This window comes from Mirounga leonina, unplaced genomic scaffold (genome assembly GCF_011800145.1).
Source record: "Mirounga leonina isolate KUSES-001 unplaced genomic scaffold, KU_Mleo_1.0 Mir_454, whole genome shotgun sequence".
Classification (NCBI taxonomy): Eukaryota; Metazoa; Chordata; class Mammalia; order Carnivora; family Phocidae; genus Mirounga; species Mirounga leonina.
In genome coordinates, this window is record NW_023270763.1 from 4,511,305 (window position 1) to 4,581,533 (window position 70,229).

Below are 70,229 nucleotides of genomic sequence, written 5' to 3' on the forward strand. Positions count from 1 at the left end.
AGGGTTGTGTGTTCACGCCCTGCGTTGGGCTCTCCATTGAGCAGGGGAGTCTGCTTCCCCTCTCCTTCTACCTCTGCCCCCACCTCAAATAAATAAATAAATCTTAAAAAAAAAAAATTACTTAGGGCAGCCTTGGGAGGAGAATGCACTTCCTTCTGTTATAGGGCTGGGACCTCAGGGTAAGGCTTATTAATGTACTCACTCCTTTTACAAATACTGAGCACCCACTATGCGCCAATTACTATTCTAGGTTCTATAGGTATAGCAATGATCAAAACAGAAATCTCTGCCCTCCTGAGGCTTGTATTCTAATGGGCAGGGGCAGACAGGAAACAAGATAAATCAGCAAACACACATGGCATGTGGATAGTGAGAAGTACTAGGAAGAAGCAGAAAGCAGGGAAGGGAAGAGAAATAGGATGGAACAGGAGACATCTGAACAGATTTGGGAGGTGGGGACAGATTCTAGGTGGAGGGAAGAGTTAGTGCAAAGGCCCTGAGGTCTGCGTAAGAAGTCAGAGAGGTGCAAGAGGCCTGACTGGGTAGGGTCCCACAGGCCATGGTGAGGACTTAAGCGATGGGTTGGGTTTTGAGCAGAGGAGTGACAGGATCTGACTTTGGATTGACCGGATCATTCTGGATTCTATGCTGACTGCAGGGACAAAGGGAAGACCAGTGAGAAGGCTGGGAGACCAGTCCAGAAGAGGGATCATGGTGGCTTGGACCACAGCAGTGGCAGTGGAGAGAAGCAGGTGGGTTCTGGTTATAATTCAAAAGTAGAAGGTGGCATCCATAGGATTGAATAGTGTTTGAGTTTGACTTGAACAACCAAGTGAGGAGTCAAGGACACCAGCCCTTCTCAGCAGCACCAACCCAAGCGTCTCCAGGGGTCTCTTTTCCCAAACCCGTGGACACCTCTTCCTGCCCCCCAGGAAACCCACAGCTTGGCTCAACCTTCTGAGACTGGGGTGGGAAATACAGGGCACATTTTGAGCCTTTTTGTTCATCCTGGGCAAAGCCTTAAAGAAGGCAGAACATGAAACATGTAGCGAGGATCCAGGCTGGACTGCATCGTCCTTCTGTGGTCAATGCCAGGGTCCTGGAACTCTATGTCTTCCCAAGGGCTGACAGAGGGTGGAGGCTGGAGAGGGTCAAGGCCTACCTCAGCTGCTCAGAAGCCGGTGTGACTCGGGGCAGGTCCCTTCATTTCTCTGAAGCTCTATCTTCTCCTCTCTAAATTGGAGGTAACAATTCTGACTTTGTTAGGAGAGCATAACAAACAAATGGGATTTAAAAATACATGAAAATTGCCAGCCCATGATCGGGTCTGGCTCAGTGTGTCATTTCCCCCATCTCCTTTAAGTTACAGGATTTAGGAGTATACCCCTCAAGTAATTTAAGTTTTAAAAATCAACTTTAGGGGTGCCTAGGTGGTGCAGTCGGTTAAGTATCTGACACTTGGTTTCAGCTCGGGTCATGATCTCAGCATCCTGGGATCGAGCCCTGTGTCAGGTTCTGTGCTGCATGGAGTCTGCTTGAGAATCTCTTCTCCCTCTGTGCCTCCCCCACCCCCATGCTCACTCTCTCTCTCTCAAATAAATAAATCTTTAAAAAAATAAAATAAAAATCAACTTTATTAAGGTATATACAACAAACCGTATACATATGAAGTGTACAAGTTCTCTCAAGGTCCTTTGCAGTTCACCCTTGCCTCTACATTGGCCCCAGAAATCACTGATCTGCTTTCTGATGTTACAGATCAGTTTGCATGTTATAGAATTTAATATAAATGGAATCATAGAGCCTCTTGTTACCAGCTTCTTTCACTTAGCATAACGTTTTTTTTTTTTTTAAGATTTTATTTATTTATTTGAGAGAGAGAATGAGATAGAGAGCATGAGAGGGGGGAGGGTCAGAGAGAGAGGCAGACTCCCTGCTGAGCAGGGAGCCCGATGTGGGACTCGATCCCGGGACTCCAGGATCATGACCTGAGCCGAAGGCAGTCGCTTAACCAACTGAGCCACCCAGGCGCCCTTAGCATAACGTTTTTAAGGCTCACTCATGTTATGTGTATCAGTAATTCATTTCTTATTATTATAGAGTAGCATTCCATTGCATAGATATACCTCAGTCTGTTTATCCATTTGCCTGTAGATCGATGTATAAACTGTTTCCAGTTTGGGGCTTTTGTGAATAGTGCTGCTATAAACATTCATGTTCAAGTCTTTACGTGGACATACACTGTTATTTCTATTGGGGACATAAATATCTAGGGTGGGTGGTTTGCATGATAGGTGTACATTTAGCTTTTTTTTTTTTTTAAGTAGGTCCCATGCCCAACATGGGGCTTGAACTCACGACCCTGAGACTAAGAGCCAAGTGCTCTACCAGCTAAGCCAGCCAGACCATCAAGCAGTATTCCGTAATGGTTTTACCATTTTACATCCCCATCAGCAGGGTCAGGTGATGCCATTTTTTACCATCTAGAGAAATACCAGTTTGTTAATCAAGAAGACAAAAGAGGGGCGCCTGGATGGCTCAGTCAGTTAAGGTCTTGATCTCAGGGTTGTGAGTTCAAGCCCCGTGTCAGGCTCCACACTGGGCATGGAGCCTACTTAAAAAAAAGACAAAAGAGCGTGCCAAGTAAAGCCACCCATGTGACTATCACTGTTTATGCATAATTACCATGCAGCACAACAACTACATGGTCTGGTAGGCATTTGGAGCTGTGCTCAAAGGGGTATTCTAGTCCAGCATCAGTCAGTCTTTGACCATGCTCTGTGGACACTGGTTCACTCACAGTTTTGGGGGTTTTCTCCCAAAGAGGATATACTGTAATCTCCCTAGCGGAGTTTGTAATGTAAATGAGACTAGAGAATATATACAGACATCTCTCTCTCTCTCTCTCTCTCTCTCTCTCACACACACACACACACACACACACACACACAGTAACTTTGGGTAAGCAAACTCTGGAAAACATCCAGCTCAATTGTCATGACCTATTAAGAGTATCGCCCAGGGGCGCGTGGGTGGCTGTCGGTTAAGCCTCCGACTCTTGATCTTGGCTCATGTCCTGATCCCAGAGTTGTGAACTCAAACCGCGGTTGGATTCTGCTCTGGGTGTGGAGTCTACTTAAGATTCTCTCTCTCCCTCTCCCTCTGCCCCTCCCCACCTCTCTCTCTCTCAAAAAAGAAAAAAAAGAGTATTGTCCCATCCATCTGATCCCCAGCTCCCACAGCCTGGGATTTAATAAAAAAATTTTAATTTTAGAATAGTGTTGGGTGTGCAGAAAAGCTGGGACGGTAGCTCTCCGTTGCCCCACACCTGATGTCTCCAATATATTGCTGGCATCTGACGTTACTATGGTACATTTGTCACAACTAATGAACTAATGTTGATCCATTATCAGTAGTTAGTTCTGATTCCTCAGTTTTTACCTAATGCCTTTTCTCTGCCCCAGGATCCCACATTGCATCGAGTCATCAGGTCTCCTTAGGCCCCTCCAACTTGTGACAGTCTCTCAGACTTTCCTTGTTTTTGTTGACCTCAGCAGTGTTGAAAAGTCAAGTATGTTTTGTCTGTATCAGTATGGACTGGTGAATATTCATTTTATTTGGGTTATAATCCAACACTATTTTATTTTTTATTTTTTTAAAGATTTTATTTATTTATTTGACAGAGAGAGACACAGTGAGAGAGGGAACACAAGCAGGGGAAGTGAGAGAGGGAGAAGCAGGCTTTCCATGGAGCAGGGAGCCCGATGGAGGGCTCAATCCCAGGACCCTGGGATCATGACCTGAGCCGAAGGCAGACGCTTAACGACTGAGCTACCCAGGCGCCCCCCAACACTATTTTATTGACTTTGTTGCTCAAATTGTTCCAGCACTGGCCCCTGGGAGCCCTTTCAGCTGGCTCCTGTGTCCCTTTAACAAACCCCATATTTTTAGAATGTCCCTCAATTTGGGCGCCTGGGTGGCTCAGTTGGTTGAGCGACTGCCTTTGGCTCAGGTCATGATCCTGGAGTCCCGGGATCGAGTCCCTCATCGGGCTCCCTGCTCAGCTGGGAGTCTGCTTCTCCCTCTGACCCTCCTCCCTCTCATGTTCTCTGTCTCTCATTCTCTCTCTCGCAAATAAATAAAATCTTAAAAAAAAAAAAATAGAATGTCCCTCAATTTAAGTATGTCTGATGTTTTTCCTCCTCATAGCCGGACTGGTTTAGTAGAGGAAGGTCACAGAAGCTAAGTGCCATTCACATCACATCAGATGAAGGGCACATGCCATCAACCTGATTTCTCCCCATTGCTGTTAACCTTGATCACCTGTCTAAGGTCGTGTTTGTCAGTTTCTCCGCTGTAAAGTACTGTGATACCCACCCCTTCATTCTGTCCTTGTTGGAAGGAAGTCACTATGGAAGGAAGCCCACACTTAAAGGGGGGAAGTTATAAATTACTTGGAATTCTTCTGCATGGGAGATACGTCTCTTCTCCCCTATTTATTCAACCATTTGTTTACATCAGTATAGACTCATGGATATTTATTTTATACTTTGGGTTATAATCCAGTACTATGTTATTTATTTTCTGCTCAAATTGTTCCATCTTTGGCCAATGAAATCTCTCTCAATTTGCTCCTGTGTCCCTTTGACAAACCCCATCGTACATGGCTGCATGCACTTGAGGGTGAGGGTATGTGTGTGTGTGTTTAGCACTTTTGTACTCTCTGGCACTAGAAGATGCTCTAGGCTCATCCTGTGTCCTTCCTGCCCCAGGCCTAGAATCAGTCATTTCTCTAAGCATCCCGGGCTCCTTTTATTGGAGAATGATATTAGAAGCCAAGATCTGGCACTAGATGTGCTCATTGCTGCTGGGGTACCTTGCTTCCATGCCCTCTTGCTGACAGAATAAGCAGACATACGTTCATATGCTAACCTATGCATGTACACAGATCTATAAATATTTCTATATGTGTCCATCTGCAGCTGTAGTAAGCTGAGCATGAGTTCATACTGACGTCCCCGACTCTAATCCAGTACCGCACGGATTATTCTAGCCTTCCCCTTTGCTTGCCTGTAACCTCCCACTCCATCAGAGAGAAACCTGGCTGCCACAGTCCATTTACTAATTGTTCAATTCCAGCATGCACATGTGTGATTTCAGAATTGTTAACCCGTACCCCGTGGGAAACAGCTTCCCCAGCTAGAGGTGTTGTGTGCAGTTCCATATGCCTTTAATTTTGCAGATTCCACTCACTTCCAAAGTTACTTCGGTGAGCATCTTTTTGCCCATCCAAACCTTTTTTCCTGGGCTGGATTTCCCCTTCTTCTGACGATAAATCTGACCATCGGGGCTCCGGCAGTGATATTCTCCATGGAGACCGGGTCCCCATGCCCTCCTGAGTCTCATCAGTCCCCTCTGCCATCGCTGGACTGAGGGACACCCCCTCATCTCAAAACAGCCTAGATGAACCTTCTCGACCCACCTGCCAAGTTCCATGACCTCATGGGTGGACCCAGCCCATGGCCCGGCTCCAGCCAGCCTTCACTCCTGTCTGAGCATCGTTGCTTGCCCCCCAGGACCACTCAGCAGGGGCTGGCCACTCTGGGCCCTGGCCAAGCTGTCCAGCCATCCTGCTGGTCTGCCTGGTAACTGGGGCCTTCTCAGGTTACTCGGAGGATCACTTTGCCTTAGAAACTCCAGCTGTCACCTCAGGTGCATCAGTAACTGACGCCAAGGCCCTGAGCAGCAGAGGGCTGGCAACAAGCTAGTGTCCTCAGGCATTCCACAAGCCCTGTGCTCTGTCCCTGCGACCACTGAACTTGCCAGTGAGGAAGGTGAGCAAACCTGGGAGCGTGGGGTTCAGCCCCCAATATTCTGGGATGGGCGGCCCTGGGATGCCTCCCTCTCATGCCCTGAGATAGTCCATCAGCCCTGCCAGGAGCCTGGATTCCAGTTTCTGGGTGAAGGTGAGAGAGCAGAGAGCGACCCACACCAGGAGCTCGGGGTGGGTGGGAGAGGGCTTGAGTCACTCTGCAGGGCTGGGGACACACGGGAGGGCTTGACCTGCTGTAGAAGCCCAGCGGGGTCCGAGTGATGGCAGCCCCTTTGGATCTGTGGGCTCCACAGGCTGGGTGTAGAGGAGCTAGGCATTGTCTGCTCTGGCCTCTGAGAGGCAGCCTTGCCACAGCTGTGCCCCAGCCCCAAATTCAGAGCTGCCAGCCAGCCCCTCTTTGGTTGTGGAGGAGCTGACTACTTCTCACGGTACAAGAACTGACCTCAGGCTCCTCTAAGACGTGGTGATGCCCCCACCCCATCTGTGCCCAGGGCACCCAGGAGTCCAGCGAAGCCACCAAATGACAGAGTAAGTGTCCCTGAGGCCCCGGGGCAGCATGGCCACCTGGCAGAGGAGGACCACGTCCCCTGGGATGGGCTCGGGAGGCAGCTGGCCAGCCTTGGGGTGTGACAGCCTCCACCATACCCAGGTGAGGAGTGCTCACACTGTCCTCTGGTGTCCCGGTGAGACCGATTCTCCCTGGTTGTCCCTTAAGTGTCCCTGGTTCTTCCTAGTCCACAATGCTGCTGGAACCCCGGGTCTCCTCCTCGCCCCAATTCCCCAGCCGCTAAGACATGTTCAGGTGTCTTGGGAGAGGGAGCTATGGGCAGATGACTCCATGTGGAGGGCCTTCAAATCCAGCCCTCAGATGTTCTCTGAAGCCAGAGTCAGGAAGTCCTCTGAACTAAGGACCCTTCCCCGGAAAACAGAGCCTTCACACCACATACGGCCTACAGTTTCAGAGGCTGTCCGTGGACTGTGAAAAACCCCTGCCCTAAACAGACCTACAGGAACACACATAGATTGTTCTATCCAGGACAGTCACCTTCGTCTCCCTGGGCTGAGTTTGTTAACCTCAAAAATAAAAGTTATTTTTCCAGGAAAAATGGGTTAACCCAGGAATGGTAGAGAATAGCAATTCAGGACAAGCAAGCTATGGCAAAAGCCATAGACGAGTCCAACAAACAAAGGAGAGGAACTTTATAGAGAAGAACAAGGAAGCTGGGAGGGGTGGTTTTGAACAGAAGTCCATTGGAGAGAAGCAAGAGATGGGGGTGATCATGGTTCCTCATTGGCTGAGTTGCAGGGGTGGTCCTTTTCTTGTAGGAGAGGCAATGTACATCTTTTCCTGTTGGACTTGTAATCGATGATTCTTTTCTGTTTGATGATTCTTCTGTCGGGCTTTGGAATAGATAATCCTCACTGTAATTGAGGGAGAATTGTATGGCTCCCCCTTCTGGCCTCCTGACTCCGTTTTAGGAGGTCTCCCTTTATTAATGTTCACTTTTGTGTCTCCCGTCCACTCACCAGCCCACACGATCTGGCCTCTTTTGGAGGACAGAGGCACCCCCTCCCCTAGACCCAGGAGCTCAGAGACCTCCAAATCAGCCATACCATGCTTCCCCAAGGAAGTCAAAAAGGAGAGTCATACAATTCAAAAGGCAAATACCCACCAAAGTCAGTAGGAATTTGTGATCTCATGTCACTGAGAAGTCCTTTTGTCACATGGACGTTGGTGAATTTCAGGCACAGCTGGATCCTGGAGTTGAGCCACTATCTTAAGACCTAATCCTCCACCCAGAGGCAGAGAGGAGCAGAGGCCCAGACTGGCGCATCTCCTGGGTCTTTAAGCGGCCTGCAGCACGGTGGACAGGGCCAAAATGAACCGCTGTGCGGTCTCTCTCTCTCTCTCCAGCCGCACTTCCAGCGCTGCCATGCCGGCCACCAACCAGGGCTGGCCCGAAGACTTCGGCTTCCGGCTGGGCGGCTCGGGCCCCTGCTTCGTCCTGGAGGTGACAGAAGGGAGCAGCGCACACGCCGGGGGTCTGCGGCCCGGGGACCAGATCCTGGAGGTGGAGGGGCTGGCCGTGGGTGGCCTGAGCCGCGAGCGCCTGGTGCGCCTGGCCCGGCGCTGCCCGCGCGTGCCGCCCAGCCTCGGCGTGCTCCCGGGCCCCGACGGCGACGACCCAGGCGCGGCATCCGGCCATGCTTCCGCGACCCCAGCCCTGCGGCCCCCGCGCCCCGGCCGAGGCCTCTCCCTGGGCCGTGAGCTTCTGCGCCTGGCCCGCCGCAAACGCCCCGAGGCCGTGCACCGGGAGCGCAGGTGCAAGGCCCAGGAGTTCAGCCGCAAGGTAGGACAAACGAGGGGTGGGGCGTGGTTGGCAGGGTCCCCCCGGCAGCTGGGCAGGCTCTTCTGGGGCCTAGCGTGGGCCCGGAGCTGCGGAGTCTTCTCGGGACATACTTACCAGAAATATGACGTGCGAGCTTCAAGGCCCTGTACCTAATTTTGTGATTCTGTGTGGTTTTGTGGGGGTTGCTTTTCTCTTTTATTGAGATGCACAGCTGTACAGAAAAGTACGTTAAGTGTACAGCTTACAGGATTTTACAGATGCCCTCACCCTTGTAATCACCCCCTGATCAAAATGCAGATGGACAGAATATAGATAGAGTGTAGAAAACAGAATGATTCCTTCACCCCAGAAAGTTCCCGCGTGCTCCTTTCTCTGTCTGTCCACCCCATGAAGAGGTAGCTGCTATTTTTTTTTTAAGATTTTATTTATTTATTTGAGAGACAGAGAATGAGAGAGCACATGAGAAGGGGGAGGGTCAGAGGGAGAAGCAGACTCCCTGCCAAACAGGGAGCCCGATGCGGGACTCGATCCCGGGACTCCAGGATCATGACCTGAGCCGAAGGCAGTTGCTTAACCAACTGAGCCACCCAGGCGCCCCGGTAGCTGCTATTTTGACTTGTGTCGTTATAGATGACTTTTGCCCGTTTGTGAACTTTATATTACTGAATACACAGCATGTACTCTTTGGTGCTGAGCTCCTTGTGCTCAACACTTTGCTGTGACTTTCATCCACGTCGTGTGGCCGTGGGTCATTCCTCTTATTGCCTGTATTACTAACAGTGTCTTAGTCTGTGGCGGCTGCTGTAACAACATACCAGAGACAGGGAGGCTTAGGAAAAACAGGCATTTATTGCAGTGTATTTCTCACATTTCTGGAGGCAAGAAGTCCAGGATCTCAGGGCCAGTGGATTCAGTGTCTGGTGAGAGCCACTTTCTGGTCCATAGCTGGGGGCTTCTCACTGTGTCCACACATGGTGGAAGGGGCAAGGAAGCTCTCCGGGGTCTCTTTTCCAAGGGCACTAATCCCATTCATAAGGGCTCCACCCTCATGACCAAAGCACCTCCCTGAGGCCCCACCTCCTAATACCATCATCGCTGGGGCTTAGGATTTTAAGATATGAATTTGGGAGAAACACAAACATTCAGACAATAGCACATAGTGTTCTTTTTTTTAAAGAGCCACACTTGTTTCAAGCCCCCACAAAACTGGGGCCTGGCCCTGCCTTACACAGTAGTCTGGCTGGCTAGTTGGCAACAGGTGGCCCTGGTTCAAGCCCCCTGACCTTTCAAAGGCATTTCCTATCAGACTTTGGCAGGAACAGACCCTGAGGGGTGGCAGGTGGAAAGTTAGGGCTTCCCCGAGGACTGAGAGTCAGATCCTGGAATGGCCAACATCCTTAGCCACAAGAGGAGTCCAAGGTCTGAGTCACCTACAGGAAGCAAAGGGTGGCCACCAGGAGAGGTAGAGACCCAGAGCTGGAAAAGAACATCTGAGGATGGAGTTGTCCTCTGGCCAGGATCCTGAGCAATCCCCGATTTGCAGAAACCTGGCCCTTTTCTGGACAAATCCAGAGAAATCCAAGAAACCTGGATGTAACACAGGGAAGAGGCTGACCAGTGGGTCCACAGGAGCCCCCTGGAAGGTGTCACTGCAGTAACTACCTCAGGCCCTCCGCCCTCATATACCTGTCCTCCGGGGCCTTCAGATGTGGGTGCCCAGCCCAAGATCTTGGAAACTCAGTTTGATGACTGGGACACTTGAGTTCACAGACACCCTCCCTTGTCCTCCATGGAAAGGGCACTGCTCATTCGTTCTCTTGGCAGAGCGTGGCCATGATGTTTTGGGGGGCAGAGGGCTGGGAGCCCTGCTGTTAGAGAACTGGTTCCCAGCCCACTGCCCAGGTATCAGATCTCCATTCACCTGGCCTTCTCCAGTGCCCAAGCTTGGTCCAGTCCCTTCTTCTAAACTGAACCCCCTCAGGAGCTTCACCTCCATGTACCCTGACATGACCCCTTGTCTGGGCAGGACCCCAGCTTGAGCCTTTCAGCCCATGGCCCTGGAGCAGGCCAGCCTCTGTAGCCAAGTATATGCAGTCACTCACACATACACACACGACTCAGCTCTGGCCTCACCAGTGTCCAGCTCCTCAGAAGATGTGGCTTTCTTTCTATCCCCAGAACAGGCTTTGCTGTTATAACAGACATCAAACATCTTGGTGCCTTTGCACACCCCACGGGTTTATTCTCCATCCACACAAAGTCCTCTAAAAGTTCAGGCGCTCTCCAGGCTGGCTGACCTCTGCACGAGGCCTCAACATGCCAGGCGCCCCCATCTCAAAGTGCAGCTTCAGGAGTTTCTGTAGAGGAGGAAGAGAGCGTGGAAACGTGCCCATCAGCCCTTAAGGACTTCAGAGAGGGAACAAAGCGCTGCACCTGCAGCCGGCGCTCATTGGCCAGAACTAGTCACACCACTGCTCCCAAAGGGTGCCGGGAAATGCCGTCTTCTGTGCACCCAGGGAGGGGAGGGGAGCTAGCAATATTGATGAGCACGAGTGGCTCAGTCCGTCCCTGCTGCTGTAACAGAATACCAGACTGGATGGCTTAGAAACCACAGGAATGTATTTCCCACAGCTCTGGAGGCCAGACGTCCAAGATCAGGGTGCCAACGTGGTGGAGTGAGGACTCTCTTCTGGGTGGCAGACCTCTCGTGTCCTCACGGGAGGGAAGGAGCTGGGAGCTCTCCGGGCTCTCTCTCATAAGGGCACTGATCCCATTCACAAGGACCCCACTCTCATGACCTCATCCCCTCCCAAAGGCCCCATCTCCTAATACCATCACATTGGACAGTAGGTTTGCAACATATGAATGGGGGGGGCGGGGCACCACCATTCAGACCGCAGCAACTGGTAATGTCTGCTATAATCCCAGATGACTTGCTACAGAACCTAAGGCCTGTCCCAGACTCCATCTGACCCCTGGAGAGTTGGAAGGGGGCACGGTGAGAGCCCCCAGAAGGGCAGGATGGATTGCAGACCTGGCCGCAAGGCAGGGCCAGGGTGGTGAGCAGCTGCCCAGGCCAGCCAGGGTGTGTGTTCTGACAAGGGGGAGTGGGAGCGGTGGGTTCTGGTTTGAGCTCACCAAGCACCTCCAAAAACCGAGAGCAAATCCCCAGAAGAGACTGCCTCAGGACAAGCAAGGGCTTTCTGACAATTAGCTCCCGGGTTCTCACCGGCGCTCTCCCTGCCCCAGTTTTTTCTCCTTGAAGAGTCTGATATTTAAGAGAAAATCCATTAGTGTCCCGTGATGGTGCCTCACGCTTAGATATAGGTTGACACCAAAACCACACTGTGGCACAGGACCCAGGGGGGAGGAACTATTTTTTCTTCTTTCTTACGTAAAAGTCTTTCCAGCTAGCCACGTTCTCCTTTGAATTGAGGCTGCCGCTGACTTTGATCGCAAAACCACTAACCTTCCTCAGCACAGTGGGTGCATGAGGTGGGGGCGCTGGTGCTGAGGCCTGCCCTACTCACCGCCAGGGAAACTGAGGTCAGCAGGAAATGCAGCGAGAGGACAGCCGGCCATCTGTGGCTCTTGGGTTCAGCTCCATGAACATTCACTGAGGGCCTACTATGTGCCAAGCCCTGTGCTTGGGGCTGGGCGGGAGCAAGACCTCAGGTCTGGGTCTCAGGCCCTCACGGCAGGTCATGTCAGATGGAGGAGACAGACAGCAACAGACTTTGTGGGGTGCACGTGCTAGGACTCAGACATGAGGCCCCTGAAGCCCCCTGCTTCTGTCACCGCCTCTGGAAAGCCGGCCTTAACCCCCTTGTGCAACTATCTAGGAAGGAGTTGGACATGCAGTTCTGAAGCTCTGGGGCAAGCTCTGGGCTGAAGATCGAGGTCCAGAAGTCACCATTTGGGGTCCTTGCCCAGAGTTGCCATGGAGCGCTGCCACTAGGGGGCGCCCTGCAGTGGGTCAGGGCAACTGGATAGAAATAGCAAATGTAGACAGCTTTGGGCCAGGAAAAATAAGAGGATGCTCGGGTTGCAGGGTAAGAAGGACTTTATGTACTCATGTATTTATAGGTTGGGAGAGACTCGAACATTTATATAAGCTGAAGGGAAGGAGGTAGTAGAGACACTGAAATCCATGTGTTTTGCCATCACTGATGATTGGACCTGTGATGCCCTGGGGCCCCGGGAGACAGCTGTGATGAGGACAGGCAGGGAACCTACTCCCATGCAGCGGGCGTCCCTATGGGAAAAAGCCAGCGAGGAAGTGTACAAATGTATAAACAAGCTATCTGGGGATCAAGATCAAGGAAGTGAAGAAGTAAACAGGGAGATGAGAGAGAGAGATGGGGGCCGCTTGGCCACAGTGGTCAGGAAGGCTCCCTGAGGAGGTGACTTTCGCGAGCTGAGAGCCGAGTGGCAAGTAGGTGGAGGAAGAGAAGGTGGGGACGGGTGGGGCAGTGGGGTGTCTGTGGACTGGAGGGCCGACCTTGGCCAGGAAGGCGGAAGCTCTTCATCCTCTGACAGTGGAGGGTGGTGGGGAAGGATGCTGTCTGTGGACGTTGGGGGTGGATGGAAGGTGATGAATGTGGTATGAACAGCCCTAGCTCTGGCTGAGATTGCGCCCACCCTCCCCTGAGAGAGAGGCACGGCAAACCCACACACTCACTCCGTTGCCCAGCCTCCCACCTGCGCTTCAGGGTCAGCTCAGGGCATCGGTGTCCAGCTACACCCCAGAACCCCTGACTATCAAGGGAGGGCTCTCATGGAGTACGGACAGACAATGCTTAACTGCTGCATAAACAAAAACTAACCATTTCAGACACAAAAGCTGCATACTGTTATGATTCCACTCACAAGAAGTATCCAGTAGAAGCAAATCCATGGAGACAGAAAACAGATTAGTGGTTACCAGGGGCTGGGGAAGAGGAGAGTGGGGAGTGAGTACTTCGTGGGCACAGAGTTTCCATTTGGGGGAGTATGAAACTGTTCTGGAACTGGACGGTGGTGATGGTTACACCACGCCGTGGCAGGTACTTAATGCCACTGAATTGTACACATTAAAATGGTTACAATGGTAGTTGTATGTTATGTGCATTATTTTTAAAAGATTTTATTTATTTATTTGACAGAGACACAGCGAGAGAGGGAACACAAGCAGGGGGAGTGGGAGAGAGAGAAGCAGGCTTCCCGCCGAGCAGGGAACCCGATGCGGGGCTCGATCCCAGGACCCTGGGATCATGACCTGAGCTGAAGGCAGACGCTTAATGACTGAGCCACCCAGGTGCCCCTGTTATGTGCATTTTTACCACAGTAAAAAATAAAGGGGAAAAAAAGGAACAGTGATAACATGCCTTCCTTTTCCTGACTGTATAAGTCATATAAGCTCACTATATATTTTTTTAAAGATTTATTTATTTATTTGAGAGAGTGAGAATGAGAGAGAGTACATGAGAGGGGGGAGGGTCAGAGGGAGAAGCAGGCTCCTCGCTGAGCAGGGAGCCCAATGCGGGACTCAATCCTGGGACTCCAGGATCATGACCTGAGCCAAAGGCAGTCGCTTAACCAACTGAGCCACCCAGGCGCCCCCATATAAGCTCACTATAGAAAAGATGGAAACCATTGACTTATTTAAAAAAAACTCCAAATTACTATAAAACTTAGTGCCTATTTCCAATTCCTAGATATATGTGTAATCATATATGTCTAAAAAATATAACACTGTGTATTCCATTTGTAAACTGTTTTTCTCACTTGCCTGTTTATCACATTTTTCTGTATATCTTATAACAGCTTTATTGAGATAGATTCACATATCATACCATCTACTCATTTAAAGTGTACAATCCAGCGGTTTTGGGTATATTCACAGATTTGTGCAACCATCACCATGATCAATTTCAGAACATGCTAGTCACCCCAAAAAGAACGCCCACACCCTTGGCCATCACTCTCCATTTCATGGTTTTATTTTTTATTTAAGATTTATTTATTTTAGAGAGAGAGCAGGGGGAGGGGCAGAGGGAGGGAATCCTCAAGCAGACTCCTCGCTGAGCATGGAGGCCAGCGCAGGGCTCAATCCCAGGACCCCAAGATTATGACCTGAGCTGAAATCAAGAGTTGGACACTCAACCAACTGAGCCACTCAGGTGCCTCTCATGGGTTTTTTTTTTTTTTAAGATTTTATTTATTTATTTGAGTGAAAGAGAGTGAGCAAGAGACAGAGAGCACAAGTCGGCGGAGGGGTTGGAGACAGGCAGAGGGAGAAGCAGACTCCCCTCTGAGCAGGGAGCCTGATGCAGGACTCGATCCTAGGACCCTGGGATCATGACCTGAGCTGAAGGCAGATGCTTAACGACTGAGCCACCCAGGGGCCTCAGCCCCTCATTGTTTTCAATAAGTATCTACAGCATCATTCTTTCTGGCCAAAAAGTACCACATTGCATCAAATTGAAAACATTGTCAATTGAAAGACATCCCATTTTTTTATCACAAAAAGAGAAATACCCCTGGCAATAAACTCATGACACATACTTCCTTATCACCTACTTGTCAGTTAATTTAGTAGTTATTAGAAAAGGACTTTAGACTTATATGAACATATTTAGTACCAGCAATGCACATAAGTCAGTGTAAGTAACAATATGAACACCTACGACCACATCCATATGCATGGCAGCTAGCCATAAGATACATCATGATTTCAGAGATTTTAGAATATGAAAAATGCTCACCCCAGAATCAACGCTATCCGGTACTACAGAGTATCAAGTGAACTTGGCTCTCAAACAACAGACATTGACTCTGCTAACTTAGTCAGGAAAGGGATTTGTGGGAGGAAGTTTGCAGAATCTGCGCTGGAGATCCAGCCTTAGAACCAGGACAGGATCGGCAACCTGGAGCCCAGCTGTCCTTCATCACCCTGTCAGGAAGAGTCTGCTCAGGGTGCACTGTGGGGCTTGGCCACCACCCTCAACAAGCTCTGCTGTCCCCGCATCTCTGCATCATTTTTTCAAGAGCCAAAACTCTGGACCAGAGCCTCCAACTGCCCAAGGCTTCCACATAACTGCCAGGATCCTTCCTCCCACATAGCCTGGGGTTTCCTTCTTTCTTAGCTGAATAGCCAGGACTACAAATATCCCCCAAATGGATGTGCTAAAACGATTTATTCCATATTATCAGATATCTCTATTGCTTCCAATGTCTCCGTATTATAAACAACACAGAGGTGAGCCTCTTCACTCAAATATCATTGTGCGTCATCCTGTCTTTCAGGACATCTCTAGGATACATTTCTAGATCATTGGGTAAGGTGATGGGTGCATTTTCAGGCTCTGGACGCACTTACCAAGGCTGGCCTCCAGAAACATGGTGCCTACTTGCATGTCCCTTTCCAAGGAGGCATGGACTCCTCTGAGTAGATGTACTTTGATTGGTATCAGCTGGTTGGTACACACAGCAGAAGAAAACAGAAGTCCCAAGGAAGCCCTGAGGGAGTCCGAATTCAGGGCTAGGCACACACTCCAGGGCTTTTCGGTGGAGCCAGAATGTTCTCTGTGGGATCTCTCAGCGCACAGTGTGGTGGAAAGGAGTATAGTGTTATAATAATAGTAACTAGCAATTACTGAGTGCCTGGCACATTGTAAAGCTCTTGTATTGATTCCTTTGATCCTTATAATACTCAGTAGAAGGGCTGTCTCTGAGTTTGAGTCCTGACCCTGTGGCCTTGGGCAGGTCACTCCACCTACACCAGCCTCCGTGTGCTTAGATGTAAATGAAGATATTAGCCATGTCCTCTTGTCTGTCTGTTAGGAGGTGGGTAATGTGATTTGGGTAGAGAGCTCACCACAGAGCTCAGGCAGTGCTCCCATGTCAGCTGTCCCATGGAGGTAAACTGAGGGCGGAAGGGAAGGAGGTGAACAGTGTTCTGCTCTGGTCCCCTGTGGTCATTCACCAAACCCTTCTGCGCAGGTGGATGAGATCTTGGGGGACCAGCCGACTGCCAAGGAACGGGTGTTTGCCGCCCTGAAGCGGTTTGCGGCCGAGCAGCGGGTAGATGACCTGGTGTGGGCGCTCACCCTGGAGCTGCCCCGCGAGGCCCGCACACCACTCCTGGACAACCTCAGGTACCTCGGTTGCGCGGAGGGAGGGGCAGGCAGGGTGTGTCTCGCTCGGTGGTGCCCACTCTCCCACCACCACCCCCGGCACTGCGCATCCTGCTACCGGACGGGGCCCCAATACCGACAGAAGGGCTGCTAGATGCTGGGCTGGGACAGGCTGCAGAGAGGACCCACCTCCTGCGGAAAGGACATCCCCATGCTAGAAACAGGGTGTGCTCTCCGCCCTTTGATGATGCCAGCTGTGTGCTGGCATCGCCAGGGCCCTAGAGGAACACTCTCTGGCTGGATCATCTCGGTGCTATTATTATCCCCATTTCCCGGAAGCAAACTGAGGCTCAGAGAGGTTAAGAGGCTGGCCCAAAAGTCACACAGCTAATGAGTGGCTGTCACAGGACTGTGAACCCACCAGCTGTGCACTTTCTGTTCTTCTGCTCAGCTTTGGACCCTGTAAGTTTATCCTTTAGGAAAAAAAATTCCTGGTGAGTTGACACTTGGAGTGGCCCCTGAATCTCCCAAGCCCCCCCACCCACCCACCCACTTTCCTGCCGGGGCATCACGGCCCTGCACGGCACAGCTTTGATCAGGCCCTCATTGGGCCTGAGTGAGGCCTTCCCTGTCAGGATCCTGGGTGGGGGTGCCTTTCTCTCCTCACCGTGCCTCCAGGGCCTGAGACTCCTCCCCCCTCCCCCTTCCTGGGCTCAGCCTGCCCCCTCCCCTTGCTGCCATTCACCCCGCAGCCTGCCCCTCCCTCTGGGCCTGGCCAATGTCAGGGACGGGGCTGGCCACCACCACCCCCCACGCCCAAAGTCCGGGCGGGCGCAGCTGCTTGGCTCTGCAGCTGAGCACAGAAGGCCACCGAAAGAGGCCACCATGAGCTGCCTGGGGTGAGTTAGGGGCCTGCCCCTTGCTACGAAAATCCAGAGAGGAAAAAAAAGTTATTCCTACAGCCTAATTTGCAGTGGAGATGATGTGCTGGTGCTGAGGGCTCCCCGGGGGGGGGGGGGGGAGGCGCGTGATGGATGGACAGCCCCCCACCCCACCCATCTCTACCAGGGCTGGGCCAGGGGCGCGGGCGGCTGGCTGTCCCCTGGGAAGTTGGCATGCGTGTGTCGCAAGGCTGCTAGCAGCCGGACTCAGCTGGAGGCCCTCTTGATTCTCCTCATCTCCCTTCGGAGCTGCCCTGGCTTCGGTCTGTGTCGCCTCTGCCTCCCAGGACAGCCTGTCTGCCTCCCCACGCCTGCTTTCCCGTCTGCAGTTCGTCCCCAAGCGACCGCCGGCAGCGGGTCAGGAAGAGCAGGGTGGGGGAGGCGCCCCCTTGGGCGTGCTGGATTTAGAGCCTGGGAAGCGGGAACCCTGGACACCGGGGGATGCCCGGTCCCCGCAGCATCCCCGGGGCACTGCTGGGGAGGATGAAACAGCAACCTCTATTGTCAGCGTGTGTCAAGTGCGACAGGAAAATTGGGGAGGATGCTGGAGGGGGGGGCGGCGCCCAGCTGGGCTCTGCAGGGAGAGGGGTACCTTGGCAGTGCGGCTTCAGCCACCCCAACCCCACCTCCTTCCCCTCCATCTCCCCACCCCAACCCCCAGGCTCTGGTGGCCCACATGCTGGGTTCCAGGGTTGCAATAGCGATCCCCATGCAGAATTTTCTAGGGGAGAGCTCTCAGGGGGCAGGGAGGAATCACAGGTATACAGTCATCTGTGATTCTGAGGGCTGAGTGCCAGCAGCCCAGGGCTAACTTAGCAGGGCGGCAATCGGGGCAGGCTCCCTGGAGGAGGCAGCAGGTGCCACTGCTGTGGCTCAGTGACCCTCAGAGTCTGTCTGGCAGGATGTCCTATGGGGTGGAGAGACAGACCCTAAGAGGAGTTCATTGGGGCCAGGCATCTAGCCACAGAAGTGGACGCTGCCACGGCGAGTGGTGCCACTCTGTACCCAACACTGAGTACATGACAGTACCGGGCTGTGAACCACCTTGCCTAGGATGGGTGGCCACAAAGAGCGACAGTTTTGGCCTTAGGATACCCCACTGAGAGAGTGAGCGCAAACAGTGAGTGGAGCTGTGTGTGTGCATGTGTGTGCATGCGTGTGCGTGTGTGTGTGTGTGTGTGTGTGAGCTTGGCAGAGGCTGGAACCCACCCAAGTCACTGTGTGGCCTCTGAGAGGTGGTCCCAGTGGCCAAATCAGAAGGCTCGGGGAGAAAGAAGCAGTGAGACCATGAAGCACGGTAGCCACATGTGGCTTTTTAAGATTAAATTTAATGACTACTAAATCAGATTTGAAATTCAGCTTCTCAGTCTCACTAGCCACATATGACTCGTGGCCACAGTGCAGGACGGTGCACCTTTAGAACGTGTTCATCATCGAAGAAAGTTCTCTTGGACAGTGCTGCTGTGAGCGTAAGATTTGGGTCAGTGGTGGTAATGGAAGCAAAGGGTCTCATCTTCCTCCATGACAGCAGTTCACCCTGCAGCTCAGAGCTTAATTTGGGTCTATCCCCAAAGGGATCCGAGTTTGATGAAGTGACAAAATGACTTTCTAATTAGGACAGGCCAGGCCAGGCAGCTTGGGAAGTGTGACGTGGTTAGGAGGGAGCAGGAAAGCCAAGGCAGCTGTGTGGTCTTGGGTGTTTCAGGAAATCTGGAAGGAGAGGGAGGAGCCAGCGGGTGGGAGGAGAAGGAAGCGCAGGGACAGTGCTGGAGGAAGCTGGGGTCTGGAATCCCCAAAGACCTTGGTCAGACCCCCAAGTCCACTCACGGGCTCAACCTTGAGCAGGTTCATTGACCTCTACAGTCTGTCTGTAAAACGGGGTGGGTCATCCTTACGTGTTCCCAGCAGAGTGCTCAGTAGGCAATCACAGAAATGGACCCTGCCAACAGGACACAGAAAAGAGATTAGCTGAGAATGGGGGGGAGGGTGCGAGGGAACACCTGTACCCCCTCCATCCTCCTCTGCTTTAGGGACCAGTGTCGGAGACACCATAATACAAAGTGATCGGGAGAACTCTATGAAACCGTGGGACATGGTATGTGCTCAGTTAGTGTGGGCTTCCCCTACGGAAGGTGTCTTTCTCCCTAGAGCAGGTTTCTCAGCCATGGCACTTTGACACTTGGGGCCCGAGAATCCTCTGTGGTTGGGAGTTGGCCTGTGTGTTGTAGGATGTTTAGCAGCGTCTCTGGCCTCCACCCACTAGAGGCCGGTAGCACACTCCCCATCCCTATTGTCATTTTGTGACCATCAAAACTGTCTCCAGCTAGTGCCAAATGTCCCCTGTGGGGCAAAATCCCCAACTGAGAGCTTCCGCCCCAGAGTGATCTGCCTTTGGTAGCACCCTCTTGCGGGGGCGGGCACTTCAGCAAACTCCATCTGTTGCTTGACCCCAACCCCCCCCCCCCCCCCGTTGTCTTGGGCTATCTGATGCACCAGCTGCTCTCCCCTTCTGATGCCTTCCCTGTGTGCTGGGGCGCTGGGACAGAGGGGAGCCGTGCAGTGCGGACAGACAGGGACAGGGATAGGGGATGACAAGGACACCGGGCCCCAAGGCAGGATGTGCACTTCTGCCTCTGTCCGGATGCAGGCATGAGCATTTGCTCCATGCTCACTCCTCCTCTGCCCACAGTGAGGTGGACAGTTTTCGTAGCCTTTGGGCTGGCCTGGTTCTGGATGCTGGGCCGTCACACCCAGAACCAAAGTACCGGAAGTGGCTCTGTCATGATGGGATGGCTGTGGCCTTGCAGATGTCAGGGAGCCGTATCACTGTAGAGGTTTTCAGGCATTTCTCTCCCTGGCGGGGCTGAGGACAGGCCTGGGAGGATGCGGCATGCGTTCTGGTTCCGGCTTGCTGTTGCTGCAGGGGAGAAAAGCAGCCTTGGCTGATCATGGGAGGGTGGTGGTCTTGCTGGGCCAGGAACGCGGGGCTGAGGTGTGTTGGGCAGCGTGGTCTGAACCGAGCACCAGGTCTGACCGGCTGCAGGAACCTATAGGCAGAACCACGTAAGATGTCCCTTTCTCCCAGTGACTGGGACAGAGGGAGGGTCCCAGGGTTTTCTGTCTCTGCAGCTCCTGTCTGTCTGGGTAATGGCCAACTCCTGGTTGGCCTTGTGCTGATGTCCCCCCAGGAGCCCCTGCTCAGGAAGTCCTGGGCTGGCTCCCGGTATCTATGTGCCCTTTCCTGCAGGCAAGCGGGACAGGATCAGGGAGAAAATGACAACACAGTGGGTTCCCTGGGGTCTACTCCTGCTCTGACTTCCGGGAGTAGCAGCCCCAGAGCCAGAGGAAGGGTCCAAACTCCCTTTCTTGTCATCCCCCTCTTCTCCCCTTAGCTCCCTCTCTCCCAGTAGGAGGCCCTCCGTCCACCCCCCCACTTGGGAGTTGCCCCAGCCCGGCTGCCCCTCCTCATTTCCACTCATTCACCAGATCTCATACGATCTCCTTTCCTCTGTGATTCCAGAATCTCACCACGCGTCCCACCCCAAACCCTTCCCTCTTTCCCTCCCAGCCTCAAGCACTCCCCTGGTGCACCAAAACCTCTGGGGTCCCTCCTCCTCTCCTTAAATCCTTAGACCCCCCCCCCCCATTGAATTCAGTCTCAGCGGCTGGCAGTGGCAATGGCATTCAAGGCCTCCCTCACAAACCGCTTCTTGATTAGCGCTTCCCCCGGGTAGGTGAGGGGGGCTTCCCCTCGCTGACCCACTCCCTGAAACCTAGCGCAAAGGCCACGCCCTCCGGAAAGCCTTCCCATGCTCCACAAAAGAAAGTCGGGGCTCCTTCCGAACCTTGGGGTTCAGTCTCGCTGCAGCCAGGGGCCGGGACTCGCCACGGTGCAGGGGACCTGGGCGCCCCGGCCCGAGGTAGGAGGCGAGACACCTGGGGAGGGACTGATGGAGGGAGCGGAGAGGAAGCAGCGTTGACAGCTCTGAACCGCCCCCAGTTCCCCCGGAGCTAGCTGTAGGGTCCCCCGTGGGGGCGGGGCGGGGCGGGGCCACCGGAGGGGGCGGGCGCCGGGCCGCGGGCCGGGAGGGCTCGGGAGGGGGCGAGTGCGCTCGCCCGGCAGTGACTCGTGGAGTCGCGGCGCCCTCGCTCTGCTCGCGGGCTCAGCCACCCCTGCCTGTCGGCACCTGCCACGCCGCCGTCGCCGGCCAGATGGGGAAGGACCAGGGCTTCTCTCGGCACTTTCGGTAGTTTCCTTACCGCGCCCCGCGCCCCCGGGAACTGTGCGCCCTAGGCGCGGCGGACCCGCCTCGGGCGGCCTGAGAAGGGGTGGGGCTGGGGCACTGAGGTGGACACCCACCCGGCATAAGGGGGCGAGTTCCCCGCGTTGGATGCCTGGAACCTGCACGCGCCCCTGGGGGTCGGGATGGGGATCGGAGGGGGGACCAAGGGCTGGGACTGAAAAGCTCTCTTTCCTTCCTACAATTGGGCAGGTCGAGGGAACTGGCCAGAGAGCCGAGACAGGGAATGTGGTAGAGAGAGAGGACCCTAGGGCAGCCCCTAGGAGGAATCTGGACACGGATTTACGCCTGACCCCACCAGGCAGAGGGAACAGAACTGACTGACTGGAACGTCATTGTGTGGCCAGGGAAGCGTCCTGTGGTCTCAGAGAAGCCTGTTGGCGTGGCGGGGACCTGGGAGTCCTGGGGCAGCCATGCTGTCAGGGTCAGAGGAGCAGTGATCTGCCACAGTGGTCCACGAGGCCCCATTGTGCCTGGCTCTCCTGGGTTAGTGGTTTCAGAGCAGACCCGGGCTGGGGTGCCTGGCCAGACTGAGCTGCATGGAGGGCCAACACAGGCCAGGAAGGGCATCTGGCCTCACAAGGCAGCCTTGGCCTCTGGCTTAGTCCCAAGGACACCAAGCAGAGAAAAGGCCACCAATCTTCTCCCACCTGTGCAGTTGGTGACTCACCATGGTTACCACCCTGGGGCGGGGGTGGGGGGTGGCGGGAGGTCTTTTCTAATTGCTGCTGGAGGGTGGAGCTGGAATGGTCATCTGGCCCCTGCCCAGGTTGGACCTAGGGCCTTCTGGAGCCTGGGGCTGGAGCCCAAAGTGTGAGGTGGACAATTTCTGGCTTGTCATCCCTCCTTTGCCTGGGCATGAGGCATGTGGTGGGTCTGGGAGGGTGTGGGGAATGTGTGGGTCAGGCAGATGGAGGTGTCAGGCTCCAGAGACCTTGAGTGACCATTTGGGGAATGAGGCTGAGGCTCTAGATTTTTGGGAATCGCTGTGGGTGGACAAGGATGAGCATCAGGCCAGAATGCTCCTGGAGGAGTTGAGCAGGCCTTTCATTTTGGCCTCCTGGTCACCTAGAACGTTCAGACCTGGAGCAGAGCTCACTGAGGGGCAACCCTGATGCACCCTCCTCCTGGAGGACCCACATCTCTTCCCTCCTACCAGGCAGCTTATTCTGCCTGCCTGGTCTTATTAATCCTACCCATAGAGGTCAGGGAAACCGATTGGGGGCCACTGGATGACCTCAGAGGGGTTGTATTTCAGCTGGCTGCAGAACCATTGTTCCCGTCTTCCTCCCTCTTCCCCACCATGCCCTTGGCACTGGCTCCTGGTACAGAGAACATGGAAGGGAACATTGGGATGCGGCCAGGGAGGTCTCACTAGACACCAGAACTTCAGAGGCCCTCGGCAGAGTCCTGCCACAGTGCCGAGGCTCAGAGGCTGACCTTCTGTCCAAGCTGTGTCACCCTGGAAAGTTACAGATCTCCTCTGAGCCCCCCGGATCCTCTGCCATGGACAGGGGAGTCCACCAGGATATTAACTGTGCCATTACTGGGAGGTATGGCTGTGCTGCTGGTGGGCCCTCTGTTTACTGAGTCACTGATCCCTCCCCTGTGTCAAACCCTGACCGGTCACTGTGGCTCCCAGCCAAGCTACAGACTAGCCCTCAGAGAGCTTCCAGCCTCGCAGGAGACACCCACAGGCACTAGGGAATCATCCCAGGGTGTAGACCCCACACAGAGTCCAACCAAGCCTCCCCACTGCCTCTCACCACTTCCTCCTCTGAGAACAGGAACCACAGTGCCTTCAGCTTTGAACCCAAGGGCACGGACAGCAGGGTCTTACTGAAGCTTGTGGGATTGAACTGAAGGAAGGCCAGCGTTGGGTGCTGAAGGTCGAGCCCAGTGTAGCCAGGAAACAGAGAGAGTGTACGGGGCAAGGACAACAGCGGGGCAAGAGTGTAAGAGGTAGGACTGGATGTGGCCGTCCTGGCAAATTCTGAGGCGGCAGCTGTAGAAAGGGCTGGCCAGAGAAGCGAGCAGGAAGGCGGGGCGTGTGATGAGGGTCTGGGGGAAGTCTGATCCCGGCCAGGCTGTGGCTTCATTTTTTTTCCACCGGAGCTGCCTGGAATCAGGTAAGATGGGTGGCCAGGGATCCCTGGCTGGCTTTGGCTGGGCAGGTGCAAGGGCATGAAATGAGTGCCTAGGGGAGAGGCCAGAAATGGGAAGAGGGAGGCAGGAGGAGGAACAGGTGCACGGACGGGCTTTGGGGGCACTGAGGTTCCCCAAGACCACAGCAATGGGGATGGTCCCATTGTGACTTTCCCGAGGTGGAGAGCCGGGCACCGTGGTTCTGGTGTGGCCCAGGCCAGTTGGGGCACAAGTTCCGACACTGAGGGGGGAGACTGGAGTGCCGGCTGCTGATTCCCCTGTTACCCCTGTGTAGGGGCGCGAGAGCCTAGGGCGGCGCCCGCAAGAAGGAGCCTTTAGGCCGCGGTTTGGCACGATCGGGGCGCGGTCTGGGGGCGCGCCCCGACTCTGCGGTCCTCGCCGGCAGGATCTTCATCCCCAAGAAGCACCGGGCGCGCTTCGACGAGGTGGTGTCGCAGGGTCTGCTGGGCAAGCTGTGCCGCGCCCGGAGGGCGCAGGGCGCACAGCGGCTGCGCCGGAGCCGCAGCGAGGAGCGCCCCGAGCGCCTCCTGGTGTCCACTCGCGCCAGCGCCGCCCCGCGCCGCCCCGACGAGCCGCCCCCGCGCAAGGCTGCCTCGCTGCTGGGCGGCCGCGCGGGCCCGGGGGGCACGCGCAGGTACCCGGGGCGCGCGGGCACGGGCCGCGGACCCAGTCAGTGGGCTGGAATGAAGATCTGGGCAGAGGGCGCGGGGTCGGGGTGTGGACACCTGGGGTGGGGGTCAGGAGAGATTAAGGGGAGCAGGACACGGGACATCTCTATCCCCTACGTCCCCCAGCCTCCCTCTCCCCAGGGCAGGGCACGCTGCCAGCCCCCCACCCCACCCCTTCTTTCTCCCCAGGACAGTCCGAGTCTACAAGGGCAACAAGAGCTTCGGCTTCACGCTGCGCGGTCACGGGCCTGTCTGGATCGAGTCTGTCCTGCCTGGTGAGGGGTGGGCGGGTTGTCCAGGATGGGGTGAAGGACCCTCTTAGGCCCATACTAAGTAGCCCGTCTTCCCCCCACCCCCGGCTCTGCCCCCAGGTTCTAACTTCATGTAGTCCGTGTCCTCTAAGTACCCCAGAGGGGACATCCAAGTTGGGGCAAACCCCCTCCAAGTTCAGGGTCACCTTTGAGCCAAGAGAGCCAAGTTCTCCATCCAGACCTTTCCTATGTCCCCAGGGAGGGCTGAGGGCACTGCCCCAGACACTGGGGGAGCCAGGACACACCTGACACCCACCCACCCAGGCTGCACCCAATCAACCTGCCCTGTGTGGGGTGCCCACTGTGAACTTGGCACTTGCTGGGCAGGCCAGACTCAGAGCGGCATCAGGCCCTCAGGGCCTCTGCCCATTATCCAGTCCCCTATACCCAATCTGGACTCTCCTCCTGCCCCCACCCAGCCTGCCTCTTTTTGCTCCTGGAATGGTGACATCTTGAAGAAAGCAGAGCCTTCTCCGTGCAGGAATTCTTTCTTCCTGCCTCTCCAGGGTGGGTGGCGGGGGGGAGTGTGGAGAGAAACTCATTTCTTCCTGTGGCAGCACATTCCACTGTGGAAGGTCTCTGTGGGGCAGAAATGTCTCCTGGTGCTAAACTGAACTCTCCCTCCCGGTAACCACCGGGTCACCCGGGTCACCCACTCTCTCTGTTCTGCACCCATATCCTCCCAGCACCTGTGGATGATGCTCCTGGTGACACATCCCCATTGCTGAGTCCTTTCTACCCTACCTCATCTCACACCTCCAGTGCAGGGATTTGTGGGTTGGACATCTGATCCCCAGGAAAGTGCCTTAGTGCCTTTGCATCATTGTTCCAGCCATCAGATCATTTTAAGACCGAATCCTGATGACTGATATGTTGTAGTTCTCCTCGGATTTGTGCATTACTAAGTTGTTGACACAGTGTTGTAGGGGAAAGGCCCACGTTGGTCCTCTAGAAAGGAGTCATCTCTCCTCTTTGTCTCTTCCAACTGTGCCACCACGAGCACCACCAGTTCCCACCACCCCCATGTGGGGTGCAGCCAGGGATACTTTGCCTGGGGCCATGTTTAAGATCCAGGGGTGCTATTCTCCCCAACCTAGCCTCCAGGCTGGTAACCCCATGCCTTCCTCGTCATGGGAAGCCAAGCGGATGCTTCAGTGAGAGCTTTTACAGATGGGGAGATTGAGGCCTTTAGAGGCTCTGGCAAAGCAAGGACCAGAACCTGGGATTTCCTGACTCCTGATCCAGTGATCTTGAATCCCCAGCTACAAACCCTCTGGCCCTTCCACCCCAGGCTGGCCCAAGCTTCCAGACAGGCCAGGTTGGATTTATCACCACCATCACCTCTCCCCTCCCCGCCTCTTCAGTCTGGGGGTAGGGAGGAAGGACTCCCCTTCCCCAGCAGGTCTTCCCTGAGCATCTCTCTTCCTCCCCTGACAGTACCCACAGCCTGAGAGAATGCCTCACAATCTGAGAGTACATTTTCTTTAGGCATTTGTCACTTACCCCACTTGTTGCCCAATCAAATTTAGAGGAACAGCTGACAAAAGAGGCAGAAATCCACAAGAGCATCCACAGGAGCAAACTACCAGCCCCATCCCTAAGTGTTAGGTACTGGGTTAGGTCTGACCTTCAGCGCCACCAGGGCAGAGAATCAGCTGCTCCTTTGTGTTTAAAACGCAGGTTTTACCATTATTATTCGGGTATGGTGAGGCCAACAGACCAGGAGATGATGGCCATTGGAAAAAGAGTTTGTCCCTCACAGTTCCCAAGAGGAGGGGGCGTGGCCACACCCTGCACGGCCACACGGGGGAAGGATCGGGCAAGGCAGGCTAAGCAGGTACAGGATTAGTTGCAGCAGGCTCTGAGGCATAGGAGCTGTCCCCAGTCAGTCTGCAGGTACCTGGCCCTGGGAGCTTAGGGCAGGGCGCAGTCATGGCCCAGGGTGTGAGAGCTCCATAGGGAAGGGCGTTGGGTGTGGGCTCTGGACTGGTTGGTTTGCATACAAGAGGCATTCTTCAGAGCCAGTTATTTACCACGTAGGGCTTGGCTAGCCACCGAAGGGCAGTGTTTCCAGGGTCAGCAATGGCCCCAAGATGCCAAAGCCTCAGGAAGTACAGAAACAAACAAGCGTGATTAATACACCATGTTTCCCAGCCTGGGGGAGGAAGCTCCCTCCCTGTAGACAGGTGCATTTTCTCCTGATGACAAAGGCACAGAGGAATCTAGGATGTGAACCGTTATGGGTGGGGCAGAGAACAGTATGAAGCGGGCTTCTCAGCAGGTGCACAGATGCTACAGAAAAATGGTTCCCAAGACCTTCTTTATTTTTCCCCCTTCTCCAACAGCTCAGGGCTGACCAGCGGTCCACACTGAGCCCCAAACCCTCCCACCCCCACCCAGGGGCTCACTCCCTGCTCAGAGCAGCTGAGAGCAGAGGGGTGCTGGGTCTAATGTGGGATCTGCTGGCCTGAATTTGGCTCTTCTTGGCAACTCATCCCATTTGGCACCTGTAAAATGGGTTCACAGAGTGCAGCCCTGCCCAGCTGACCAGCACATGCTCTCTTCTGGCTTCTAGGGAGCCCGGCTGACAATGCGTCCCTCAAGTCAGGCGACCGGATCCTCTTCCTCAATGGACTGGACATGAGGTCAGAGGCTACTGGGGACGTCAAAGCTTGGTGACAAACCATCCTCTGAGACTCCTGGCTCTTGGGACACCTAGGCCATGGTCCCGATCTCCTATGACCAGTTTGTCCCCAGGATCTGCCCCTCTTCCTATGGGATCTCTTGAATCTGTACCCTCAGACTAGACAGGATGTCAGTTTAGTCTTCCAACTAGAAAATACCCCAGCTCCATGCAAGGGACACAGAGAGTTTTTTGTTGTTGCTGTTTCATTTTTGTTTTTATTTTTTTATTTTATTTTTTTAAAGGACTCTTTTTTAAAAAAGATTTTATTTATTTATTTGACAGAGGGAGAGAGATAGCGAGAGCAGGAACACAAGCAGGGGGAGCAGGAGAGGGAGAAACAGGCTTCCTGCTGAGCGGCGGCAACTCGATGCGGGGCTCAGTCCCAAGACCCTGGGATCAGGACCTGAGCCACCCAGGTGTCCCTGTTTTTGTTTTTAAAGATTTTATTTTTAAGTAATCTCTACACCCAACGTGGGGCTTGAACTTACAACCCCAAGATCAAGAGTCACATGCTCTACCGGCTGAGCCAACCAGGTTCCCAGGCAACACAGAATTAAATGGACCATGAGTGTCTTGCCCTTGAGGGGGAGCCCTGCCTACGGATGACATGGGCACAACCCCTCTGCACCCAGAAGTGTCCAGCTTGTCCTGGGCCTGGAGCTTCTCCTGCAGAGAAGATAAATGAGCAGGAGAGGCAGGGCCCTGGCTGCTGTGCACTGCTGAGCAGTCTCTACAGGCAGGACAGGGAGATCTGGTGGGTGGCCGTGGACATCGCTCATCCTGGTCAGGCCCTCCTGGGCCATCTCTTCTTGGCAGGAACTGCTCCCATGACAAGGTGGTATCCATGCTTCAAGGCAGTGGCGCGATGCCCACACTGGTGGTGGAGGAGGGGCTCGTCCCATTTGCCAGCGGTGAGACGCCCATAGCCACTTGGCTTTGTGGCCCACGGAGACCCTGCCAGGGCCTCCACATGTGGGACTTACAAGTCCGCAGAGGACTCTGCTTTTCCCCCAACCCTGCAGCTTCCCTCCCCAGGTGGTGCTGTAGATTCCAGTGGGGCAGCCTCAGGGCCCTGCCTGGGGCTGTCCCATCCCCGTCCCCAGCTCCGGGCAGTAGGTGTGCCTCCCAATGCCCAGCACTCACCCCAGCTGCCAGAGAAACCGCATCTGACCCGGGATGCTGGGTCAGATGTGTCTCTCCTGCCTGTGGCCCCGACAGACTCCGATTCCTTGGATTCCCCCAACCCGTCCTCGGCGCTCACCTCCCTGCAGTGGGTGGCAGAGATCCTGCCCTCCAGCATCCGGGTGCAGGGGAGGACTTTCAGCCAGCAGCTGGAGCACCTACTCACGCCTCCCGAGCGCTATGGGGTCTGCCGGGCCCTTGAGAGCTTCTTCCAGCACAGGTGGCTGGGCCAGAGCGGTGGTGGGAGCTGCCCTGGGTGGGCCCCAAATCCTGCTCAGACTCACCATTCGGGTCTCCCTGCCTGTGCCTCCTGAGCCCCCTGCTCCTGGGAGAGACTCAAAGAAAGCAGCCGCTGGTACCAGGGGCCCCCGGGTGGTGGGCAATCAAGGTGCCCTACCACAAACCCTGACTCTGAAACCTCCTAGCCACGTGACCTAGCCTCTGTCAAGTGAAGCAGTGACCTCTGCAAAGTTGTTTGTGGGAAGGTCACAGGACTACTAGCCTGTGGGCATTTGCCACCAGCCACTGAGCCTGTTGGGGTTGGTTTGGTGTCTTCCTTTTTGTACCTGAGTAGCAGCAGCCTGCGTCTGTCACACTCCTCGGTCCGTAGGGTCATTGTCATGGTCTGTGCAAACCCCTCACCCGTTCACACCCTTTTCCTTTTTTGTTTAAACAGCTTTATTGAGGTAAAATTCACACACCCTATATACAGTGCACTGGATTTTAATTGACAAATCTGTGCACCCATCACCACACTCAGTTTTTGAACATTTTCACTCAAAAAGAAACCCTGCAGCTCTTCACTATCACCCGCTCCTCTCCTGCCCCTTCCTCCCCTGCACAACCCCCCCCCCAACAACAACCACGAATCTACTTTAGTGTCTCTGTGGCTTTCCCTATTCTGGGCTTTCATGTGAATAGGATCCTATAGTATGTGGGCTTTGATGTCTGGCTTCTTTCACTCAACATCATGTTTTCAGTGTTCATCCAAGTGATAGCATCTACTTCTTCCCTTTTTCATGGCCAAATAACATTCCATTGCGTGGATAGACCACATGTTGTCTGTCCATTCATCCGTGATGGACACTTGGCTTGTCTCCACCTTTCCTTCCCTTTTAGCTCCACTCCCTCTTCTGTGTCCCTCCCCTTCCCAAGGTCACCAGTCCAATGAGTTTAACAGGGCTCCTTTTGTCTGACATGTTCTTGAAGTGTGGGCATTGTGTTTTGTAGGATGTGGGGGTTTTTTTGTTTTTTTTTTTTTTAAGTTTCATTTATTTAAGTAATCTCCACACCCAATGTGGGGCTCGAATTCATGACCCTGAGATCAAGAGTCAAATGCTTTTCCAACGGGGCCAACCAGGTGCCTCCCATGGGATGTATTTTTGGTCTACATTAGAATTGTGGCTATCCTGTGCACATTCTGTGACTTTTTTTCCCACCAAACCCTATGTGTTTAGATCTGTCCATGTTGCTCGTGTACATGTAATACATTGTTTACAACTACAGCCAAATTCCTGTGGATCAAGGGTCCAGGTCTGATCTATTTACCTGCCAGTGACAGACACAGGCTTGTCACCACTCTCTTCCATCTTGACAGCAGTGATGAACATCATTGTGCACATTTCCCCAAGGTGCTGTGTACAATTCATTTGGAATTCATATCTAAGAGCTGCATTGCTGGATATTAAGGTATTTGTTTATTTAATTTGACTAGGTCATCCAAAATTGCTTCCCAGAGCACTGCTGTCTCTCACCTGCAGTGCACCTGGGCCCCCCATCCCCACGTCCTCACCAACACTGGGCACCATCCAGCTTTCTACTCATGCTAGTCTTTTAGGCATAAAGTGACATCTTATTTTATTTGGGGTTTTGAAATGACTATTTTAAACATCTTTGAATATCCTTGTCAGTCTTTTCTGTTTCTTTATCTCTAGATTACCTGTTTAGACCCTTTGCCCATTTTCATTTTACTGGGCTTTTTGTTCTTGTTGATTTGCAGGAGTTCCTTGTATATTTTAGATACTGAGTCCTTGTTGATTTTAGACATTGCAAACATCTTCTCCCATTTGTTACTTGTTACTACTTCTGTTATATATAATATCATTGTGTCCAAGTTGGGCTTCTTTGAACAGATATGCTTGCTATTATAAAATCAAATTCAATACGTTTTGGGCCTTATGGCTTTGGCTTTTGAAATTTTAAGAACTCCTTCCCTACCCCTAGGCCAAAAAATATTCTCCTACACTGTCTTCTATTAATTTTACCATTGTATTTTTCATACTTTGTTTTTTATCCACCTAGAGTTCATCCTTATGTGTGGTGTTAGTTTTATTTTCTCATATAATGCAAGGATCAGCAAACTACTTCTACAAAGGGCCACATAGTAAATATTTTAGGCTTTGTGGGCCATATGGTCTCCATAGAAACTATTCAACCCTGCCGTTGTAGCTCGAAAACAGCCATAGACAATATGTAAACACCCAGTCATGGCTGTGTTCCAATAAAACTTTTTTTTACAAAAACAGAAGGTGGGACAGATTTTGGGCCGCGGGCCATCATTTGCCAATCTCTGCTATAGTGAGTCGGTTTACCCAATACACTCTGTGTGTTTTCATCATATGGCGACTCTGTGAGGTAGATGCTATTTTTATCCACATTCTACAGAAGAGGAAACTGAGGCACAGGGGAATTAAGTAACTTGAGAAAGGTCACTTGGCTGGTAAGTGGCAGAGCCAGGATTTGAATCGGGGGGAGGGGAGCCCATCGCCAGAGCCTGCCTTCCTACCTTCCGCACTTTTCTGTCTTGGCAGGGGTGGGTTCTGTGGCCTGGAAGAGCCCCCTTGTCCATCTCTCCCTCCCCACCATGGTGAGCCCCTGAGTCGTGAACCCCTTGCTCCTGCACCCTCCCCCAGGAACATTGACACCCTCATCGTGGACGTCTACCCAGTGCTGGACACACCTGCCAAACAAGTTCTTTGGCAGTTCATCTACCAGCTGCTGACTTACGAGGAGCAGGAGCTCTGCCAGGAGAAAATTGCATGTTTCCTGGGCTACACGGCCATGACAGGTAAGCAGCCTCTCCCCCTGCCCAGCACACCCGGTGAAGAGCCAGACCCCTGTCCTCAGATGACAGCCAACCTGGGCCTCTCCCACAGACAGATGAGCCCCCATAGCCTGCAGACACATGCCGGGCGCACCCAGGCGGGTCACACACTTGGCCCCACAGATGTGCCTTCCCTGCTCGATGCTTAAGTAGCATCTGCCACATTACCTTAGACTTTAGACACCCCACCTATCCGCCCGGAATCCCTGGCTTTGCACCCACAAAACGGGAGTGGTCTCAATGGCTGTGCACTGCACGCCAAGAGACGTGTCGCAGATCAAGAAATTCACGTGGTTGCCGTCCATAGAGCTGGAGGGCGAGGACACAGCCAGGTCGGGCCTGGCTGCCGGGCCATGTGCGGCCTCAGCCTCCCACTGCTGCCCACCTCTTAGAGCGGGCCCCACGTGCCCAGAAAACCACGCACTTCACCATTTAGGCCACAGGAATAGGAAGTGGGCCAGACACTGCACTTGTTCTAGGCCCTCTGCACCTGCTGCGTCGCAGCCTACACATCTCCCGTGAGCTGGCCCTCGGCTGCCCACCATCCCTCGTCCTGGGGACCCACAGTGTGCTGGGGGAAGCTCAAAGGTTTTAGCAAGAGGCTCAGAGTATAGGCTGGCCAGCGGATGTTCCATACGTCTGCCTAGACCCAGAATCTTCCACCTCAGGCCACATGGCAAGCAGGGCCTGGGGTCACAGATTGGTGCAAACAGTGGTTGCCTTCACCCCTCCTGTGTTTGGAGGCCCTTTGTCTGGCTGAGAGGACAAGGGGCCCATCTCCTGCTCATGTCACACTGCAGAGCCGGAGCCCGAGCTGGACCTGGAGCCAGAGCCCGAGCCCGAGCCCGAACCAGTGCCCGAGCTGCAGCAGCGAAGCTCCCTGAGAGCCTCGTCCATGTGCCGCCGCAGCCTCCGGTCCCAGGGCCTGGAGGCCAGCCTCAGTTGTGGTGAGGCTCTGGCCTGAAAGGCGGGACAGTGTGTGAGGGTGCCACCAGGGCTCGGTCTTCCCGCCTGCAGAATGGGGTTGGTGGGATGAGAAATGCCCAAGAACAGGTTGGGCAGGGCTGAGTGATGGCCCTCCTGGGGCTACGGGGCTTGCTGGTTCTTTCTTGATGGCTGCCTGTGGGGCCTGGGCTGGAACCCAAGCCTTAGAGCTCCGAGGGGATACTAGATCTCCCCATGGTGGACTCCACCCTCCCCGATTCCCCTGGCAGGTCCCGGCGACTGCCCCGAGATGCCTCTTCCTCTCATCCCAGGCGAGCGCCAGGCAGGCGACGGCACGTCCCTCCCCGAGACCCCCAATCCTAAGATGGTGAGACCCCGTTGTCTACCCTCCTGGTGGTTCATGTGACTCCTGGGAATCGGTGTCCCATGGGGCTGGGGCAGATGCCTGCCTCCCAGATCACCCAGGCCTGGCCTCTGAGGCCATGTGAGGGCCTCATGGAGGAGGTAACGGTGGGCTGGACTCACCCTGGCCTCCTCTCCCTGAAGATGTCAGCCGTCTATGCGGAGCTCGAGTCCAGACTGAACAGCAGCTTCAAAGGGAAGGTGGGGACCACGTCCAGATCCCGCGCCTCCCCACCAGGGCCCAGCCCGGCAGGCCCAGCAGGTAGGGGCTCAGCCAGCCCTGGTTCCTGGGAGCAGCACTGGCCTCTGGCCTCTGGGCTATCTGCCTGGGTGTTGCCCCATCTGGGGCACATCCTTGGGGCCTCCCCTTTGCTCCGTGACCACATGATTGAGTTGTGGGGAGCCTCAGCAGCCTGCATGGCAAAGGTCCATAGAGGTCAGGGTTGTCACAGGCCTTCGCATGCCCCCCTCTGATCCTTACCCCTACTGCAGATTTAGAAAAGCAGAGGTCCTCCCCCAAAGGAGCCCCAGGTGAGCCTGTGGCTGTTGGATCAACAATTAAGTGCATGCATTGCTCTGTGAATGGCACAGCTAGGAAGATGGTTTCTCTGCAGTTCAGAAGGCAGGACCCCTGGGTTGGCCCCAGGTGGGACCCCGAAGTCCCTTCCAAGATGAGCGGGGGTCTGGCCTCTCCTGGGGCTAAGTAGTGTTCCCCCTCACCTACTCTGACCTTTGATTTCCCTCAGGGAAGGGCCTGGGTGGAAGGGTCATCTAGGGTCTTCTTGTGCTGTATCCAGAGAGGGAAAGGAAGGTGCGCAGGGACACAAAGCCAACCTGCCCCAGGCCCCCCCCCCTCCAGCCTGCACCTGGAACCCAGATACTAACTGAAGAAGGGTCCTCACACTTGATCCCCCACCCCAGGGCCCAGGACCCTGTCCAGCGTCTCATGGCCCAGCGAGCAGCACCTACCCTCCCCCTGCTACTACCCACTGTGTTCAGGGGGCCTGGCCTCCCCCAGCAGCTCTGAGTCCCACCCCTACGCCAGCCTGGACAGCAGCAGGGCGCCCTCCCCACAGCCAGACCCCGGGCCCATCCGCTCCGACAGTCCCCCCAGCCCGGACCCTGCCCGCCCGCCGAGCCGCAGGAAGCTCTTCACTTTCTCCCGCCCCGTGCGAAGCCGGGATACTGACCGCTTCCTGGATGTGCTGAGTGAGCAGCTGGGCCCCCGGGTCACTGTCGTGGATGATTTCCTGAGCCCTGAGAATGATTATGAGGAGGTGAGCACATGCCAGCAGATGTGGAGGGCCAGGGGCCCAGGTGTGACATGGGGGGCCTGGAAGGGGAACAGGGCTCCTGCAAGAGGCCTGTTGCCCTTGGGATCTGCCCCAGGCTACTCCTCTCCCTGCCCCAGTCCATCCTAGAATCTGTCCCAGGCTACCCCACTCCCTGGCTGAGCTATCCCACCCTTTGACTCAGCTGTAACACCGCTCACTCAAGGCTCCCCCATATTCCTTGTCTGAGGTTACCCCATTCCTTCTCCCAGACTACTTGTCAGGCCATCCTACCCACAGCCTCAGGCTATCCCACCAGACTAGCCTGTCCTTGTCCCCAGCTAGCCCACCCCCTGCCCCAGGCTATCCCACCCTCCCTCACCTTGCTCTGTGCCCGGCAGATGAGCTTCCACGATGACCAGGGAAGCTTTGTGACCAATGAACGGAGCAGCGCTAGTGAGTGCATCAGCAGCAGTGAGGAAGGCAGCTCCCTGACCTACTCCTCCATCTCTGACCACATCCCCCCACCCCCGCTCAGCCCCCCGCCTCCACCACCTCTGCCCTTCCATGACCCCAAGCCCAACTCCCGCACCCCTGATGGTCCCCGGGGCCCTGCTCAGGTGCTGGCCAAGCCCCTCACCCAACTCAGCCACCCAGTCCCTCCACCGCCCCCGCCGCCCCTGCCCCCACCGGTGCCCTGTGCACCCCCCATGCTGTCCCGGGGCCTGGGCCACCGCCGAAGTGAGACCAGCCACATGAGCGTCAAGCGCCTGCGGTGGGAGCAGGTGGAGAACTCGGAAGGCACCATCTGGGGTCAGGTAGGTGACCGGGGGCCTGGGAGTGCCCTGTACCAGGGGAGGCTGGCCTGGCCAGCAGCACTGAAGACAAGACGCTGTCCAGTTTCTAGCCCCTGGCATTTCCCTGCTTCCATTCCCCCAGCATCGGAAGCCCAGGGCAGCTCCGGTGAACTCACCCCCTGCAAAGGACCCCTCAAGACAGGGCCAGGCCTCTCAGCCACCTCCTTAAGCCCCCTTGGTTGGCTGCAGCCCCTTTGCAGTCCCTTGATCCCCCTGCTCCAGTGCAACTTGCTGCCTCCTGCATGGAGTGTTCCAGGTGTGTGTGCGTTACTGACCTCACGAGGAGGCGGCTCACCGCCTCATCACTTGGATGATTTAGCTTCTCCTGCAGTCTCTTCTGGTCCTCAGGTTTCTCCCAGGGCCTGATGAGGGCTCTCCCTCGGTAGCTCCCCAGGTGGCTTAGAGGATGGGGGGGCTGGGGGAAGGATGGCAGTCCAGCTGCCAGTGTTCCTCATCCCCCGAACTCCCCCCCCGCCCCCCGCCCCCCGCCCATTGCAGCTCGGGGAAGATTCTGACTATGACAAGTTGAGCGACATGGTGAAATATCTCGATTTGGAGCTCCACTTTGGCACCCAGAAACCTGCTAGTGAGTGGCCTTAGGGCCCTGGGGAACCCTCATACCAGGCCCTCTATGGCAGCCCACCTGCTGCCTTCTGTGGCACCCCAGGGCTTAGAGTCCCGGAGGTCTGCACTGACTGCCATTTACTTCCTGTGCCCCTGAGTTATTTAACCTCTCAGAGCTTCAGATTTCCCATCTGAAAGTGGAGATAATCATAGTAGCTGGCATTTATTGCATGCTCACCAAATGCCAGACACCCCCGTTTCTAAATTAATCCTGTGACAATTCTGCGAGGTAGGGACTGTGATTGCCCTAACTTCCTGATGAAGAGGCACAGAGAGGCTAGATAATTTGCTCAAAGTCACACAGCCAGAAAAAGGGAGGAGGCATCCATATCTAGCCAACTAGATGTCCCTTCCAATCTCTCTGTCGTCCCCGCCCTTCTCTGGGTATCTCCCTAGAGTCGTTAGGTGGGGCCAGGCTGCCAGGGATACTGTGTGTGGAAGGTGGTTGCAGGATGGAAGAGAAAGGGCTTGTCCATCCAGGAAGGATCTGCAAGGTGGAGAGGTGGTTGGTTCACCTTCCTTGGGCAGCTCAACCCCAAGGGCCCAGGGGAGAGAGGATGGGGGAGAGGCACCCACCATGCATGCTGAGTATGTTACACAGGCCGGAGAGTCCCTGAGTGGGAGACTGAGGAAGGAGGGGACTGGGGACACCTGGAGCTGATTCAGTTAAGGCCATATCAAGGGTTGTCTGGGCTGTTAGGTGTGGCCACCCCCCTCTTGGGCCCTCCCACCAGCCTAGCCTCCTCTCATTAAACCATTTTCCCTTCCAGAGCCGGTGCCTGGGCCTGAGCCCTTCAGGAAGAAAGAGGTGGTGGAGATCCTGTCTCACAAGAAGGCCTACAACACCTGTGAGGGGTTGGGGAGTCCCAGGGGCTGTGGGGGACAGGAGGCGGCCCTCTCTCTGGGCCGCAGAGCTTTGGATCCACTTGTGTGGATGACACATTAGGTCTTGGGGGCCCGACACCGGCTGGGTGAAGGCGGCTTCTCGGGTCCTAGATCCCACCCAGGTGCAGCCTCCACCCTCTCGGGCCCGTCCCTCCTTGGCCCCGCCCCCACGTGGGAGGGGCTCCCGGGTCCTGGCCGCGCCTCCAGCCGTCGCTTACTCTCCCTCTCGCGGTCTCCTCCCCCGTTTCCAGCTCCACTCCCACAGGCCCCGCCCGTATCTAGGTGTGTCCCTTCGAGAACCTTGCCCTCACCTTTATCCGGCCGTGGGAAGGACCCTCTCCACCTCTGGGCCGGCTCCTGCCCCGCCCAGGTTCCTTGCCGCTCCCGGGCTCCACCCAGTCGCCCCGGGGAACTTCTGGGCCCCGCCCACCGTCCGCCTGGCCCCGCCCCGGCTCACCCTCGCGGCCCCGCCCGCAGCCATCCTGCTGGCTCACCTGAAGCTGAGCCCCGCGGAGCTGCGGCAGGTGCTCATGAGCATGGAGCCCCGGCGCCTGGAGCCCGCGCACCTGGCGCAGCTGCTGCTCTTCGCGCCCGACGCCGACGAGGAGCAGCGCTACCAGGCTTTCCGCGAGGCGCCCGGCCGCCTCAGCGAGCCGGACCAGTTCGTCCTGCAGGTGCTGCGGCCGTCACGGCCGCCGGGGGTCAGGGGGTGCTGCCCAGCGGCCTCGGCCGCCTCCGTCAGGGCTCTCGTTGTGACCGGGGCTTCGTGGGTCCCGCTCCCCTACCGCCGCTGCGTCGCGCCTCTGAGTCCCAGTGTTACACCTTTAACGGCCAGTTCCCACCTGGGGCCCAGGGTAGAGGGGATTGAGCTTATTTTTTGTGCTTATGTTGGGGCTGTGCTTATTTTTCTTGAGGGAATGTCCGGCAGCCAGCTGAGCCCCACCCCAGGCTGCGGGGGGGCGGTGGGTCCCCTGGTGGGGCGGGTGAATCCTGGCCTTGCCTTGGTGACAGATGCTATCGGTTCCCGAATACAAAACCCGCTTGCGCAGCCTCCACTTCCAAGCCACCCTACAAGAGAAGACAGAGGAGATCCGGGGCAGCCTGGAGTGCTTGCGCCAGGCATCCCTTGAGCTCAAGAACAGCCGGAAGCTCGCCAAGATCCTGGAGGTCAGGGTGCACCCCCTCTCTGGTCACCCCACCTGCCTGTCTGCCCCCCGGGGCTTCCAGTCTGGAGACCCATCCTGAGAGTGGTTCCAGGGGGTGGGGTGAGGACCTGGGCAGGAACTGTCCATCTTCCTTTCCACAGTTTGTGTTGGCCATGGGCAACTATCTCAACGATGGACAGCCCAAAACCAACAAGACCACAGGCTTCAAGATCAACTTCCTGACAGAGGTGAGAGGACCAGTTGGCAGTGATCGATGAGCTTGCTCTACCGTCAAGGCTGGGAAGGCCAGGCCCAACCCAAGTTGTGGCAGAGGAGAGGAGAGAATATCAGGACCACGGAGGGCCCCTCCCCCAGGAGGAAAAGCTGGCTGTCCGAAGGCCAGGATGTAACTGCTGTAAAGGTTGGGGTGGGGGCTTTTCCAAGCCAAGCCTCAGGATCTGGAAAAAGGGAGTGTGGGGGGGCAGGGAGAGAAGATTCCAGGAAGAAGGAGGGAATCCCACCTGGTAGGTTCTGTGCCCTTAATACCACCACCACTGCCAAGCTGTCCTACCCCAAAAAAAATCCAGGATCTGAAAAAGGACAGCGTGAATATCCAGCCTTCCCGCTCTTTCTGGGACCTTTCCCCAGGGTACCTTTCGTTGTTTTAAAAAGAGAGGAAGAAAGATTCCATTTGTAGATATGAATGTTTTAGGATGTCTGAGGCACAGATGGGCCACAGATGGTTCCCGAAAACCACAAGAGCAAAGATATGTGAGTGGTGCTCCCCCAGAGGTCAGAAAATCTTGGACTATATCTGCCGACAAGGGCATGCTCCCAAGGACAGGACACCTGGTGACCTCCTCTAGCTGGTGGCTATGGGCTGGTTCCTGGGTGGGAGCAGGGGACGGTGTCTCAAAGATCTGGGCCAGGGAACCTCCAAATGCCTTGGGGAGGCCTTTGGGCATCCCAGCAGAGCTTCACAGTGAGGAATATTAGCAACTTTGGAGTTGGTGAGTGTCAAGGGCCAGGAATTGCCGCCACAGTCCAGGAGAAGTGGGGCCAAGAGTACCCAGACCCATGTGATCAGGAATCTGATGGGGTCCTTGAAGAGGATGTATGTTGGGCATCACTTGCAGCTCAACTCCACCAAGACTGTGGATGGGAAGTCCACATTCCTGCACATCCTTGCCAAATCACTGAGCCAGCACTTTCCAGAACTCCTGGGCTTTGCTCAGGACCTGCCCACTGTGCCCCTGGCTGCCAAAGGTAGGCTGAGTGGATGGGCAGTGGGTGTGGAAGCAGAGGCGTTGCTGTCCTGGGCTGGGAGGTCAGTGCTCATGCGGCTCTGTTCCCTTCCCTACAGTCAACCAACGGGCCCTGACCAGTGACCTGGCTGACCTCCATGGCACCATCAGTGAGATACAGGCTGCTTGCCAGAGCATGTCCCCCTCCAGTGAGGACAAGTTTGCTGTGGTCATGACGGTATCCAGTGAGCAGCCTGTCCGAACACCAGGGTGGACCCTGGGGTAGCCAAGTAGAACCAGCTGTCACTCCAGCGGCCACCGCAGACTCCGTGTCCCAGCAGAGATTCTGGGCAGAGGCTGCTGTGGGTGGGCCCGGGGGTCCCGGCAGAGGGTCCATCCTGGTGATTTAGAAGCCAAGTACTTACACCAAGTCTGTGTAACTAAGAGGAGCTTTTTTGACTGTCCAAAAGCCGCTGCCTTGCCCCATCTGTCCTCGTGGGCAGGAGAGCCCAGGTTTAGGTCACAAGATAGAGGGAGTGACCTGCCAGGCCTTGGCCAGCCAAAGGCAGTCAGGAGAGGGGCACGTTGCCACTGAGCACAGTTAGGGACGAAGGCTACAGGGGAAAAAAAAAAAAGGAGAGATCAAAGTCAAGAGAGTGCCAGGGGGCCACTGTAAGTGGGTGTTGGAGGAGGGGGTCATGGCATCTGAGAAGAGCCCAGGGTGGGGAGAGGGCAGCCCTACAGAGAAGGCAAGTGGACGGCCTTGGGGCTGCGCTGGATGCGTCAGGCTCCAGGAGCAACTGAGAGGGCAATGTGCCAAGGCACTGGAGCCCCTGGACACAGCCCAGTTCCTGGCTGAGCACAGGGCACAGGGCAGGCGGGAGCCGGGCAGCTAGGGAACCCGAGGGCACCTGGCGGTTTCCTTAACGGAGGCTGATCAGTCCTTCCTAGAGACGGCCCAGCCGGTGCTGCGGGCCCTGGACGGGCTGCAGCGCGAGGCCATGGAGGAGCTGGGCAGGGCGCTGGCCTTTTTCGGCGAGGACTCCAAAGCCACCACCTCCGAGGCCTTCTTTGGCATCTTCGCAGAGTTCATGAGCAAGTTCGAGGTGAGCCATGATGGAAGGCGTAAGGGGTCTCTTAGAAGTCCCTCCAGAGGTCAAATGCGGGGGCCTCCATGAAGCCTAGATTGGGAAACGGGCTCCAGCAAGTGTGATGTGACCCCCACGGGGCCAAGAGGTCTCTACCCTGGCTCTCTGGGGAGTGGGGGGAGGAGATGAGGCAGGGCAGGGATCAGGGGCTCCTGGGACCACTGACCAGCCCCTCCCATGTGCCCCTTCCTCCCCAGCGAGCACTCAGTGACCTGGAGGCTGGGGATGGCCCACGCAGCTCAGGGATGGTTTCACCCCTGGCCTGGTGACCTGCGGAGCCCGTCCTGCCTGAGGCCTGTCCCGGTGGCCTGGAGCAGCCCAGAGCGGCCTGGGTGTGGGAGATGGGGCTCGGCCTCCCCGTGTCTCCAGCTACCTCAGCCATCAGGCTCTGGGCAACGGGAAAGTGCAGGGTCCGCCGGCTTCCCCTCTGTGGGCCTTGGCACCCACAGGGGGCATGGGGCAGAGAGAGGCGCCAACTCCCCGGGGAATGTGAACCTTGGCTGCCCACCGGTGTGCTTCCACTGGGAGGCCTGGCTTTGCCCCGCCTCACTCTGGGCCTTGGAGCAGGTGCTGGCTGTGCACACCCTCCGGACTCTGGTCTGGTCCCAGGGAGGGGTGGCGGGGCTGCGACCCGCCAGGGGACTGTGGGACGGCCCCCGCCCTGGGGCAGCGTCTGCTGTCTGCCCCACTGAGCTTGGCCAGAGCCCGCTCTGCCCCAACCAAGGACATCCGAATCTCCTTTTGGAGCCTGCTTCCAGTGGGCTGGAGGGACACCCTTGCAGAACACGCACTCTGGAGCCTAGAGAAGGTGACAGACGCCCTGGAACATGCCATGCCAGTGGGCACAATAGGCCTTGAGGTCTCCCACCCAGCCCTGGCCTCCTGGGGCTGCTTGGAAGAAAGCGGGAGAAAGGACAGCCTCAGGTGCAGGGACCTGGGGGCCTGTGCACCTAGCCTGGGTCTTGGAAGCTGGAAGAAACTGCAGTTGGCTGCAGCCCAGAAGCAGGGCTGGCAGGACAAGTGCCGGGCAGGGATACAGGGGAGGACTGGATTGGGAAGACACGCTATGTCAGACTGGAGAATTGAGGGTTTTTATCCAGCAGACAAATTTAAGTCCAGTTTGGGGAGCCTGAGAATGGGATGGCGTGGGCAAGATAGGGGCAGAGAGAACGGGAAGATGTTCAGGTGCTGGGTGAGTAGGACTTGGGCGCTGGTTGCCTGGCTGGGTTGTGGTGATGTTCCCTGGAATGGGTCACATGAGCAGAGCAGGTGTTGGACTGGATGACACAGTGGGACATGGCTGGGATCCCAGAGGCTGTTTCACACGTGTATCTGGAGGCCCTGGTGAGTTCGGGGGGTAAAGGAGACAGGGAGCAGGGGTGCTGTGGGCGGGGAGGATGGGTTAATTTCCTCCATCCTTCCCATGCTCCCTTTGGCAGTTTCGGGCATCAGGTAGATTCCTGTTGCCTCTTTCCTTAACTTTCTTCCAGAGAAGTCTGAAACGGGCTTTAAACTTGTCTCTTGGATTCTTTTTCTCTCCCTGCATTCAAATGTCTAATGCTGCTCTTGGACAGTATTTGGGACCCGTTCAGTTCTTTTTTCAGTCTCCCACAGACTGCTCTTTGAGACCATGTATGTTCTTTCCTTGTGAGTGGGGAACTCACAGCCACCCTGTAAACCTGGGGCACCGGGGAGGGGGCTTAGTGGGTGAAATATCTGACTCTTGATTTCAGCTCAGGTCATGATCTCAGGGCCGTGAGATCGAATCCCATGTCAGGCTCCATGCTGGGTGTGGAGCCTGCTTAAGATTCTCTCTCTCCCTCTCCCTCCGTCCCTCCCCACCCCCGCTAGGCAGCTTTACTAGTCATGCAGGTCTCTCTCCCATGTCTGGGGCCTTGGCTGGGACAGCTGGGATGACTTCATGTGGCCTCTCATCCCCAGCCAAATAGCCAGGATGGTTCCCATGGTGGAGGCAGGGGTCCAAGAGAACCAAAGTCACAGAAAACTCCTTGAGGTCTAAGGTCAGACCTCAGACCTGGCACACCACCATTCCACCACAGTCTCCTGTCAAGTGACAAGGCCAGCCCAGATTCTAGGGTCCACTCTTGATGAAAGACGATGCCAAGTCACATGGCAGGGGGTGTGGATTCAGGAGAATCGGGGCCATTTTTGCATCCGTCTACCACCTGCCTGCTTGGCCAGACATCCCGGTACAGATCCCAGCCTCTAAATCCTCAGTGGTCTCGGTCCTGCCAGCTCAGCTCTGGTTAGCCATCTCACAATTCCTCCTGGTGGCATGCTTCTTCCTCTCTCTTACCTAGTCACCCATTACCTGTCTCCTGACTCTACTCCATCCAGTGGACAGCAACGCTCTGCACCTGCCTAGGCTGATTAGTCTCCCTTCTACTGGGGAAAGCACCCTGGTTTTCTTTTCTTTCTTTTTTTTTTTTAAAGATTTTATTTATTCATAAGAGACAGAGAGAGAGAGAGGCAGAGGGAGAAGCAGGCTCCCCGCTGAGCAGGGAGCCCGATGTGGGACTTGATCCCAGGACCCTGGGATCATGACCTGAGCCGAAGGCAGACGCTTAACCGTCTGAGCCACCCAGGCGCCCAGCACCCTGGATTTCATTTGGGAAATTATCCCTCCCCCACTCACAGGCCCTGAGCAGTGCTGATGGGACAAGGATGGTCTCGTGACTCTGGCTGGGTGGCTCAGAGTCCAGTTAAGACTCAAGTTAGCACTGTTTGGAAAGGGAGGCTCCCTCTCTTCTGGATAAATCGTTGGATGGATAGAGGGTGGAACCCTGGATGGGGCCGCGAGGACCACTATGTGGAGGACACTTGCCTGGGTATAAAGCCAATACAGGGAAGAAGAGGAGAGAAGACCACTCCATACATCTCTCTGTCCCTGAGTCCAACCATGCCTGAAGCAGACTTCCGGACTTGTCAGTCTCTGAGCCAATACATTTCGCCTCCATTTGTAAACTTTTAAAATTTATTTTAGTTTTTTGGGTTAGGCTAGTTTGAATGGGTTTCTGTCACTTGCAACACTAAGAGGGTTCGCTAAGAACACCCACAGATGGTTATGGATGTTCACTCTTTTCACATCCTCAATGAGCGCTCTTCATAATTGCATTGGCCAATACTTTTTGACTGCCTACTATGTGCCAGGCATCATACCGAGTACAAACACCTTGTGGGTCAGCCTCTCTGAGTTTGGTTTTCTAGGGTTCTACATCATGGTGATTCTATACCCGAGTCGGTACAAAGCCCTATATGTGAGCCCATATGTGCGCCATGGCCCCCCAGCAACTCCTCATCAAGTGACAAGCTGTGAATGCAAACATTTATGCCCCAGGCATAATTTACTTATTTCTCAATAATACTACCCAAATAACATAGCCTAATTACATGCCGCCTTTCCTAATCACACATGTTTACTAGGTAGTGTGCCCAACATTCTACATATTTTGGCTCATTTCACGTTCACAATAACCCTCTGAGATGGGTTTTTGTCCTCTCATTTTTTCAAATAAAAAGTGAACCTCAGGAAGGTTTGTGACTTTCTGCATCAAAAACTCAGCCCTACATGAAAGCCCATCCTCTGTGTGGAAATGTCTTCTTTGTTTTGCTCAACACAATTTTACAAAGATATATATATTTGTAATCTCGACCTGCTATCTCCCTGGCAGGAAGCCATGGGGCATGCTTGTTGTTCTTATCTTAACTGACCTTTATTGAAGCAACACCGGGCACTGTTTGCCCTCCCTTGGCAAATTCTCACACACCTAGGCTCGGGCTACCAGGTGTCGAGGTGCACCAACTACCCTGTCATCAGCTTGATTTCCCACTGGCCTGGCTGCTTCTAGCCTTTGCACACAGCGAGCGCTCAACCATTGCCCATTAAATCAAACCGCAATCACATCCAGATACAGGGCTCCCAAACTGCTCAGGAAAATGACCACCTTCCTCCTGTAAGATGGTTTGGCTGCATGTATCTGAAGCTCTAAGACAAGGGTTGCAAAGGAAAAGTCCACAGAGCAAACACAAGCAAACAAGGCAAACACAAGAAGTGGGCAGGTGCAAGAAAACGACCCAAGACCAGGGACGGAGGGTAGTGACGTGGAGGGACAGGAGAGAGCATGGGGGCGCCGGGGAGCAAATGCCCTGTCTGCAGGGGCAATCAGCCCATGGACTTCCTTGTGGGGAGGCACACTATGATGCCGGATCTTCAGGCTTTCTCAAGGAAGCTAGGAATCCGGATTTTTTTATTTACAATGTCCTGGTGAAATGTTGGCAGCCAGTGCAAAACTGTAAGGAAGAGTATCAATTATGAGCCAAAGAAAACATGTGAGCCAGATAGAGCCCAGCTGTGAGTGCACAACCCCTGAAATAGAGCATCCGCACCAGTTGGCACATTCACACTGCCCTGGGGTATAGTGGGGGTACCCCATAACAAAGGACTTGATTCGTTTTTCAGTTTTAACAAGGGAACTGTGTTTGAGGCTAGTTGGTAGTTCCAGTTCCTGGATGATAAGATGCTGATTACCTTGTTTTGAAGATGCCCTTTGTTTGAGGAAATGCACCCGGTGGGTCCTTCATTCACAGGAAGGCGAGACCCGCACAGTGTTCTGGGGGGGGAATCCCGTGAGCTACCACAAAACCAAATGCTGGTTCCACAGACCAAGATGTCAAGGATCTGTTCAGTTGTGCAAATTAGCTATCTCTTTACCTTGACAGTGTCTTTAAAGAAAGGGAAAGTGTTTTCTCTAAAGAGAGTTGGACTGGATTCTTAAAGTCACCAGCATTGAATAAACACAGTGATTGTGTGTTCTTAGACAATGTAAGGACAGTGTGGGGGTTTCCACAGAAGGAAATGGATGCCTGGCTTGTTGGGCATCCATGGGCAGGAAGGACTGTAGGATGCAGAAGGGGAGAGCCCACTGGGGTGGAGCTGGGGACCCCCCAGTAGCAAGAGGTGAGTTGGGTCCTGCCTCATGAGAGCTACAGGGACAGAAGCCCTGCCTCCCCCACTGGGTGCTGGGTGGACACCCCGGGGGCAGGCCTTAGTTGCATTGGCAGAACTTAAATGTGTTAGGAGGGAATTGGTTCAGGGATACAAACGGTGGGCAGAAATGGCGGAACCGGGCCAAGGTTCAGGCGGCCACCACAACATGTGGCACATGGCCCCGTCCCTAAAGAATCCCCCAGAAGCTCTTTGAGGAGGGAGAACCCAAGGGAAAGATCAGAACTCCCACCAGTTGTAGCCAGAGCAATCTTAGAAGCATTGTGCTTTGAGCAGTTAAAAACCCCCATGGCGTCATCGTATCCCCCAGTCTGGGTGAAATGGGTGGTGATATCCGTCCTAGGAAATTCACCGCACAGAAACAGTCAGGGATGCAAATAGACATCGAGGCACCCGGTTGTCCGTTTGTATGTGGAGTTGATCTGAAGCAACAAGGACGTCCAAAAACAAAGGACTTGTGAAAGTATACATAACAGTCATATGTTGGAATGGAACATAGCAATTAAAATGTGGAAGAGGTGTTAAGTCATGGGGGAATGCTTATGATATAATAAGTGAAAAAGAAAAATATAAAATTGGATGTAACAAGACGACCTTGGCTGAAATGAGTTTTTTGAAGCCAGGATAAGAGGAGGAGGAGGAGCTGCGCTGGCCGGGGTAACCCGTTGGGTCTGGCTTGTCCATGTCTGCTGCACAGCCAGGCACTCAGAACTGAGTACCGTGGACACTGGGGGAGGGGGGGGGCTAATGCTAACTTCCATGTGATCGCCTTTCTGGGATATGGGTTTTCTTCTGATGGAAATATAAATCGTACCATCAGTCATCCTCAAAAAGGTGAATCTCGGGGCCTGAAATGAATCAGAGCAAGCTCTAGACTGGGCTGAAGATGACCATTCTTTCTGGCTTGACTTCTGAGGCCAGAAGATGACTGGAATGTTTTTACAGGAGCCAGAGAGCCTGCCCTTGACCCATGGAGTGTGGTGGGCGGCTCTCTTGGTTGTCTGTGCAGACCCCACCCAATGCCCCTCCTCCCAATAAACCCAATGGGCCCTTGGCGGCCATTTCCCACAGTATGTCTTTGCCCACTTGGCCAGTGTGTCGGACTTTGAGTGGACTCCTGGCCTAAGCTGAGCCATTCAGAACCCGTTCCAAGAAGATCTGAAATAAATATCTAGAGATTTCAGGCTCATTACGGCTGCTCTCTGGAACAGAAGAGATGTAAACTTGCCAACAGGGGCTAGAGGAGCCTAGACCAGTCTGCAGAGAAAGAAGAGCAAGGTGCATGCACTCAATCTGTTTTGCCATTTTTAAGTGTTCTTGGCCATTTCATCTAATCCATGAGAAATTATCCTCAGATTGTCAGGGGTTTTTAAGCAGTCACTATTTTTTAAAAGATTTCATTTATTTATTTGAGAGACAGAGAGAGAGAGCATGAGCCAGGGGAGGGCAGAGAAGCAGACTCCCCACTGAGCAGGGAGCCCGACACGGCACTCGATCCCAAGACTCCAGGATCATGACCTGAGCTGAAGGCAGACGCTTAACTGACTGAGCCACCCAGGTGCCCAGCAATCATTAATTTAATCCTCACTGGAGAAGGAATCTGCAGAAAGTTCTTGTCTCCAAATAATTTCATATTATTCAAAAGTATATGTATGTGTGTGTACGTGCGTTGAGGCACATGTGTATGTATATGTATATACACACATAGAAAATAATTCATCATTCTTCTGAAGACATGATGGACTCAGATACATAATATGCAGAAATAAATCTCAGGCATAACCTCATTCGCATTCAGAGATTTGCATTTTCACAGCAAACTTGCATGCAAAAAGAGAAATGAGAAGAGATAATGAAGTACAATTTTATATCATTACATTATGTAGCAAACTGAAATGTTTGCACAAGGTTTTGATGATGCTTATACTTAAGGCTGAAACTATCTCCTAAGCTCTACAGAAGAGTCGAAAGAAATTATAAATCTCTTAGGTGTTATTGTCAGTATGAGCCGAAGTGCTACAATTTTTTACCAAAAAAAAAAAGTTCACAAAGCTGACTTTATACCAAAAAAGGCACACACACTATATCCCAAATGGAAGGAGAGATGAACAGAGGACGGCTTTTTCAAAGTATTTGGATACTTTCAGTGCTTAACTTTGTATTGCCCTGACAGGAGGCTGTTTTATCTGGCTGAGGCTAGAAATGAAAAGTGGTTGTGTGCTTGCTCTGAATCTTTTTCACTTACAAAAAACAAACAAACCAAAAAGGAATAGGTGATAGGACCCCAGGCCCATTGCTGAAATATACAGGTGTATGCAGTATATAAATATTTATAAAATTGGCAACATTGTACTATACAAATCAATTTGTTTTGCAACGTTTTCCAATGAGTGGGCCAAATCAGAAGCAACCAGGATGTCCAAAAATAGGGGATCAGTGAAAAAATTATGCTTGCCAATGAGTGACCCAAAATATTAAGACCCGTCTCGGATTTTTACTTACCAGTTGGTAGAAGTACTTGAAATACATAATACTTACAGAAAACACACTACTTAGTTACCAAAAATGATCTAAACTTCCCAGAAATAAATGAGAATATTTGTACCTGCATCAATGAGAGCCATTTCTCACATGCTCAAGAAAGTCACCCCAAAACCTTGGTTAACCTTTCTTTATACTAAGTACTGACTGATATCTCTGAAAGAGGCTGTGTAAATGGACACCAATTAATACAATGCTGATTTGGGAGATTAACTGCTGAGTCACAAGGGATCACTGGTATAGGAGATGTTTTTAATTTTGTCAGTTTTTTTCTCAGGTGTGGTGGAAAACTCTGTCCTGGGAAACAATCAGGCCCATTGATTGTCTCCTGGATAGAGCTTCTGTCCTAATGAAGGGCTGGCTGCTGAGCTCTTGTCTTATTCTGGGTCTCCCAGTTTCCACCACTGAAGAATTCTTATCTTCACATTCTTCTCAATTGTTATCCCTTCTTCCTTCTTGGGATCACTTTCACTCTTCTCAAGTACATGTCTTACTTTAGAACTTTAAAAAAAATTTTTTTAATTTATTAATTTAAGTAATCTCCACATCCAATGTGGGGCTCGAGATCAAGGGTCGCATGGCCTTCCAACTGATCCAGCTGGGTGCCCGTACTTAGAACTTTTTGTAGTGAGAGCCTGTTGGTGGTAGTAAATTCTTTGTTTTTTGTATCTAAAAATGTCTTTTTAAAAAAGATTTATTTATTCATTTGAGAGAGAAAGAGCATGAGTGGGGGAAGGGGCAGAGGGAGAAAATCTCAAGCAGAAGCCCCGTCCAGCATGGAGCCCAACTAGGGGCTCAATCCTGTGACCCATGAGATCATGACCTGAGCCCAAATCAACTGGGCCGCTCAACTGACTGTGCCACCCAGGTGCCCCTGAAAATGTCTTTTTATCACCCATATTCTTGAAAGATGGCTTTAGGGGTGCCTGGTTGGCTCAGTCGGTTAAGCATCTGCCTTCGGCTCAGGTCATGATCCTGGGGTCCTAGGATCAAGTCCCGTGTTGGGCTCCTTGCTCAGCGGGGAGTCTGCTTCTCCTCCCTCTGCCTGCCACTCACCCTGCTTGTGCTCTTTTGCACTCTCTCTCTCAAATAAATAAATAAAATCTTAAAAAAAAAAAAAAGATGGTTTTAGTGGGTACATGGTTCTAGGTTGACAGTTACATTTTCTCATCAGTTTGAAGATACCATTCTACCGCTTGCTGACTTCCATTATTGGTCTTGAGAAGTTAGCTGTCAGTCTAATGATGATTTTATTGTAAAAAGCAGGTGTATTCATTTCCCAGAGCTGATGTAAACAAATTAACACAAACAGGGTGATTTAAAATAACAGAAACGTGTTCTCTCACAGTTTGGAAGACCAGAAGTCTAAAATCAAGGTGTTGGCAGGGTCAGTTCCTTTTGGAAGCTCTGAGGAAGAATCTGTTTCATATGTCTCTCCCACCTTCTGGTGGTTATCATCACTCCTTGGCGCACATTGGTTTATAGACTCACCACTCCATCCTCCACCCATCATATAGTGTTTTCCATGTGTGTCTCTGTCTTCAGATGGTGCTGTGTGTGTGTGTATCTGCATCTCTGTTTTCTCTTATAAGGACAACAGTCATTGGATTAGGACCCATCCTAATCCCATATGATCTCATCTTAACTAATTACATTTGCAAATATCCTATTTCCAAATAAGGTCACATTCTCAGTTTCCAGGTGGATATGAATTTGTGAGGGATGAGGGAACACTATTCGACCTAGCACAGTGAGTTCTATGTATTTTCTCTGTGGTTAATTTCAAATTTTTCCCTTCCTCTTGACTTCTTCTGTGTCTAGAAGAGATTTTCTTTTCTTTTTTTAAAGATGTTTTATTTATTTGACAGAGAGAGAAAAAGAACACAAGAGGGGGAGCAGAGGGAGAGGGAGAAGCAGACTCCCCAGTGAGCAGGGAGCCCAATGTGGGGCTCTGGGATCACGAACTGAGCCAAAGGCAGATGCTTAACCAACTGAGCCACCCAGACTCCCCAGTAATGAAAATTTTTTTTAAGACTTTATTTATTTGCCAGAGAGAGAGAGAGCACAAGCAGGGGGGGTGGCAGGCAGAAGGAGAAGCAGGGTCTCTGCTGAGCAAGGAGCCTGATGTGGGACTTGATCCCGGGACCCCAGGATTATGACCTGAGCTGAAGGTGGATGCTTAATGGACTGAGCCACCCAGGCACCCCGAGATTTTCTTTCCTTTATCTCACGGGATTCACTGGTATTCCTGAATCCAAGAATTCAGATATTTCATCTGTTTTGGGAAGTTCTCAGTAATTATCTTTCTGAATATTCTCTCATTCTTTCCATTTTTTCTTCCTTCTGAAATGCCAATCAGACATTTTGTTTCTTACTCTATTTGCTATCTCTTTCATAAAATTTTCCATCTATTTGTCCCATAAATTCTGTTTAATTTCTTCATATCTAACTTCTAGTTCATTAATTCTCTCTTTAGCTGTGTTTAATCTGTTTTATTCACCTACTGAATTTCTAATATCAATTATTATCGTTTTTATTTATAAAAGTTCTATTCGGGGGGTGCCAGGTTGGCTCAGTCTGTAGAGCATGTGACTCTTGATCTTGGGGTTGTGAGTTCAAGTCCCACATTGTGTGTAGATGGCTTAAAAATAAAATCTTTTTTTTTTTTTAAGATTTTATTTATTTATTTGAGACAGAGAGAATGAGAGACAGAGAGCATGAGAGGGAGGAGGGTCAGAGGGAGAAGCAGACTCCCTGCCGAGCAGGGAGCCCGATGCAGGACTCGATCCCGGGACTCCAGGATCATGACCTGAGCTGAAGGCAGTCGCTTAACCAACTGAGCCACCCAGGTGCCCAATAAAATCTTTTTTTAAAAAAGTTCTATTTGGTTCTTTTTCAACTATGCCAGATCATTTTTTATAGTCTCTTGGTTCCCATTCATATTTTTTTCTCCTTTTATCTACATAAACATGTTAAACACATTTAATTTTTTATTATGTGTCTGCTAATTCTAATAACTAAAGTTTCTGCAAGTCCGATATTGCAGTGTCTCATTTCTGCTGTTTCTATCTCACAGTGGCTTTCTCCTTGTGTGTGGTTTTTTGCTTTGTGTTTGTTTTTGCAATATTGTATTGAGAATTCTTATTCTTGGAAACTTGCCTGTGGTAATTCTTTAAAGTCTGGACTTAAAGTGCATTTCTGGGGTGCCTGGGTGGCTCAGTCAGTTAAGCGCCTGCCTTCAGCTCAGGTCATGATCCTGGAGTCCCGGGATCGAGTCCCGCACCGGGCTCCCTGCTCAGCGGGGAGTCTGCTTCTCCCTCTGCCCCTCCTCCAGCTCATACTCTCTCTCTCGCTACCTCTCTCAGATAAATAAAATCTTTAAAAAAATGAAGTGCATCTCTCTTGGTGGTTTTGTTTTGTTTTGTTTTGTTTTGCCACACAGGTACTATGAATTTCAGCCTCAAACTCATAGGTGGGTAGGGTTGTGTTAAGAATTCTCAAGGGAGGGGTGCCTGGGTGGCTCAGTTGTTAAGCATCTGCCTTCGGCTCAGGTCATGATCTCAGGGTCCTGGGATCAAGCCTACATGGGACTCTGAGCTCAGTGGGGAGTCTGCTTTCAGGATTCTCTCTCTCCCTCTCCCTCTGCCCCTACTCCCCCCCTCAAATAAATAAATAAATCTTAAAAAAAAATTTCTCAGGGAGACTTTTTTTTAATTTTTGCCCCCTTCACCCAGACCCAAGGCTAAATAAAAGAAGCCTTTCACCCTCTTTGATTTCCACTCTGATGTAAATACTGAGCGTCCCACCTCTTGAGGGACCCACTTTATATGCAGGTCTCCAACCCTAACCCTCTGCCATATTGTACAGGCTTTTTCTCCTGTGTCCTTCTGAGCCCAGAACCATCAACACAAGCCTCCAGGGCTGATTCTAGATCCAGGCCTTCTTTTCTTCTCTGGATTCTTGCTCTTTTGTCATTCTGGCTTTTGACAATATTTTACCTTTCTTCCAGCTCAGCCATGCTGTGTAGGTCTCTCCCCATATCCTGGCCTCCCCAGCAGATAGCTGGAGCAGCCCAGGGTTCCCCAAAACACGTTTCCCAAGAGACAGGATGGGGAAACTGCCAGTCCCCTTGAAGGCCAGGCCCCGAGTCAGAACAGCATCCCTTCTGTTTCATTGTATGGGTTAACGTGAGTCACAGGCGCATCCCAGAACCAGGCAGAAGAGACCTCACAAGCACACGCCTACCAGGTGGTGTGGTTATTGAGGGTTACCACACATGGTCACGCTCCCCCTTATCTTGCCAGTGCTGAGGCTCTGCCCAGCCCTGGACTCCATCTGCTGAAATCCCTCTGCCACACCTGCCAGTTGGTCCCCCTTCCCTCCCACCTGGGAGCTGGGGGATGGGGGACAGAGCCTGCAGAGGTCTCCAGCCACATCCCCCAGACTTATAACCACTCGGCACTCTTTGTGAGGGAGAAAGGTGAATAACTCACCTTGCCACCCCCCGCCCCAGGTTTTACTACATCAAAGAGCCACAAAGCAAGAACGGCTAGTACCCCAATTACAGACTCCAGTGGTGGAGCTGTCCCAGGCCTTCCACCTAGATCTTCCTGCTAGGATAACTAGAGGCAGGCTGTTCTAGTAGCAGCCTCTTCTTCCTCGCTCCTCTCCTACAGGGAGCCCCCTCAGGGGCTCACAGGATTCTCTGGAGCTGGGCTCCCATTGCTTCCCCCCAGTCTTCCCAAACAAGTCCATATTTGTAGAACACCCAATTCAGGACATGGTTTAGATTCCCCCCAACCCCACCCCACAGTCGGCAAGACTCTGTAACTCCGGCCCTTCCCTGGGAATTGGGGTGTTGTCATGCAGGGACCCCCACCCAACACTGCATCTTCTCTGAGCTTTTGCCGTGGAGCAGACAAGGTCTCCATTAACTACTATTATCTCTAAGTTGTGGACTTACAGGTGATTATTTTTTCACCTGTTACTTTTACCTTTTTCGATTTTCAAATATCCAATAACGAGCATGCATTCCTTTCTATTATAGAAGGGGTATAATAAAAGCTTAAGGTCCATGGAACAGTGGTGTTCAGAAAGAATTAATGATGAGAAAGAATGATTATACTGTTTTAAACTATTACAAACAAGATGCAATTTTACATTATATATGTGGCATATATATTAAAAAATAATAGTAACAGGACAAATTGTCCCCTGGCAGTCTGTTTACCATGGAATGAGTGAAGCTGAAGCTCTGGGGCCCTCACTTACCCAGGCTGTTACCAAGACCCTGGCAGGGCGCTTCGAACACTGAATTCACAGGGTCATATGCTTTTGCAAATTTTGCAGAAGTGAAACATTTGAACTTGCTGTCTCTACTCTACCTCTCTTTCCCTCACATTCTAAGTGTTCCTGGAGGCACCACGGGCACTTTGGGGTCTGGCTAAGGGGACGCTGCATTGCGTGTATGTTTGCTTGAAGTTCAGTGGGGCATATGTAGGGGACCCACAATCCTCTCCATGTAGTTATGTGACTGCTAGTTGTCCCCGTGGGTGAATGCTTCCAGAAACACCTGTACCAACTCCCTTGGTGTAGGGACAAGGTCATGAACCAAACATGTCAGGGCTGGTCCTGAGAGGAGCACCTGTTGCCTGGTGTGGAGAGGCCTTTACATGGCCTTCCAGCTCCAGGGAGTGCTAGCCCTCGGGGGAGGGTGGGGAGTGCGGCATGGCCCCAGGCTCCGAAGTATCAGGGTAGCCCTGGGAGCTAGAAATGGTTGAGGCTTCACCCAAATACCTCCAATCTATGTGTCTGGATTCCAGGTTTTTTCAAGCAAGGCCCTACCCTTGACATAACAGACTCGTCTTGGTTGGGCAAGTTCACTAAGTGACTTTCAAGTTCAGCCCCTGGTCTTTGATGGTTTGGGCTTGAGCCCTGACTCCCCCTCCTCCCCCCGCAGGGGCTGGGGGGCTTCCCTGCACACAGCCATTGTATCCGTTGGCGTTCTAGCCTGCCTTTCAAGGGACTGTTAAACTTGTTCTCACCTCTTCATTGTCTTTCTGTAGACGTTGAGTATCAGTGGCTTGCAGTGGCGGCCCCCCAATCCCATCATCCTCCTTGTGCCTGCTATTTTCTCCACGAAGTTCACCTGACATTGTACCCACCTGACATTGTACCCACCAGTGTATTCTCTTGCACTGATACACCCTCCCAGTCCACCACCAGCTAAAGTTTTCCTAATTGAATGTCTACCTTCTGTTAGGGGCTGTCTGTGCTCCACCCACCAATGGGGTAGCCACTGCCAGCCAGCTCCAGAACCACATCTAATCACCCGCTTTCTTGTGACCCCTCCCTGTTCCAACTGTCACAGGATGGGTTCTCCAGGAGCAGCCACTGCCCAGACAGTTGGACGGAATCTATACAGCAAATCTATACTTGTGGAAGGAAGAAGAAGAAGCAGGACTGGGCGTGGAGAAGGCAAATCTTTACACAGGCCCAGCAAACTTCCGGCCACCCGATGGGAGTTCTGGACTAAGTGCAGTCTGCTAGAACGTCCGAGGTGAACTGGCCAAGCCTTTACGATCACCGGAAGCAGATATGGGTTGCCCCGTGGTAGGGATGACCTTGGGTGAGGTGGCAGGCACCCTGTAGGTGAGGCCAGCCCTGAAGATGCTGACGGGTGGATCTTGACCACACTTCCTACAACTGGGCAGCAAGCCCTTTCTTGAAAGGGGATCTGGGGCACGGGGTGGGGGTGGGGGTGTGCATCTCTGTGAGGGAGAAACAGGTTGTGAGGGTAGAGGGCCAGAAGCTAGTCTGCAAAAAAATCCTTCCAGCCAGTAAAAGTGTAAAAGGGTAAGGGGAGGAATGAGTTCTCCACAACGCCATATCAAAAATGGAAATTCTCTCCTGCGTGAATAGGCACAATGATCCAGCTTATACAATTATGGACACATGACTCATTTTTGTTTTTATGGAAGTCCAGGGAAATAGAATGATCACAATTCCTCTGTACCCCTGGGTGAGGCATGAGCCCTGGTGGAACTCAAACATCTTGTGTCTTTGGATGAAGTTGCATATTTTATGCATCACTCCTGTTTTGGTTATCTGTGGCTGGGTAACAAATTACCCCAAAACTTAGTATCTTAAAACAGCAAATATTCGTTATCTCAGTTTTGGAAGGCCAGAAATTTGGGATTGGCTTAGCTGGCTGCCTCTGGCTCAGGAAATATCATGAGGTTGGGTAAATAAAAATCTAAAAAAAAATTAAATCCCTGGTGCCAAAAGGGAAAGATCCCCCCCCAACACACACATACCTTTTCTTTCAGCATTTCCTTTAAAAAACCTGTAATCTCCAATCTCTTCTGTCTCTTTCAGATGTACATAAATCTTTTTAAAAGCTAAATAAATCTCTTGCCAGTTTTGCATCCTAGTCTTTCTTGGGGGGCTGTGGAGCCATCTCTTTGAAATGCGAACACCAAGGTGGATGGCACCTTGTCTCCCTGTCTCTGTGGGAGTTTAGCTTATGTGCCAGGCTCCAAGTTATAACTTTCTGCTTGTTGGAAAGTTATGAGATGGGGCGTCTGGGTGGCTCAGTCGGTTAAGCGACTGACTCTTGATCTCAGGTCTTTTTTTTTTTTTTTTTAAGATTTTGTTTATTTATTTATTTGACAGAGAGAGAGAAACAGCATGAGGGGATAGGGTCAGAGGGAGAAGCAGGCTCCCTGCTGAGCCGGGAGCCTGATGTGGGACTCGATCCCAGGACTCCGGGATCATGACCTGAGCCGAAGGCAGTCGCTTAACCAACTGAGCCACCCAGGCGCCCCTTGATCTCAGGTCTTTTATCTCAGGGTTGTGAGTTCAAGCCCAGCGTGGAGCCCACTTAAAAAAAAAAAGATGGCAAGTTTTCTTTTTGCTTCTAGACAAAGACAACTCACATATGTGTAACGGCTTGAATCTACTTGGCTATACAAAAGGGTGACGTTTCTTTCTTTGAAATTTCTTTAGCAGACTGCCCATGACTCACATCATAGTTTGGTTTGATACTTATCCAATATTAAAACTGTTTCATTCTTTTTTTACATTTTGAGCAGAGGTTTTAGTGTGTTGACAGGAGATTTTATTTATTTATTTATCTTAAGATTTTATTTTTTAAGTTATCTCCACACCCAACATGGGGCTCGAACTCACAACCCCGAGATCAAGAGTTGCATGCTCTACCGACTGAGCCAAACAGGCACCGGGAGATTTTTATTTTTAATTATATTTCCCCAACAGGTGCAGTGAAGACATCAGCTGAGGTTGCATTCATCCAAACGCTGGGCTGGGGCTGGAATGCTGCTTCCAAGATGGTTCGATCACAAGGCAGTTGGCAGAAGGCCACATGTCCTTGATGGCTGTTCATAGGAAGACTCAGTTTCTTACCACGTGACTCTCCCCATACAGCAGCTTGAATGTCCTCACGGCCCACAGCTGGCTTCTCTTAGAGTGAATGATCTGACAGAACAAGGAGGACAAAAGAATACCTTTTGGGACATTGTCTCAGAAGGGACATGATATCACCTCTGCCATATTCTATTTTTTTTTTTAAGATTTATTTATTTATTTGAGAGAGAGACAGCACGAGCACACATGAGCAGGGTGAGGCAGCAGGAGAGAGAGAATCCCAAGCATATCTACCAAGCGCAGAGCCTGGGGCTCGATTCCAGGACCCTGAGATCATGACCTGAACCGAAACCAAGAGTCAGATACTTAAGCAACTGGGCCACCAGGTGCCCTGGCCATATTCTATTTATTAGAAGCAAGTCACCAAATCCAGCCCACATTCAAGGAGAGAGGCATTAAACTCCCCTCTTAAGGGAACCATCAGGTCATTTGTGGACATATTTCAAAATCATGAAATACAGCAAGAAGTGCCAACAAGCTGGTTAATTAGCGTCACTAATTCAAAAAGTATCACATAAGTCCCTGCACAGGAAAAGTAGAAATGCCCTGAAATCTTGCAGCTTTTACCTGAAGTAACTTGAGGTTTTCCCAAATGTGACAACTGTCCTAAAAATTTCCCTGATATTATCCATGACCATTTGGGAAGATGAAAGAAACATTTCCAAACTATCATTTGAACTATTTTTGATTGACTGAAGTATTTTTCAATCAATTATGCTGGAGAAAAGATCATTTTCTATTCTCTCTACAGAAAATATTTTAAAATTATTGTCTGGGTCGAAGCAGGAGAAATGGGTGGAGGGGGTCAAAAGGTACAAATTTCCAATTATAAAATAAATAAGTCCTGGGAATGATATTTAAAGCACAGTGACTATCGTTAACAATACTGTATTATACTTTTCAAAGTTGCTAAGCGAGTAGATCTTCAAAGTTCTCATCATAAGAAATAAAATTGTAACTCTGTATGGTGACAGATGTTAACTAGACTTATTGTAGTGATCATAACACATACAAATATTGAATCATTATGTTACATATCTGAAACCGATATAATGTTATATGTCAATTATATCTTAATACAAAATAGAAAAAATTTACAATGTTACAAAATTAAAACTATTAAGTTTTAATCCCAACACACAGACACACATAAAAATCATTGGCATAAGAAGAGGTGTCCAAAGAGTATACACTGAAAAAAGGAGGTAAAGGGTATTACAGAATTGTACAAGGTCGTTTATTAATAAAAATACTGTGATATTGTCGGGATTTTGTACTGTTTGCCATATCTGTCAGCAGGGCTGAGTTCATGAGTGAGCGACCAATGCAGTTTCACAGGGACAGATGGACCCCACAATTAAGATTTAATGCTCTGTGGTCACTGTCTTCAAATTCTTAATAATTTTATCTTTGAATTTGTGTTTTGCTGGTGAGGTCCAATGAGACAATGGGACATACAGCGGGGACTTGGAGCCTTGGCTCCTGCATGGTTCCAATCTTGCTGCCTCCTTACCTCCTTAAGATGGGTTCTAAGCTGTCTGCTCCCCTGTGCCCTGGGTCCTCTCTGCTCCTGACAGTGACCACTGCCACGCTCCACTTAGGTAGGGGCCTGGGTGCAGGTATGGGTGGGTCCGGCTGGGTTGGAGTGGGTCTGGTTGAACTCTCGAGCCCTGTGTCCTCTCTGAGCAGGTGGCCATCCCACCGCTTAGTGGGTAACTCGGCCGGGGCAAGCCTGACCATTCCCTGATCCAGGCACCTCATCTGTCCTGGCACTAAGGTTCCAATACCCTTGAGGGTTGTCCTCTGCCTATGGGTTGTGCATGGAAAGGGGAGCTTCCTGGCTGGACCTCCCTGCCCCAGAAATATCAGCTGGTTAAGAGGGAACCAGCAGCCAGCCATCAGGCCCACGTGCACACTCCACTGGAATCTAGAGCAGACGTGCCTCATGGCACTAGCTCATCCAGTACCCCCATGCCCAAAGGAGTGCTCGCCGGCCTGCCCTGTGTCTGGGGGGGCCTGCCCTGTGTCTGGGGGGACCGCCTCTTCATCCTTCCCCTCTTCCTGGGTCTGGCCTGTGTCCATCTCTAGGACAAGCCCTGAAATATGAATCGTGTTCTTTCAGCGATTAAGCATTGGACTTCAGTGTTCCGGTGTTTGCATTCAAAACTGACATGGCCCAATATAAAGACAATCTGTGAAACTCTTGATCATAATTTAAGACTTCTTCTTATTCACAGCATAAAATAGCAAACAGAAAACACCCCGAGACAGACTGCAAAAAGAAAAGAGAAAGCTTTGTACTTTCGCACTGTTAACCAGCCCTTTTTGTTCCTTCTTTTGAACTCAGGACCCCACGTTTTCTTTTCTTTTCTTTTTTTTTTTTTTAAGATTTGTTATTTTTTATTTGATAGAGAGAGGGAGAGTACAAGCAGGGGGATTGGCAGGCAGAGGGAGAGGGAGAAGCAGGCTCCCCACTGAGCCGGGAGCCCGATGTGGGGCTCGATCCCAGGACCCCGGATCATGCCCCAAGCCGAAGGCAGACGCTTAACCGTCTGAGCCACCCAGGCGCCCCCCACCCCACGTTTTCAATCCGCACTGGGTTCCGCAAATTATGCAGCGGATCCAGTTTGTCAGCTTTGTTCTGCTTGTAATTTCTTGTGATTTCTTTTCTCATCCTACAGAAATGTTCACTTTTCCACCAAATTTTGCACTCTCAAAGAGAGTCCCCAGGATGGTAAAAGCTTCAAGCTCCCCCCGCCCCACAGAAGCCGCATCCTCCCGGGCACCCCCAATAACGACCTTATCTTGACCGAACCCGCCGCGGATTAACGTTTATTCTCCTCTTACACTTTTTCATCCAATAAGCCTGCAGAGCGCTTAGGATCAGTGGGAGGGGGGGAAAGATCCCTCACAAGGGAGTGTCATTTCAAAAACTTAAAGGAAATCGCTGGCACCCGAGGGAGGCCGGAAACCGGCCGGGGGAAGTTCGCGAGGGGTCGGGGTCCTGGGGAGGGAGCCCCTGTGCGGGCGCTTCGGGCCGGGCCTGCGCTGGGCGCGTCCCCTTTAAGGGGCGGGGCCTGGCAGCGGCTCCACCCCCCCCGCTCCCAGACTGCCCCGCGCGCGCCGGCAGTTCGGCCACGTCCCTGGCCACGTCGCGCCCGCTCTCGCCATCTTCGCCGCTTCCTCTCGGGGGCCGCCGCCGCCGCCTGAGCTGCCGAGCCCCGGGCCGCCGCGCCGACCGCCGCCGCCATGAACATCTTCCGGCTGACGGGGGACCTATCCCACCTGGCGGCCATCGTCATCCTGCTGCTGAAGATCTGGAAGACGCGCTCCTGCGCCGGTGAGCGGCGGGCCAGGTCCCGGAGAGGCTCGGGCGCCAGGCCGGGTCGCCCCGAGGAGCCGCCGACCTCGGCCGCCCCACGGCCCGCGGGCCCGCGGCGCCCGACACACCCCCTCGCCTGGCCCGGCGGGGGATCGGCCCTGGCGGGGGGTGCCCTGCGGCCACTCGGGGTGGGCGCCCAGGCCGGGCAGGGTGTCGCGGCTCTGGGCCCCGCTCGGCTCCGGGTCGGCCCCCGAACTTGAGCTGTCGGGGCGGGGGAGGCGCCAGCCAGACTGCGCGGGGCCCCATTCTGTCTGAAAAGTTTGGATGGGGCGGGGGCCGGGGGGGGGAGTCCGGCCGGCTTGCCCCCCTCGGCCCTCGGCTCTGATGGGCGCAGCTCCGCGCGCCTGGGCGGCGGGTCGGGAGGTGCGGGGAGCCCGCGAATCAATGGGACTGGAGGGAGGAGGATGGGCCGGAGCGCGGCCCGCTCGGCCTGACGTGGCAGCCAGGCCAGCCCGGGAGGTGGAGCGGGCTCGGGGAAGTCACCCCGCTCCCTACCCTGCCCCTTCGAGGACTGGCCTTTAGGTTAGGGTGTCGGGTCAGACCTGACCCTAGAGTTGTGTGGGCTTCACCCCAGCTCTGGGACCCAGGATCTCGCCTGCCACGGGTGTGTGTGTGTGTGTGTGTGTGTGTCCGTCCCTAAATGAATTTCTTGGGGACCGTCAGTGCTGCTTTGAGAAACGAGCTAGTTTGTCGAACTCTAAGTGTCTCCATCTGATAACGGGTTCTCCTAAACCTGCGGCGCCGGGTACCGCCGAGGTCTCGTGTGGTCTCCTGTAATTCCTCGCTCCACGTCACCAGTGAGTTGGCGACTCCCGCCTCTGGAGTACGCATTTCATGCATGCATTGCTGGGAGGCAGTGGGACAAATCTTTCCCAGATAAAAGCTGTGAAGTTTTACATTTCATTAACCCTAAAAGCTTCAGAGGGGCACATTTTTAAACGATTTCTTGAAATGCAGTGTCTTCTTTAAACTTCTTTTTGATGCCACGGCCTCAGTGAAATAACTTTTGAATTCAAGAGCTCAGTTTTTGCACAGGCAGTAAAAGATCCCATTTCCCTGATCAGTTTCTAAAGATTTCCATATCTAGGGTAGCACCCCACATCACTGACTGCTGTCTTCAGGACTCACCTGTCTCCCCAGAACATACCTGAGATCGAGGAAGTAAGCAAAAACAAGAGACCTTTGAGCAGTCAAAATGGATGTTACAAAGTCCATGTACTGAAACCAGTGTTGTCTGGCTTGGAGGTGATCTCTCATTTTGTACATATTCTGAGAGATTCAGTTGTAAGATTTACAATTATAGCAAAGTAACTGCAGCAGTTGTGATAGCTGACAATTAAGCACGTGCTGTGTACTAGGTAGCGCACTAAATGCTTTATATAGCTTTTTCCACCTAGTCTTTAAAATGACCTTAAGAGCTAGGTGCTGTTGTCCCCATTCTGTGGAGGAGGGAACTGAGCCTTAAGGGAGGTGAGGAAATTAATGGTAGAGCCAGGATTGAAACACAAGCAAACTCACAGTTAAGGATTTTGAATCAGTATTGTCTATTTTGGCCTCAGTAATTTTAGTTTAAACTCTGATGCCAGACCAGTAGTTTAGGTCATCTTTTCATTGCACTCAGGAAATTTGTCACGCCCCCCCCCCCCCCCCCCCCCCCCTCCGCTTTATTGAGATATAATTGACATATTATACATTGTATTAGTTTCAGGTATGCAACATAATGATTTGATATATGTATATATTGTGAAATGATCACCATAAGTTTAGTTAACATCCATCACCACACATAGTTAACCATTTTTTTCCTGTGATGAGAACTTTAAAGATCTGTTCTCTTACCAACTTTCAAATATGCAATACGGTGTTATTGACTGTAGTCATCGTGCTGTACATGACATCCCCAGGACTTATTTTATAACTGGAAGTGTGTACCTTTTGACTGCCTTTACCCATTTCAGCCACCCCTCACTCAGAAAATGTTACTTTTATCTTGATTTTTGCTTCAAAATTTTTCTATGAGTCTCTTAGTTTTCTTTCGTGTATTTCTCAGAATCCCGTTCTCTGTCAAGTCCTTAAGTATTGAAGCTTGCTGTCTCTTAAACACATACCTAAATTAAGATGTTGGGGAGAAGCTAGTATACCTCCACGTATAGAATTCTTAAGGAAACCTTGAGTAATATGGAGAAAGTGAGAGGGTTTGCTATTTTGTTTGTTTTTTAATATTCACTATCTTCATTTGGGAGATTTAAGAGCATTTAGGAAAATAGAAAATACTTCAGCCAAGATAATAAGGAAGATAAGTAGTTAAGTTCTTGTGTATTTGTCAAGTCTTCCTACACTTAACCTGAAGTTATAGGGCATTATTAAACTATTCTCTTTGTCAGACTGAAGATCATTTTAGTTCTTATACATGAGATTTCCTGGCCTTTTAAAAATCAAAATCACCGAGATCATTTATTCAGAATTAAATGCTAAATTTGATTGGCTGCTTTGTTTTTCCATTCTAAATTATGAAAGTTGTTTAGAGGCTTTTGAAAGAGAATTTGATATGAGTTTCTCAAATAACTGGAATAAGAGACTTGTACGTTCAGGTTGTGTTTCTCACTTTGACAATATTGGTATTGGGGTTCATTTTAGGATTTGGGCACCTGTTTTGAACATGCCTGCAGCCAGAACCATGGGGCTTTTTTCCCTTAGGGTAAGGGATGAGACAGGTTAGTGAGGAAGCTGGAGATTCTGTTTTCCTGACCATCTAATTTGAGAATGACCACCTTAAAGGGCCTGTTTTAAAGTGAGGGTAGGAGAGCTGATCTTGGTTTAGCTCTCTGTCTTTGTCTGCTATTGTCATTACAAAGGGGTGCCCAAATGAAGTGTGACTTTCTCATATCCCTGAACTATCGTTGCAGCTGGATCCACAGTACACTCAAGTTATCACTTTATCCTTGTCCTCTACACTGACCTGGATAGCCTTGGGAGAACAAGCCTTGGTTTGTAGATGAAGAACTTCTTATCAACATTTTTCTGTAGGCTGGCTGATAGTTATTAATAGTGCTGTATCTATTGTGCTTACATTACTAGTGGAGTGCTTTTGAGATCCATGACTCCCAGCCGACCTCTCCTAGTCTCTCCCCTCCTCCCCCATCTATTGCTTTGATTGTTGTTAGCTGTTATGTTGGTTTTGTTGTAGACTTTTTATCCTTCCATACATGACAGGAACATCCAGTGTCCCCTGCTTTTCTCATAATTGGACAGCTTATAATTTTGAATACAAAAATCTCCTCTTTTATTGTGGTCATTGAGTACTTCAGGAAGCTATTGTATCACATTCCCAGCTCCCTCTTTGTAGCAGCTGTCCCCTCTGTTCTTTTGAGTGCCAGTCTGTTGACTAATCATTGCTCCCAAACATCTATTGACCAGGGCGCCTGGGTGGCTCAGTCATTAAGCTTCTGCCTTCGGCTCAGGTCATGGTCCCAGGGTCCTGGGATCGAGCCCGCATTGGGCTCCCTGCTCGGCGGGAAGCCTGCCTCTCCCTCTCCCACTCCCCCTGCTTGTGTTCCCTCTCTTGCTGTGTCTCTCTCTGTCAAATAAATAAATAAAATCTTAAAAAAAAAAATCTGTTGACCACCCATTGAGTGCAAGGTAGTGGGGACACAATTTAGAACAGCAGCTTATAGCTATCAAAGTCTCTGCTTTCAAGAAAGTTGCAATTTACTTGAAATAATAAGACATATATAAAAAGATAAAAATAAAGGGTATTAAAAATAAAGGGTATTAAATGCAGGCAGTAAATCCTGTGGATGTGAAGTGGCTAGAAGGATCCCAGGGAAGGCTCCCATGACTTCCCAGCAAGGTGTAGGTAAGACCTCTGTGAAGAAAAGTCTGAAACTTTGTTAATGGACATAGAAGATGACCTGAATGTATCTTCGTAACCGTGGTTCTGAATAGGACTAGATAGGCCGGTAAGGAGGCAAGATGATTCATCTCCCCAAATTTACTTACTGATTCAGAATATCATCAAAGTTAAAAGACAATAAGCTGAGAGAAATAATCTGCAATATATCTAAGTGACAAAAAGCTAACACACATAATAAAATAATCCTACAAATAAAAAGGATAGAAAAATGGGCAAAGTTGGCAGTTCACAGAAGAATAACAGGAGGCCCATTAAGCGTGAAAGAATGCCCAGCCGCATTAACAGTTAGGAACTTGGACAGTAAAACAGCAATGCATGCCATCATTTCCTCACTGGGTGAGAAAAGTAAGGGGTTTATAACATGTAACATAGGCAAGGGTGTGAAAGGCCGTTCTCATTTGGTGTTAGTGAATATGAAAATTGGCACAGCCTTTCTAGAGGAAATCTGACTGCTTATCAAAACTTAAAGTTGATGTTCATATATTTATACCAGTGACTGTAAGGAATCTGAACTGCAGAAATTGCCATATGTGTAAATAAACTATAGGTATAAAGATGTTCCTTGTACCTAAATAACTATAAAACACTGTTTATAGATAAAAAGATGTTCATGTAGTATTCATAAAAAAGTTGTAAACAACCCAAATGTCCGTTAATGGAGCGGTTGTGAAGATGTGGTATGGTCACACTACGGAACACTATGCAGCCATTAACAAGAAGGAGCTAAAAGTATTAACAGGGGAAGATAAATCTGAGAGGTTAAGATAAAAAAACAAATTGTAGGGGCACCTGGGTGGCTCAGCTGGTTAAGCATCTGCCTTCGGCTCAGAACATGATCCCAGAGTCCTGGGATCGAGCCCTACAACAGGCTCTCTGCTCAGCAGGAGGCTTGCTTCTCCCTCTCCCTCTGCTGCTCCCCCTGCTTGTCTCTCTCTCTCTCAAATAAATAAGATCTTTAAAAAAAAAAAAGCAAATTGTAAAGCAGAAGATTCTGTGGCCCCACTTTAAGGGGCAAACATATATGCAGGTACATATACAAACACATATATAGAAAGGAGCTTTTATTTTTATTTTTATTTTTTAAAGATTTTATTTATTCATTTGAGACACAGAGATACAGAGAGAGAGCATGAGCAGGGAGAGAGGCAGAGGGAGATGGAGAAGCAGGCTCCCTGCTGAGCCAGGAGCCCGATGTGGGGCTCGATCCCAGGACCCTGGAATCATGACCTGAGCCAAAGGCAGATGTTTAGCCATCTGAGCCACCCAGGCGCCCCATAAAGGAGCTTTTAAAAAGCCTGGAAAGTTGCATTTAAAATGGAGGTGGGAGGGATGTTAAAAGGTCCTTTTGTTTTTATTCCTTATATTTTAGCCCAGTTGGAATTTTTAATTAAATAGCATGGATTTCTTTGAAAACAAGAAAAAACAACAAAACAGGACATAGTGAGAGCTGTCATTTATCAAGCATTTGCAATGTGACAGGTATAATATACAGCACTTTTTCTTTAGCAGTCCCACAAAGTTGTCATAATTTGTCCCCATTTGAGAGATGCAGAAAGTGAGGTTGGGGGTGGGGCGCAATGTATGTCATGGGCCCAGGCTTACCCTGGGTGTTCAGGGGCTGAGCTTAAACCCAGTCTGTCTGGCTTCAGAGGCTCTTTTTCCCTAGGTCACAAGAGTTGTGTTACGAGTCAGGATCAGTTCCTGACTATTCGGCTGCTGGTTCCAGGGAAAGTTAATGGCCTTTAGGAGAGTATCCACATCCTTAGAGACAATGGGTTAGAGCATGGTGCCTGGGGCCCTTGTTGAATGCTGCCTTGTTGACAGTGCAGACTGTCCTGGTGGTCTAACCTACGGGACTTGGTTGCAGCTCAGCTGTTAACCAGAACAAAAATAATTCATGGAAAGCTTTTCTGTTTGGTCAAGGGTTCTGTTCTGTAAACCACTGGGAATATAAGAAATGCAACTTTTAACCTGCAGCATAATTTAGAGTAATATACACTGTAGGGTATAGTTGTAGGGTTTTATTAAACCTAATTTGGCCCAATGTAAAAGATAGGAATGGTGTTAGGTTTAATGACTGATTTCCATTTAATGTGTCATACTCCTTAATATGGATATTTGGTGCATTTGGTATTGGGATGGCCATTTCAGAAACATTTAGAATGAGTATTCTTGAGAGCTTGTTACCTGCCAGCCTTCACATGCTTTGGTCCCAAACAGGGAGAAAGTGACTGTGGGAGCCCCTCAGGCTTTCAGGAGGTTCTCTCCCTGGAAGGAGATTCCTGCCCCTGCCCTCTCTGTCTTCAGCTGGGATCTCTGCCATCTTGTGAAGACTGGAAAATTTTTCTGTCTTAAAGGAAGAAGCTGCTACTTCCTAATCAGGATCCCAGTCCAGGAAGAATAGGGTAGAACTGTATGAGCACACTTAGATTTCCAGCATGTCAGTTCCTACATGGATTCTGCACCATGAGACAAGCTGCAGGCCACACACTGCCTGACTCTTGCTCTTCTCCTGCTCAGGGGCTCTCCCACCCTCTGGTCGGCAGTAAATTAGGGCAGAGCCCACAGAACATCGCCTATTGACAGTTACAGAGACACAGTATGACTTAGAAACTTCTTGGAAATGTTATCCCAAAATACCACAAAATGAGAATTTACGCCATGACATGAAAATAAAATGAATTCTGTCTCTTTTTTTTTTTTGACCATTTGTTCATTCATTCGGCAGATATTTTCTTAGCCCTGCTGCATGTCAGGCCCAGTGCTGAGCACAGAGAATACAAAATGGATAAGACATGAGCCCAACCTTTGGAGATCTCAGTGTCTATTAGGGAAGAGGGAAGACAGGCAACCGGATAATTGCAGTGTATGTTGTAAGATCATAATAGGAGCTGGGGCAGCAGCTGCTGGGAAGTAGTTTCCATTATGTATTTGCTGAATGATAAACAGTACCAAGGGGGGTGTCTTCAAAGACGACTTACCAGAGGAAGTGGTATGTGAGTTGGGTCTCAAAGGGAGTGGTAAAATTGATATGATAGCCCTGGATTTTTAATACAGGGATGCCGAAAATGAGGAAAAATCGCAAATCTATCTGGCTTCCAAAGTTCCATTAGAATAAACCCTTTATAACAAATTTGCCTGTATGTACCCTATAATTTTTTTATATAAAATATTGGAAAGAACCAGATGGGAAAGGAACTGGGAATTTCTCTCTCAAAGCTTCAACCAGTATCAAATGTGAGTTGCATGCTCCCTATCCTTTTCCCCTTCATCGCGTCTTCTCTTTCTCCCATGTCTCTGTGTGAATGGCAACCTCATTGTTCTCCTTTGGAACATTGATCTCTGATAAGAAAATACGTTCCCCATTACTGGGGAAAACTGAAAGGAGCAGACTGTCTGTATCTCCACCTTTGACCCTTGAAATTGGTTACTACTGATATATCCAGAAGGAGTCAACTTTTTCTTCAGGTTCTGTTTAGGTATTTTTGTGAATAGACTAGAACTGCAATTATTCGTATGTAGAAAGTAACATTCTTGTATCCAGGCTTTTTTTTAGTTTCAGCAACCTGCAGAATTATGTTACAAAATATCATTTAAAAACAATGTAGTTTTCACATTCCATAGGAGCATTGCCAGTAATTTGGTGAAGCAACATTTCTTTAAAATGCATGCTTACTGAAATGTTTAATGGTGTGAAGTTTGCAACGTAGAGGAAGGTGGGTGGGTTCTGATGTGCAGTAGGATTCAGTTTCCTTCATGAATTTGCTCAATCTTCATCTGAAACCCATAGTTCACATCCTTTGTCACATAAATATTTGGCCAAATTGAGATGTCAGAAAAGCTGAGTGCACATGCTACGTGACCATCGACACTTCGCAGCTGATCTCCACGTGCCGCAGCAGTGCTCTGGAGGTGGACTGGTGGTTGGAGGTGGGAGCAGATTTAAGGTGTTTTTTTGGTTTTGTTTTGTTTTTTTTTTAAAGACTGCTGCTTTTGAGGACTGACTATAGTAGTAGGTTCCACCCTCTTGTTGCCATGGCATCCAGAGCAACATTTTTATGGCTGTGTGATGAATCTAAGACATGGAATTTTTTTTTTTTAAAGATTTTATTTATTTATTTGAGAGAGAGAGAATGAGAGACAGAGAGCATGAGAGGGAGGAGGGTCAGAGGGAGAAGCAGACTCCCCGCCGAGCAGGGAGCCCGATGCGGGACTCGATCCCGGGACTCCAGGATCATGACCTGAGCTGAAGGCAGTTGCTTAACCAACTGAGCCACCCAGGCGCCCAAGACATGGAATTTTTAAAAATCTTAACATGTCCAGGAAATGCTGCCCTCACAAAATAAGTTGCCTTGGGAGGCCATACCACTGTTCCAGGGTGGTACGCTCAGACTCTTCCCTGTAGCAGTGTTCCTCTCTGGGTTCCTCATCTCCTTAATCAGATTAGATCCCAAGGCCATGAAGGATTTGTCACCATGAGATACACTGTTTTAAAGTAGAAAGAAAGATGCGGAAGGTAGCAGACAAGTTACAACAATAGATACCAGCAGAACTAGTGAAATTATTCTTGCCTGAAGCATATATTTGAAGAATACAGTGTTCAGGGGCACTTGGGTGGCTCAGTCGGTGAAGCGTCCCAACTCGGTTCAGGTCAGGATGGTGTGGTGAGATTGAGCCCTGTGTCAGGGCGGAGTCGGCTTGGTCCTTCTCCCTCTGCTCCTCCCCCACCTGCGCTCTCTCTTTCTCTCAAATCAATAAGTAAAATCTTTTCAAAAGAAGAAAAATACTCATTTGAACAGAACATCCTGGTACAGTGGCACTGGAATGATTCAGGCACTTTCCCATCGTCGGCCAGCAGGGTAAGACTGCAGAGGTAGAGCCTCCCTGAAGGAGCATGTTCAGGAGTGTTAAGTGAAAGGAAAACTACGGCTGCTCGCGTTTGTGGAGTCGTCGCAGACGTCAGCCTTTGACCCTGGAGCCCACTTTCCGTATCTGCGCTTGCTGCGGTTTTCTCTGCGGGAAGCGTTCAGCTTCTCTAAGACAGGCTTTTCTAATATGTTCCTTTTGTTTCTTCAGGTATTTCTGGAAAAAGCCAGCTTCTCTTTGCACTGGTCTTCACAACTCGTTACCTGGATCTTTTCACTTCATTTATTTCACTATATAATACATCTATGAAGGTATGGTATGGCATCCAATGGAATGCATTTTATCCATAACTCACAGGCCTCTGGAAACTATTAAGTTTGTGTCAGCTGTGTACTTAGACATCTTCTAGAATAATGTCTAAACATGCTGTTCTCGACCTAAGCACTTTTAGACCACCTTGTACATAGACGTGGGAAGGGCATTATCATTAAGCACATTTTCTGTTTCAGAGGAGTATCTGTTTAATTAAAGTGCTGTGCAGTTAGAGATTTTTTCATCTTAAATTCCTTGAGTATGATAAACTTCTAAAGCTCTTGATAACCCTGCAAGAAAGAGGGATAACTATCATGTTTTCAAGCAGTGCGAAATTACAGACTCCCTGGGAAACCCAGCAGGTTGGTTCAGAAGGAGGAATGAAAGCCAGGACTCCTCGCTGCAGTACCTCGTTTTGCTGTTGTGGGAGGGATTATGTGTAGGCTTCTACTTCTTTTCTTTCTTTTCCTGCTAACTCCATGTTCCATGAACTTCTTTGTGTGCCATCTTTATTACTCTTTCCATGCCTAAATAACATCTGTACCATAATTCGTTTAATGTGTTTCTAAAACCTTTTAACTTGTCCTAAGCATTAGTATCCATGGCTTTGGTGTCCTATTTTTTCTGAATCCACATGAAAACAAATGTGTAATGATTAAAATGCAGGATGTTTGTGTACCACCTTACATCTTGTGGACCACTGGGGGTGCATGCTCCCTGCTTGCCAAGGCCTCGGTTTCGCACCATCATTGAACTTAGACTTACTGAGCACCCACAGTGCCGGGCACTTCCCTCGCTCTGAGGACAGGGCCGAAAACGAGCAGAAGTCTTAGTGTCTGGTTGGGGAGAGTAGACGGATCATCCCAATACTCCGTGAATGACGGCAGTTTGTGATGGGTGCTGTGAAGGAGTATGGGGCTCTCAGGGTGTGCAGTAGGAGTCTCATTTCTTTCATTCATTCGTTCTACATAGCTTACTGAGCACCTGCATGCGGGGCAGTGTTGTGGGCACAGCTGAGGAAGTCATGTTTAACCTGAAGCCTATTGGTGTGGTACTTAAAAAGCATTTTTTATAAGCACAGGTCAGAGTAGACAAAGCCATATTTGGGCCTGTAGTCTTTACTAAGAAACAAATTTGAGTTACCTATAATCATTTCATTCTTCATCGCTAAGTGACCGGAGCCTCGTATTCAGGAAATAATTAGCTTACTTAAAATGGGTAGGTCCCAGGGCGCCTGGGTGGTTCAGTCGTTAAGCGTCTGCCTTTGGCTCAGGTCACGATCCCGGGGTCCTGGGATCGAGCCCCGCATCGGGCTCCCTGCTCAGCGGGAAGCCTGCTTCTCCCTCTCCCACTCCCCCTGCTTGTGTTCCCTCTCTCGCTGTGTCTCTCTCTCTCAAATAAATAAATAAAATCTTTAAAAAAAAAAAAAAAGGGTAGGTCCCTGCTTGTTGTCCAGGCAAGTTAAAACTGCAGGTTATTACAAGCATGTGAGCAAGAATCCCCTCAGGATCCTTGGCTTTCAGAAGATCCTTGCTTGGTTCTAGTTCCCAAGCATGTCCTGAAC

The 70,229-nt window shown here is 51.5% G+C and overlaps 2 protein-coding genes across 3 annotated transcripts in view; both read left to right on the plus strand.

Annotated features, from left to right (window-relative positions):
* The first annotated feature begins 5,492 nt into the window (after window positions 1–5,492).
* Window positions 5,493–41,913, plus strand: GRID2IP (Grid2 interacting protein). Its single transcript, XM_034988338.1, has 23 exons — window positions 5,493–5,834; window positions 7,749–8,184; window positions 16,168–16,322; window positions 24,095–24,343; window positions 24,567–24,652; window positions 27,264–27,333; window positions 28,191–28,285; window positions 28,593–28,776; window positions 31,469–31,623; window positions 32,460–32,606; window positions 32,874–32,971; window positions 33,151–33,268; window positions 33,928–34,283; window positions 34,679–35,095; window positions 35,633–35,720; window positions 36,529–36,606; window positions 37,121–37,317; window positions 37,655–37,810; window positions 37,950–38,036; window positions 38,925–39,054; window positions 39,152–39,270; window positions 39,974–40,138; window positions 40,378–41,913. Exons 2-23 carry the CDS (start codon window positions 7,768–7,770, stop codon window positions 40,447–40,449), a joined length of 3,639 nt encoding a protein of 1,212 aa, XP_034844229.1. The 5' UTR covers window positions 5,493–5,834; window positions 7,749–7,767; the 3' UTR covers window positions 40,450–41,913.
* A 17,435-nt stretch (window positions 41,914–59,348) lies between these two features.
* KDELR2 (KDEL endoplasmic reticulum protein retention receptor 2) overlaps window positions 59,349–70,229 on the plus strand; it is an 18,116-nt gene continuing 7,235 nt past the window's right edge. For both annotated transcript variants that reach the window (XM_034988340.1, XM_034988339.1), the window contains exons 1-2: window positions 59,349–59,532; window positions 68,564–68,664. In XM_034988340.1, coding sequence (XP_034844231.1) covers window positions 59,442–59,532; window positions 68,564–68,664 — 192 coding nt within the window. In that variant the 5' untranslated portion in view covers window positions 59,349–59,441. The remainder of the gene's footprint in view (window positions 59,533–68,563; window positions 68,665–70,229) is intronic.

Excerpts from the sequence above, each read along its gene's own strand:
- GRID2IP (XM_034988338.1), top strand. The coding sequence starts at position 7,768 with ATGCCGGCCACCAACCAGGGCTGGCCCGAAGACTTCGGCTTCCGGCTG. Across the intron at positions 27,334-28,190 it reads CTCAATGGACTGGACATGAG|GAACTGCTCCCATGACAAGG; the intron begins GTCAGAGGCTAC and ends TCTTCTTGGCAG. Across the intron at positions 36,607-37,120 it reads CAAGAAGGCCTACAACACCT|CCATCCTGCTGGCTCACCTG; the intron begins GTGAGGGGTTGG and ends CCCCGCCCGCAG.